General features: G+C 38.2%; 6 protein-coding genes and 1 pseudogene across 8 annotated transcripts; 5 read left to right on the top strand and 2 right to left on the bottom strand.

Moving 5' to 3' along the window:
* Nucleotides 1–3,487: 3,487 nt before the first annotated feature.
* LOC145465726 (uncharacterized) lies at nucleotides 3,488–9,605 on the bottom strand. The gene is made up of 4 exons (XM_081449496.1): nucleotides 9,486–9,605; nucleotides 8,971–9,387; nucleotides 4,634–4,844; nucleotides 3,488–3,774 (listed from the first exon to the last, which is right to left on the bottom strand). Exons 2-4 carry the CDS (start codon nucleotides 9,340–9,342, stop codon nucleotides 3,488–3,490), a joined length of 870 nt encoding a protein of 289 aa, XP_081305622.1. The 5' UTR covers nucleotides 9,343–9,387; nucleotides 9,486–9,605.
* Nucleotides 9,606–18,215: 8,610 nt separating this feature from the next.
* On the top strand, nucleotides 18,216–27,977 carry LOC145465597 (mitochondrial import inner membrane translocase subunit Tim21-like). The gene is made up of 6 exons (XM_081449374.1): nucleotides 18,216–18,890; nucleotides 19,854–19,916; nucleotides 21,274–21,371; nucleotides 22,458–22,531; nucleotides 23,713–23,812; nucleotides 24,771–27,977. The coding sequence occupies exons 1-6, from the start codon at nucleotides 18,611–18,613 to the stop codon at nucleotides 24,858–24,860; spliced, it is 705 nt and encodes a 234-aa protein (XP_081305500.1). The 5' UTR covers nucleotides 18,216–18,610; the 3' UTR covers nucleotides 24,861–27,977.
* Nucleotides 27,978–28,050: 73 nt separating this feature from the next.
* LOC145465559 (acyl-coenzyme A diphosphatase FITM2-like) lies at nucleotides 28,051–32,841 on the bottom strand. The gene has a single exon (XM_081449335.1). The coding sequence runs from the start codon at nucleotides 32,835–32,837 to the stop codon at nucleotides 32,043–32,045; it is 795 nt and encodes a 264-aa protein (XP_081305461.1). The 5' UTR covers nucleotides 32,838–32,841; the 3' UTR covers nucleotides 28,051–32,042.
* Nucleotides 32,842–33,375: 534 nt separating this feature from the next.
* LOC145465558 (thymidine kinase 2, mitochondrial-like) lies at nucleotides 33,376–40,277 on the top strand. 2 transcript variants are annotated; one of them, XM_081449333.1, is made up of 10 exons: nucleotides 33,376–33,574; nucleotides 34,238–34,338; nucleotides 34,453–34,527; nucleotides 35,818–35,871; nucleotides 36,211–36,300; nucleotides 36,584–36,657; nucleotides 37,486–37,574; nucleotides 37,790–37,869; nucleotides 38,439–38,519; nucleotides 39,305–40,277. In XM_081449333.1, exons 1-10 carry the CDS (start codon nucleotides 33,511–33,513, stop codon nucleotides 39,398–39,400), a joined length of 804 nt encoding a protein of 267 aa, XP_081305459.1. In that variant the 5' UTR covers nucleotides 33,376–33,510; the 3' UTR covers nucleotides 39,401–40,277. The 2 variants fall into 2 exon arrangements, with proteins under 2 accessions (XP_081305459.1, XP_081305460.1); XM_081449334.1 differs by lacking the exon at nucleotides 33,376–33,574 and adding an exon at nucleotides 33,586–33,939.
* Nucleotides 40,278–40,349: 72 nt separating this feature from the next.
* Nucleotides 40,350–47,569, top strand: LOC145465387 (thymidine kinase 2, mitochondrial-like). Its single transcript, XM_081449164.1, has 10 exons — nucleotides 40,350–40,738; nucleotides 41,048–41,166; nucleotides 41,410–41,484; nucleotides 41,709–41,762; nucleotides 42,361–42,450; nucleotides 42,815–42,888; nucleotides 44,167–44,255; nucleotides 44,632–44,711; nucleotides 45,138–45,215; nucleotides 45,480–47,569. The coding sequence occupies exons 2-10, from the start codon at nucleotides 41,089–41,091 to the stop codon at nucleotides 45,597–45,599; spliced, it is 738 nt and encodes a 245-aa protein (XP_081305290.1). The 5' UTR covers nucleotides 40,350–40,738; nucleotides 41,048–41,088; the 3' UTR covers nucleotides 45,600–47,569.
* Nucleotides 47,570–47,685: 116 nt separating this feature from the next.
* Nucleotides 47,686–56,806, top strand: LOC145465385 (mitochondrial calcium uniporter regulator 1-like). The gene is made up of 10 exons (XM_081449163.1): nucleotides 47,686–48,028; nucleotides 49,333–49,440; nucleotides 50,006–50,109; nucleotides 52,316–52,359; nucleotides 52,603–52,660; nucleotides 52,939–52,980; nucleotides 53,148–53,219; nucleotides 54,267–54,320; nucleotides 54,435–54,495; nucleotides 54,944–56,806. The coding sequence occupies exons 1-10, from the start codon at nucleotides 47,824–47,826 to the stop codon at nucleotides 55,000–55,002; spliced, it is 807 nt and encodes a 268-aa protein (XP_081305289.1). The 5' UTR covers nucleotides 47,686–47,823; the 3' UTR covers nucleotides 55,003–56,806.
* Nucleotides 56,807–60,870: 4,064 nt separating this feature from the next.
* On the top strand, nucleotides 60,871–69,438 carry LOC145465446 (cytosolic Fe-S cluster assembly factor NUBP2 homolog; annotated as a pseudogene). The gene is made up of 9 exons (XR_014041601.1): nucleotides 60,871–61,923; nucleotides 62,194–62,331; nucleotides 64,066–64,154; nucleotides 64,659–64,769; nucleotides 65,555–65,626; nucleotides 66,073–66,163; nucleotides 66,649–66,765; nucleotides 67,395–67,463; nucleotides 67,839–69,438. The product of XR_014041601.1 is annotated as a cytosolic Fe-S cluster assembly factor NUBP2 homolog (transcript).
* Nucleotides 69,439–70,123: the final 685 nt, after the last annotated feature.

The following is a 70,123-nucleotide window of genomic DNA, read 5'->3' as shown; positions in this document are numbered from 1 at the left end:
TAACCTATTTGTTACTTTTGCCACTATTTTGCCACTATTTGCCACTATTCGCCACTATTCGAGACTGTTCGCCACTATTCGCACTATTCGTACCATTCGCTATTCGCTATTCGGGACTATTCGCTATTCGCTATTCGGGACTATTCGCTATTCGCTATTCGGGTTTTCCAGACACCCTTTTCATTCAGGTCATGTTGTTGTCACATGACAAATGTTTTTTTTATTCCCAGAATTGTGCAACAACAGTGCTCATGTGCAGTGAGTGCATGAAATTGACAAAGGATAGCTTCGACGCTTTCTTTAAAAACTTTAAGGTATAATAACAAATAACAAACCTTAACAATTACCAGTCGATTCGTAGTATAAATCTCGTTGTAACTGAAAACTATGTTTTGTCGCTTCAAGAATTTCCATTCGGCTTGTCTTGGTTACAACGGAGTACCATAATTTCATGAATAAATGTTTGATCTCGCTCGACCGAGTTTCGTCCTAATTTTAGTGGAGCAGAACGCCATAAGATTAACATGATTTGGGAAAACACAGTTGCCGCGTTGCTTTTGTATGTTATTAGGAAAGCAATATGCCTGTTGTGTGCCGTATGGCTATAAGTTGGAAAGCTTCCAAGAAGCAACAATTGTTGATGCAAAGCTTAACAAGCAAACAAGCAAAACACTGGCGGATAATTCATAGGCAATATTAATCAATCATCATTGGATAGCAGTATTGCATATCGAGCAAGTTCAACTAAACGTAGGATTTACTTCACTTCCCTTCACAACTGGAACTTACTTGATTGGAACATGTATCTCGCACGCATTATCGAAGTGTCTACAAGGTCAATTTTTAATACCTAAATGATCAAAACATTACTTACCTCCGTTGGTCAGAAAGATTAAGCCAATATGAAAGAATTACAAATATATATTTGGGAATTTTGAGACTGGCTAGTACGTAGCATACGCAATCCTTAGCTTCTAAAGAGAAACTGAAAATTGCTTTGCGAGCAGTTTAAATTGTAAAGTCACATGACCATCCGCTGACCAAGTGATCCTTGTACCCCGTATTTAGCCTGTGCGGGAGCGTACTCACTACATCAGAAAAATGAACTCAGTACGTCTTGTACTCAAGCAATACCGGACTAAAAAAAAAGAGGAACAACTGTTTTGATTCACAAATAGACTATAAATTAAAAGAAAAATTGCTTCTAAAGGTTATTCTTCATATCAGAGCTCATCAATACTAATTATAAATACACGTCATCGCCATCACTATAAAGCAAAATAATTATGTATAACAGTACTACTAATGGTAGAATTATTTCTCGTACAAAGTCATGGCCGCAAATATTTGCGCGCCCTAAGAAGGGCAGCAACATGATGGCTCCTACCTGAAGTAAATTCTGTAATTTTTGAAAGCATTTTTTTTTTTGCAACATTAATGAATTGCACTAAGCTGAGCTGTGTAAGCCGATACAATGATTATTTTTCTCCTTAGGGTGGAAATAACGCAAGAAACGAGTGCAGTTATCCAACCTCAGGAGATTGCTTTATGACGTTGGTTGCTATGCAGTGATCGTAATCCTGTATGTTCTCCTGAGAGTGTGCAACTCAAAACTGCAAAAAGTCTGCTTTTCAGGAAACACAGTCGTTGGATAATAACTTGTCCCCAATAGTTTACTTCTACTAAGGACATAAATAAGCGATACTACACACTAAAATTTCTAATAAGATCCTGGATTTAAAGCTATGCATATGGTATTAGGCTGCCGTCATTGCCTAATGAATCACACCAGACCTACGAGTGACCCTATGAAATTAGTTAATTTTATTATTCTACTAAATGTTGGCAGCATTATTTACAACGTATTGACAAAAGTTGTGTATATACTAAACTCTATTTCGATGCATAAAAATATATTACTAGTCTAAATATAATTAAATCTAAATTTTTGTCTGTCTTGGAAACAAGTTTGTTTAACAAATCCACAAGATTTACCTAAAATGTTTCGATAGTTGACAAGACAAACTACAAAGTTGATCCATTTTGAATGGCCTGGGAAAGGTGTATGAAAATGGCATTTCGATACCTAGTACGACAGCTAGACGAGCACCGGCGTTCTTGGCCGGCTTTCAAACCACAACTGGGATCAGTTGAGTTGACGTTATTAGTTTCGGGGCTTTCATTTTCGCCAATCAGTTAAAAGCTCTCGCTTTAGCATTTACAACTTGCAGTTTGGACAAAAAGTAGAGAGAACTTTTGACTACGGCTTCACAGCGGGCTGCCGTCAAATAGCACGAGGCTAAATAACGTCGTTTTACTTCCAACAACAGTGGACAAATGATCCCAATTTACCACGAATACGTTTCATGGTCTTAAACTACGAGCAACGAAAAACACCAAACAAAGTACCTAACCAGGATCCCCCCTCCCCTCCATTCTTACAGAAATGTTTTCTGGCGTAAGCATCAAACCTCGAAAACTGCCAATTTGCTATACCTATATATTATCTATCATATGTGGCTAATAGATGCAATTTCTAGGTCCTAAAGTTAGCGTGATTTATCTATTACAATCCCACAATTTGCGTAAAACACGTATCTAAAAGTTAATCTTGTTTTTCTAGCAGTATTGCATATCGAGCAAGTTCAACTAAACGTAGGATTTACTTCCAAATAACAGAATTTAAGTAGTCTAAAACCTGACATCGTTTAGATTTACCCAGAAGCAAGTTATTCTTCATTTGCATGAATCTCCATCGGCACCTAACTGTGTTGGACAGGATATAAATGAAAATGTTATAACTCCCAACACAAATACGTTTTCCGATTGGAGGAGAACGTGTCACGCGTCGTGGGTCAAAACTCGCTAACCCCTTAGGGCGAACAAAACTCACTAACTCCCCAGGGAAACAACAACTTGAACTTTCGACTCGCACGTGATCAGGTCGTGCTCATTGAAACCGCGGCAAATTTCTGTGCCAGCCGGCGTGCAGCAAACGATTTCTTCGCAGTTTTTTTTTTTCCTTCTATTTTTGAGTTGGGAGGTATAACAAACACTTAATGACTGCTTCCGCGGGAAACAGTGAGTTTTGTTTGCCCTCGACATCAATGCTTCCCTCGGCTTCGCCTCGGGGAACATTGAGCGTCTCGGGGAAATAAAACTCACTGTTTCTCTTGGGGCCAGTCATTAATTAAGTGCTTCTTGTACACATGGGGATACTGGTAAAACCTAGTTCCTTCTTTTACACATAACTGTAGGGAATTATGCTAGGTTTACTTGACAAAGTTTTACACAATTACCGCGATTCCCCTTAACCCCAGGTTATTAAATAGTCCACGGAATTCATGTAGGTATATGGTTCAGCAGCTCAGCTCTCTCCTCTATCTCTATCGGCATGCTGCTAAAATGTCCTCCCCCTCCTCAACGCAAGGAAGAGCAATCCACAGCAGGGTAGAATTGAAAGACAGACAGACAGACAAGTCTCAACTTAATCGTTCTTACACTTGGGGATCTCATTATCCACAACATGCAATATCTTTTTCTTCGCAGGCAGGGCATCTTCCACCGCGTGTTTGTACATCAAACAAGCCATCATGGGTTTTTCCAGCTCGTATTTGGCTTGATTGCATTCACTGGCGACCGTATAGCTGTCGAATAACACTTGAACCTTGCGTATGCAGTGTGTTGTCACGCCTAAAAGGCATCCAGCCGTAATCACTTCCACGGCAGTTCCAGTCTGGACATCCTCTCTTATATAAACCCAGTAGCACAACACTGTAGACACAAAACAAAACAGAACAAAAATTCCGAAATATTTCTGTACACTTAAACGTAACTTGGTCGGCAAAGCTGTAGGAATATACATGTAAGATGGTCGATTTGGAATCTAAATTAAGGTAATATATTTCGTTTCAGTGATTTAGGCTTTTTGCGAGGCCAGAAAATGATGAATTCCTACATAAAAAGTTTCCATATGCTCTGACGGGGCAGGGGCTTGTTAAGACTTAGGTTTACCAGTTTGCCCAATTTCTTTTTCTTTTGCGAAACGTTTTATACGTTAGGCAACTTTTCTGAACAACCTCTACCCATTCCGACACAATCGGAGCAACCTTTAGTATATTGGTGTTTGTAAATTTCTGAACTATTCACCGAATGTTTCCCGAAGGCGATACAGACTTTTCCGAACATTTCCGAAGTTTTAGGAAGATTCGAGAAAGTTGAAAGCGGATATCCGTGGAACATCGAAGATCTTTCGAGCATATATCGACACTTTTTGGCCCATCTAGCATAATAATATTACAAACTCGTCAACAAACGATGCGTTTGCAACACATTTGCGACCGGTTCCACTTTTCATAACAACTTCGTCAAGGTATCCAAAGGGCAAGAAGAACGCATGCTATGTCGGCCGTTTTACTTTCATTTTCTTTACTGTGTGAAGATCTGGCACAGTATGTGCCTTCGAATTTGCACGCGAACAATTATAAAAGTCCTGGATGTGTCAAGGCATTCAGAGCGGATACTTCACTTCAGCAACATAGAAATATTCCATTTTTAACTTTCTCCTATAAGCGGAAACTCAGTCCCAGCGGTAAGGAATAAGGACTAAGGAACTGGACCTAAAAACACTTACCTCCAATCACAACAAGTCCTGTGGTTAACTGTACATAGATCCAGTTAATGGTAGTACGAGCTCCTGACTCCAGTCCATCCACAAGCTTTTGCAAACAGGCTATTTCAGCTCCGCATCCAAATACAAGTTCCTTCATTGCTATTAAGTTCATTTCCCATTCCATGTTCTCTAAGTGGGAGATCCTGAAAAGACTCTTACAGGCGTTTTTGATCTGTAAGATTTTAGGAACAAACAGTGTTACGCTTAATACAAATCAGGGACAAAAAAAATGTACAGTGTCGCATGCCAAAGGTAGGATATATAATGATAAATAATAAGGACGGTACTACAATCCACCGTAGGAAAAAAGATGGTGGCTGGTACATTTTACCACAATACCTTGCGAACCTAACACAGCCTGTAAGGCACAAAGAAAGCCAAATTTTTACAACATTTGTCCCTGTACGAAGGACATTGTGTATGCTAGGTCTGAAGATTTTGTAACTCTTCTGTGCGTTTTTGTGCCTAGTGCTCGTAGAGCCCAAGGCACCATGTTATCGTGCACACGTGTGTGTCCGTAATTCGGGTTTTTCTCGTATACTTCGCCAACAACCCGAGACCACTTTCGAGCAATGTTCGTTTGATTTTTGTATCCCGAGAAGACATGACGTAGATGGCAACCAACAACCCGAGAACACTTTCGAGTAATGTTCGTTTGATTTTCGTATCCCGAGAAGACATGACGTAATGGGAACTTTTTGCTACGATCGCTCCGTGTGCTCACATTGCGCGTTTGTTCAACGACGTTGGTAAGTTTTCTCTGTTTAAGATAAATTTATCTTACTCTCCTTCTAGAGCCAGGCTCAACTTTCGGTGTATTTTCAAAGAATTTGATCTTAAAAGCAACATGAAGGGATTTTTCGAGAATTTTCTTGCTTTATCGGTAAAGAAACTGAAGAAAGTGTTGATGATTCTTCCCTCGATCACTGGCCGTGGACGAGCGTTTCTTGCCGAATCTTGTCGTTATATGCCTTGTTTAGCGATCAGAAGATGGAATTTCCATGCAAAAGAAGCAAATCCGAAGGTAAACAGCCAAAAGGTGTACCACGACGATCGTAGTACGCTCGTTGGCGAGTGCTATAAACTCCCTCGGGAGTGCCAAACGTCCCTTCGGGGAGCCATAACTAACCTCCCTCGGGAGTGCCAAATGTCCCTTCGGGGAGCCATAACTAAACCTCCCTCGGGAGTGCCAAACAAAATCCCTTCGGGGAGTTATAAATTTATCAAAAGACAACAATGACCCAACTTCTTTGAAAGCACCAATCAAAGTTGAGCCTTGTTCTAATGAGTTATCAAATAAATGTAAGCCATGTAATGAAAAACACAGACACTCTCGACTATGTGTAAAAGATTCTAAATGCAGGATGAAAGAAAGAGAGCAGTCCCAGATCAAGATGAAAACTATTATTAATTTGCTGAAAAAGAAAAAGTCACGTGACAAATTCAAGAAAATGGAGTTGAAATATGTACCTGTTTCATCTATTTCGTACAAAGTTGCAAAATATTTCAAGCATTGGAAAATGAAGTGTATTCGCAAAGAAAATAGTTTCTATAGTTCACATTTTTATGCATTTAAAGTTAAGGGAGAAAGATATTCTGTGGCTAAACGCAAAGTGTCATTATCAGGTGATGTTGAATTAAATCCTGGTCCTATGTTTGGCAATACTTTTGAAACCATTTCCTTTACCAACCAAAATTTTATATTGCGATACAGAATGCTTAGACATGGATTACAGCCATTAGATGTAGGTGGTGAAGGTGATTGTTTATTTAAATCAATATCGCATCAGTTATATGGTGATTCAGTCAAACCATCATGCTGAAATTAGAGCAACAGCTGTGAGATTCTTATCGCATAATCCTGATCGGTTCATAGAAAGTATAGTAGGCACTTCATGGAATCAATATCTGTGTAATATGTCACACCAAGGTACGTGGGCTGATAACATTGTTATACAAGCAATTTCTGATTCAATGCAATTAAAAATAAATATAGTAGAATCAAGTCAAAATTTCAGAGAAACAACAATAATTCAGCCAACACTTTGTAATGATGCTGAAAATATCCAGTCAGTATATATAGGCCATATAAGAGAAATGCATTATGTATCCACATGTCCAGTCTCACCTTTAGAAAATTCTACTGATATAGAACATGAAAAATCGGGCGAGCATATTCATTCATCGCCAAAAAGCAAAAGACAAAATAATGCTGCATATATGAAGGAATATAGAAAAGCTACTGATTCTCCTGAGAAAAGAGCAAAGCTCAATGAAAACAAAAGAAAGCGTAGAGCAGCTTTGAATACACCAGAAAAAAAGCTAAACGCAATGCTGATTTTAGAAGTCATCGAGCGACCTTGATTTCACCAGAAAGAAAAGCAAAACGTAATGCTTATGATAGACATCGTAGAGCAGTCCTGAAAGATACAAAAACATCTATTGATGTTAGTGTGAAAAAGTTTCATGACATAGTTGAAAAGGGTCCAGTATACATCTGTAGTTGTTGCGATCAGCTGTGGTATAAGCATAGTGTAGTAAATGCTTGTAAACTTAGAGAATCCCAACTTGATAGTGCAAAATATCTGTGTAATAAGATAAGTGTTGATGACAAAGAGTGGATTTGTAGAACTTCGGTAATAATCAAACAAACTCCCACCATGTGCTATAGCTAATGGCATGGGTTTTCCAATGAAACCAGAATTTTTTGACCTCAATGAATTAGAATGTAGATTATTAGCACCAAGGATTGCATTCCAAAAATTAATGCAAGCTCCACGAGTATACAACATCAAACTTGCGTTTGCACACCATTTCAGGTGCCATATTATACCCAACTCAACAAGTCTGATGCTGTATAGTGAAGTTTGAGTCTGGTCAGATATCTACTCGACAGCCATAAGACTCTTCTTACAAGTCTGATAGTTTATAGCATAATTACTATTAATAGAAAGTATCATTACATGTTTTTATTACTTAGTTCTTGTTCAATTATGAATTGTTACAGTTGATACTTATTTCACAATAAAGTTTCTTGTTGTTGTTGTATCATGCAGTCATTGCAGATGATACTATTTTTCATATCACTAGGCACATGTAGTCATAGACTGCCTATTTTTATGAACGTTGTTAAGGCTTTCGCTCGCTAAGAACTATGGGTAAATGTACCGGTCGCCATCCTTTTTCCTACGGGAGGATTGATATAATAGACTGATATCCATATACATTATTTCTGACCAGAAGAGCGAAATAAATATTTTGTCAGCTCGTAATATGGTAGGGCCTGAGCACTTGGCCAGGGGCAACTCAGATAGTGATGCTGTGGTACATAATGTTGGGTCATTAGAGAACCGCTAAGTCCGCTAAATTTTTATCATATTATTTTTGCTCATCTCATTCTCTTTTAAGAGATCGAAGGTTTTTTTTCCCGTTTTAAGTCTCGCAGGGAGGGCTTCTTACTATTTCGAGCTCGAGCTTGAGTCTTGAGGCCTACCCGCATTTCCTGCGTATTTTTGTTCCAAGGGTTAGTTTTTGGGCGGGTTTTATTTTATGGCCTTCGTTCAAAATTAGGTTTTTGTGGAGTATATTACCTAGTTCGAAGGTATGTGATCCCGAATTGTCGTTACTCTGTGAATATTTTCTGTACAGATCACAAGTGACTCGGGAAAATAGGGTTCCAACCTCTGTACTAACTGGCCAGGAAACATAAATCAAGATTGTCCTCGAAAAAAAATAGATCATTGTAGAAGGATATGGGGATGTAAAGGAGCTATAATTTCAACCGAATCGTACTGTTCGCCAGCTTAACTGGCAACTTAACTCAGTGGCACTGAACCTGCGTGCGTACATGTACAGTTGAGGATGTCTGAATGTAAGCTATGACTGACGTAATGTGTCAGATATAGTTCCGCAGGCAAAATGGCACTAAGCCTGTGTGCTTACTTCGGGATGTTTGCAAAAGTGATCTGTAATGTCAGAGTGTAGTTTTCAAACTTAGCCGACAGTGGTTAAGTCTAACTTAGCCTGTCTGCTTACTTGGGAATGTAGGTTACGTTAAAATCGACCTGCGATAAGAGTTTCTGTTTTTAGTAAGTAAGTACGTAAGTAAGTAAGTAACAACTTTATTTACGGAGGGTGACACATAACAGTAAAAAACTGACGAACCAGTGGCCCTCTATCCTAAGTGGCCGGCTAGTCTCCGGACAAACGTTCAACGCAATCGAGTTGAACTTTGTAAACTGTTTATAATTTATCTAAAATGAAAGAAAAAAGTGTATCGAGACAACTGCGAAAAATACCTGTTCTTCCAACTTCCATTTATGATGTTCGATTTCCTTGAGCTTCGTGTGTTTGATTTCTTCCACTTTCCTCTTCATCTCGTCTCTTTCCCTAGTTTTGTCTTTTTGAATCGGAAAAATCTTGAGGATTTTCATCGCTACAGCGAGAAGGTAGGTGACAAATGTTGCTATGGAAACGTTCCCAGTTCTCTGGATTTTGGCAGCGAAAAGGTGAGCGAGATCCAACCAATTTGGTGGATCTTCAAACACCCTTTCCCGCTGTTGTCGCTGTTGTTGTGAAAATGCAGGCCATCGTTGATCTTCACTTTCTTGCAACGGAAATGGATATGGTTTGTCAAGCGACCCTTCTATTGGCAAACCTTTAGAATCCATGGCTTTTTTCACAGACAGCAATTCTTGTTGAATTGTCCTGTTGATCTGAAGTAAGCCTTCATGTCAGAGGCGAAATGTTTTTGGAATGGTACCGGAAATCTGAAACTGATTTTCTGAGGCTACGTCTAGTAATACTGAATTACCTGTGCAAATCACTTCTGACTACTAAGGCTAGAGTAAAGTCTTGTATTCCGGGATCTGATACCAGGTAAGCCCCAAGCTATTAGGAAACATGAAAGAAAAAAATATCCAAATTAACCTGCATAAAAATACAGAAAAAAAACTGACGTTTCAACTATTAACTGTCTTTTATAGCTGTTCAGATCAAAACCGGCAGTTCACTTTTCAAAACAGTTGCACTGCTTTCCATAATTTGATATTCAATACCGTCGTTCTCGTGAACTAATCGAAGTAGCCTCTGGCGGATTGCATACGGCTGGTTTGCCTGAAATTTGGAAATCAGGATTCAGAATGTGGGAGAAACTGTACTGTCCTGGCGTTAATGTATGTTAACAGGAAAGGCATTGCAATTGGGCCGTTGGGGACGGCACTGAATATTCACGAAAAGGGATTTATAATTCCAAAACCATATCAGGTTGTAAAAAGTGAAAAATATGAAACATTTTGCGTCTCCAAGTTTTTAATTTGGGGTCAAAAATGTTTTTCCTGCGTACAGCAACTCGCTCGTAGATCGTCGAGAGTCGCCAGTTAGCAAAATAGCTGTGTTATTTTGAACAAAATATGTTGTTCCTTGTCAAATTAAACCCAGAATTCTCGAGTTAAGTCATAGTGATAAGAAGAGTCCAAAGTAACTTAAGCATTATCTCTATTTTTGTTAGCTGCGCGCAATGAAAAAGACTATTCAGTATCGTATCGCCTCGGTAGGACAGTTGGGATTTGATAGGCGATCGTACTGCGGGCGCAGTCGCCGTATGCAAGGACATCAGCTTCCGACCGCTGGTTACTCGCAATCATATGTCTTTTATCATGTGTTCAGATGGACTTGGTCTGTTTGTATTTTGGAGAAAAGATTCCTGTCTGGAGAATAAAAACACTTAGCAAACTGCGAGCACCAGTAAACATCAGGCTGGCGCGGACAACACGTTTTCCTACTGCGCTTGCGCAGTAGTGTACCACGATACAATGGATTAGTTTACATATGTAAACATGGCGGCTGGGACTGTCAAGAGAGTCTGTAGCGCCAAAACGATACGTAACCGATACGTCGACGAGGTCTTTTTATCAGGGCTTTTATCCTGAAAGATACAAGTACAAAAACAAACGACGAGAAACTTTATGTCGTTGTGACAGCACTAGACAAGATTGCAAAGTAAGCGAACGTTCATTACGGATCATTACGTGGGATACAGTGAACAGGTCGATGAGATAGTGGGGTTCATGCGGTTCGGAGGCTAACAACCTTTTTCAGCGAATGAAATCTCTTCCTCTTCCGTCTTCTCCTTCTCTGGAAGACGGTATGGAATAGTAGTTCATGGAGATTTGTATCGGGAAATAAAGAGGAAACTGTATTCTGGCCGAAAGGACGACCCAGTCACTCGTGTAGAAGTTCGGGTCAATTAGGATGCATTTGATGTAGGATTAGTGTTAGCAGGGAAGTTAAGCAAAGAATGGGAAGACTGTACATGTTTATAGAATTGATTCGAACCAGACGTTAAACCCGGCCATGATATGCTAAGATTGTGGAAAAAGGCAAACTTTCAGCGCTTTCGATGTACCTCTTAGTCAGTGCTGGTCGTAGGCCTAGTTGCCTGCTTATTAACGAGCCATTAACGAAAGAAAGTCACACAGCAACTACGACAACTAACGAAGATCTTTACTGTGCTTGAAGAGGCCTCCTTCTTCAACGACGGGAACTTCTGAGCTTGCGGAAAACTTGTTTTAATTACTTTTAGCACCATCGATCCTGTTTAATTTTGAGAAAACTGAAAAGCTTAATTAGCTAAACTAGTTAGATCTGGATAGACTAAACACATCAATGCATAAATTTTGTTCCTAGATAGAGAGGGGTTAGTTTTCAAGAGGTCTGTAGGGTTTTATAGCCTGTGTATATCTTGAACAAGTTTTCAAAGATGTAGCAGCAGTATTAAAATTTCCGAGAAATGAATCACGTACCTTTGCGCCACATAATCGTTTTGCCGAGGCCAATAAAATTCCCATTAATTAGAACTAAAAGTCCTCCGTCGAGTTATTTACTGTAATTTTCATTAAAAAAGGACAAAATTTTCTCCTCGATGATCGAAAAATAATTAAATTCGCAAATTTGCAAAAATATATAACACTGAGATGGCGTGATTAGATTTCCACGAAAAACCGGACGTGAATAGTTGAAAACTGAATAGAAAACTTCAACTCTGTGTAAGAGCCTCGTTATTTTCGCTTTCACCTCTGATTTTCAACTCTCATTTTAGAAATATCTTCTGGTATACTGAGCAAAACCTAGACAATTTCAAATTGACAAATGAAAATATAAAACCAGCCCCCGTATCTCGTAGTATTTTGGTGTCGAATATTTGAGTCTCGTTAACCTAAAAGAGTTATTTTCCACGGTACGTTTCCCAGAAACATAATCCTAATCTCAATGTTTTGCATCAATATTCCCCGAACATGGAATTATATTTTTAAGCTTAAGTTTGTCTCTGCGTTGTTTTCCCTGCACAATACCAAGGAAGCTACACATTTTAAGCATAGAGCTGAGTTCTCGTTTTAAAATTGCGAATGAAGAGATCTCAGAGCCGGAAATGGTTCTCAAGTTTCTAGCGGTTTCACTTTGACCTTAACTCTTACTAAAATCATAAATTTTCCTTTACGAAATAAAACTAACAAAAGCCGCTAAGACTACTAGACAAGAACGTCACTTCCAGGCGATAAACAAAGTTTATAAGTATGACCTGGCTTGAGGCCGAATATCAGTCGATAACCCACGACAGACAATACGTAGGTCCTGCATGACTGAAACAGAGCTAAACTGGAGTTTTCTTCGAAATATCTAACTTGGAAACAGATAGCAAAGCACTGTACATTGTTAAGTAATATTTACCTTTTTATCCCAATGAAATAAAAAGAGCCAAGTGTTCTTTGACCCCTTTCTGAGCTTCCAATCCAATGTGGTCATATACTCAGTTCGGGCTGGCAAAAATGCTTCGCTTAGCATTTATCACTACGATAATTTATGCAGGCATAAATTGTCTGAGGCAGCTTATTGTGGACTGCAGCACGTGATCATCAGGTAATATATATAGTACATTACTGTATTATGAGTGGGCGTCAAGTTCAAACTTCCAAGAAATCCCGCAAGAAAATTGAAGTGGATCCCAGAAAAGAACTCACTGAGGACTATACATTGATATAAAGCCAGTCAGCCCTAAGACACTAATTGAAATAATTCAAGACACTGTGGCATTGTTGTGAGGACATTCGCAGGTGGACTAGGCGTCATAAGTGTGTTGAGTTTGTTGTTGGTTCTCTCCTTGTTCCGAGGGCTTTTCTCCGGGTTCTCCGGTTGTCCTTCTTGCCAACCAACACTTTTAAATTACAATTCGATCTGAACAGGAACGAAGATCTCGCTCTCCGTAGCATGTGCCACTGCAAATTTACTGATTTACCTATTTATTTATTTATTTGCGTTCGACAGAACGCAGTTCTAATCAGGCAATGGAGGGAAATCGAGTTTTCCTGTATGTATCTATGGACAACAATTCAACCCCCTCAAAAAAATATTCAGGGACGAACGACGTCATCTCCATGTTCGTCCATGTGCTTTCTTTCGAGTGTTGTGCAATATTGCGGACTTTCGAGTGTCGAGGCAGCTTATTGTGGACTGTAGCGGACAAGTTGTTTCAGTTTAAAGCTTGATTTGGGTTTAATGGCATTTAAACACCTTGCAGACATGTCTTCACGAAACGTGTACGACTTTTCGTACGAACAGAAAGCTAGGGGTGGCGAATTTTTCTTCAAAAGCTCTGGGTCTCGTAAACTTTTAGTCGAATTTCACAGGTCTCGCAGTCTCGTTTTTTAGCGGTTATGTGCGTCTCGCAGTCTCGATTTTTCTACGAAGCTGTCTCGGAGTCTCGATTTTTCGCACGGCTGAGGGTCTCGAAGTCCCAATTCGTTCCTTTATCTGTTTTTATAAATTACGTCTTCTCTTCCCTTGATATGGAATTTCAATGAAGCAACTTACAAATTTTCCGAGAAAAAGTTAACCCTAACTTCTCCTAATTGTCTTAATTCCACAAAAAGGTACAAAACCTACCGCAACGTCCGTTTTGGCGCTAGAAAAACAGTTATTTTTCTCTAGGATATCATAACGTAGTGTGTTATAATCGCATTTCCAGTTCCAGTCAGTTCCAAGAAGCTGGCTAAAGACTGTACAAGCTCATTCTACCTCTCAACTAAATCTGGGGCTCGAATTTTAAGAATCTGAACATCTCGCGCCCGTACTAAAAACACTTTGAAGTCTCGGTCTCGCGATCTAAAAAGTCAAAATGTCTCGGGCTCGCAAAGAAAAATGCTTGTCTCTGCATCTCGCAAAGTCTCGCATTTACCATTCGCCACCCCTAAAGCTGTAGTTCGGCTGCGTGTTGTGTACCCTCTTCTATTCGACCAAAATCAACACTGCTTTCTGCTGAACTGAATAAATCAAAGAAGGAAATGCGTAGTTTCACTTCGCTGGCCTAGCCGAGATTTCCGTGCCCAACATAAACCCAACGAAAGTGTTTACATAGGAAAAGAGTTCAACTCCCACAGGATTATTTTGGTACACCAACATGTCCTCTGTTTCATTGTTTCGGAAGAGAAAATGATCAATAGCTGTTCCTCCGAAGCCACGGCGATTCAAAGACAGAATAATTGTCCTAGTTTGCATGATGAAAGCACGTCTTCTCGCACACCCACGGAACAGGCAACGTTTGTGTCGATTTACACGCTCCAGAATCGTAGGGTTCCGGTCATTAACCTCGAACGTCCGGTCTGTATACGAAAATCTCAAACTTCCGCCTTGAGATTTTCTGTAAAAGACCTCATTCTAGGTCCAAAAGTAGTTACTACGCTACCATGGCCTTTGATGGACTCTTTCCCTCTCACAATCAGGGGCAAAATTTATGTACGATGACATTGACTTCCTTAATGGATTTGTGCGGTACATTACGTTTAGAAACTAATCGAGGGGTTAGATGTTGCCTTAGAAAGACTAAGACCGAAAATTCCACTGCTTTACTTTCATATATGTCTTGCAGGGAAGTGAAAATGTGATCGCATAATGTTCACATCCAAACGTGACATAACTCAAACTCTGAAATGAAATTATCGCCGGGCAAAGCCCCAGAGAAAATCCTCCTTGTCGAACCGAATGATCCGGTCTGAGATTAATAATCCTAACTTCTATTTTTAAATATTTTCCCATGCATATTTTTTGCATTAATTCTACACCATAAAACAACATATCATAAGTACTTTATCGATATCACCCCGGGTCGCTTGTTCTGCTTGTTAATTTCTCAGAACCAATGACAACATGCATTTTCTCCTAGAAACGATTGTTTGTGTCTTCCTATTTGTTTCAACTCCTCTAACTTAGCAACTTCCATTATAACTCAGTCCTAGTGTTGGGGCAAACACAGTTACAACTGGTTCCTTGCGCTCAAGTGAAACTGAGTTTCAACCGATCGCGGTCGGCAGCTGTCGGCGCAGGTTTGGTGATCAAAGGCGTAGATCATGCATGTCAGAACAGGAAAGGAGCTGGGAATTCGATCGAAATATCTCCATTTTTCCTGATGCCGCACTGACCTTCGCAGAAGAACATCGCTCAAATGGCTTGAAAAAGACAGAAGAGGATCGACGCCAGGTTTTGACGCCTGATGTTTCAGCTTTTTAAAGGATAACAGTAGGCTTCTACCGGATTCGAAATCCATACTAAAACTATTCCATAGACCTGTGGTGCAGCTGTTGGCTGAGTTTCCACGAAATGGGGGCTACACGTAAGTGAGACATTTTTTTCCGATATGAGTAAATGCCTAATACGAATTGATTATCCAAACTTCAAACTGTTTATAGGTCTAGTTTAACTAGGATATGTTGTTTAAGGCTTACGTTTTTTGAATGATTCGTAAAAATACATCCAATCTTAATTGAATGCCACAATCGAATATCATTTCTGTAAAACTGATCCATATCAACCTTTCCAAGAAAGAATAAACTTATTTCCTGTATTTCGGGACAAATTAATCTAATTTGGACAATATGGAGTAGGAAGGTCAATCTGACAGAAAACCTTAGTTTTCGTTATGGAAAAAGGGGGTGACTCCTCGGAACCTTGTAACAGTAATGTTACAAATTGATTTTCCAAATTAACTGAAACTCGTCGATGGTGCTTGAAAGCACAGACTGAGACCCAAATCCGTCGCATTCAGGTCACGTTGTTGTCACATGACGAGTTTTCTTTTTATTCCCAGAATTGCGCAACTACTATAAATTCCAAGAAACGAAATTGGAAAAGGCTAGCTTCGACGCTTTGTGTTACCAACCGATTCGTGTTTAACAGACGTCGTAAAGATAACTTTTTTGTCTTTTTACGCCGCTAATCCAAGTTATTTATTCGCCTTGAAGTGTTGGATAGACCACTATTCTTGTGTATAAATGTTTGATCTCACTCCACCAAGATTCCCCCCAATTTTAGTGGAGTGAAACGCCATAAGATAATGATTTCGCAAAACACAGTTGCAGCGTCGCCTTAAAATGTTATTTGGGGGAACAAAATACCCATTAAATGCCCTATAATCGGAAGGCTTACAGCAAACAACTTTCGGTTCTATAGTCAATGCAAGCTAAGAATATGCTGAACGAAGGTGAACACTGACAAACAACTCATGGGCAAGATTAATCGATCATCATACGAGAAGTATTGTATATCGAGCAAGTTCAAATCAACGCAAGTTTTTGTTCTTCCTTACACAACTGGAACTAACGTTGCGGAAGCATATGTTTCTCGCCCGCAGCATCGATTGTCCACAAGGTCGATTTTTAATTCCTGAAAGATCAAAACACCACTTACCTTTATTGGTTGTAACGATCGAGCCAATACGAAAGAACTACAAATATATATTTGGTAATTTAGGCAGCATACGCAATCTCCTATGCCTCTAAAGAGAAACTGAAAATGCTTCTTGAGCAGTTTTTTTTTAAAACTTAGTACGATATCCGCTGACCAAGGGGTCCGTTATTGGGGTCAAATACCCCGTATATAGCCTGTGTGGGCCTGTATCAACGCTAAATCAGAAAACTGTCTCAGTAAGTCTTGTGAGGCGCATTCCCCAAGCATTAACAGACTACGATGTGTCACAATGAACGAGTTAAAATTACAAAGCCCGCTTTTAGGAGAAAGAGAAAAAAAAAAACAGCTGTTACAAACATAACAAACAGGTTCCGCATAGTATATTAAACTTGACGTTTCGTATGCTACAACATACATCTTCAGAAGTGACGGCTACAAAATATGACAAGATTTAAAAAGAACCCGCTTTCGTTACACAAAATGGCCTCCCGTCGCCTATAAAGAGGACTTGTGCTAACATTCACTTCCGGGATATTAAAGTGAGTCAGAAATGTGTACATCTCTAGTATTGGATCTCGTTTTATCACATTTGCGAGCAGGCTTTTCAAAGATTTTTTTCCCGCGAGCCAGTGGCCAATCAAGTTGAACTATTACTAATGGCTATAGGAGGTTCTGTGGTCGCATGGTTAGTGGGCTCGATTCCGGATCGAGCAGTCTGGGTTCGAGCCCTGGCAGGGCACACTGTGTTATGTTCTTGGGCAAGACACTTTACTCTCACAGTGCCTCTCTCCACTCAGGTGTATAAATGGGTACCGGAAAATTTATGGACTACCATCGCGTCCAGCTGGAGGGTGTAGAAATACTCCTAGTCGCTTCATGCTGCAGAAACCGGGATAAGCTCCGGCCTGATGGGCCACTTGGCTCCTATGCAGACTTTACCTTTACCTCTTACTTAATGGCTTCCTTTGATTGGCTCGAATTTAGAAAAGCGTGAGACCTTGGGAATGAGATTGAATTCTGCCAATTGCGACACTGAGAGCCACAGTACAAATGACGAACTTTTCACGCATAAATGAGGCGATCTGTAGCAATTAAGCTCTTATCGGCAAGTCTTTAGCAATTAGTAATATGCGTTAAGCTGTTTGCTTGCTTTTTAAAGTGTTCTTGGATGTTCCGCTCTTCTTGGTTTCACCAAAAATCTTTTAAATTCACTTTTATTGCAGTTTCTTTTTTTGGGGGGAGGGGGGGGGGGGGGAGTCTTGCCCTTAGCCAAGTAGTAGTATGCGCGTCCCTGCTTTAACCAGAGAAAACTAGCTTTCCTCGCTGTACGAAACTAATGAACTGTGTCAAGGTGAAGAGGAAAGTTTAAAAGGTGTTATTAAATACGGCAGATGTGCAGTTGATGACTTTCGCTTTTCTGTCTCCAAATTCATTCATAGTTTACGCAATATCCTTCCCACGTCATTTTTATCTCGCGCAAGGCTTAGGGTTGAAAATCCCCTAATCTGATAGCACGCGACGCTAGACGCGATGTTTACACTTTTAGCATTATAAAATTCTCTGATAAAGTAGACGTTCCAATGTGAACATTAGTAATTTTTTCAGTCAAAACAACGAAACGAAGGCAAGCTGTCTTCAAGTTATAATCAAGAGATTATCATTAATCTCTTGTTATAACCCAGCGAAATCAGAGCTCCACCCAATCATATCTAAGTCATATCGAAATTCATGAACATCGAAAAAACAAGTCTGAATTTGTACTGTGATTCATATTTCCAATGGTCTCGGAAAACTGCGAGGGAAGTAAACCTGGTGCCTGGTTGCGCGCGGTTCTTTTCTTGCGCGCAAAGAGAACAGTTGGAGGCTGTTGAACAGTTTCCGTGTGACTTAGAGACAATTATTCAAAATCATTTGCTAGATATCGAAGTTTGCGGATTCATTAGAGCACTAGAATTTTTTCATTTTGCCTAAAAGGATAAACGGCAAAATGAATTGATCCAGATCGTAGGGCACAGAGAAAGTTTGCTGGGAGCCTGGGACAAGTAAGCTTCATTCAGGCTCGTCACGCACTCCTCTCCAAAAATTGCGTGAGCCCCTCGGTGGGCTTGGGACAAGTCATCCCAGCGTGCTTCGCGAAACAAAAACAAAATGGCGTCTATGGTAGAGGTTTTTTGAAAATATCAGGAAAATATAAGCTAGAGGATGCTTGCGTGGAAAAATATTTACGGGATTTTGCCAAAAGGTCTTCCTTCAAGAGTCTTAATTATAAGACAGTGCTCTGCTTTTCCTGTAGTATTCAGAAAGAGGGACCTTGCAAGACATGGAGACAATCTTCTCGTGTGCAGGGCGAGTGCCAGACATTCTCGAAGATTCCTCTCTAACTCTTTGAAGAAATCCGAGGAAAGGAAAGATAGCTCTGTATTTCAAGAGTTGGTCGAGTCGCACGAAAAACCACAAACAGAACTAACAGTGGGAGCCAAAGGTTTGGGTTAGGTTTTCTGTTTTACCGACAAACTGAAATTAAGTGTTCCTAATTCGTGAGCCTGCGAGGCATGCGAGCAAGGATTCCTAACCCCAAATAGAAAGGCCAGCCACATGCTATCTAAGCTAACTTAGGCTAACCAGAGTGCTATTTAGACTATACGGAGTGCTATATAGGCTAACCTCTGCTAACCAGCAAGGGAACGACTAATCCCTACTGGCTCCAAGCCAGGGGGTGGGGAGGGGGCGGTGAGGGGGTGAGGTAGCCAACCAGGTTCTATTTAGATTAAACAGACTGTTATTTAGGCTAACCAGAATGGCTCACATGACTTGCTGCCTCACACTTTTCTGCTTAACCAGCAATTGAAATGAAATAAGTACATGTATGCTTATGAGGTAACCCTTTGTCTATAGATACGTTCTACTTACCTCCCCTCCCAATGAAAGAAGCACCAATCAAGGAAAGTGATTCTCTCATCAAGTCTCCTGAAGATAAGAATCAGAAGAGATCAAGAAATAACCCCCAAAATTATCTTTGAAGGCCCCTTACGGCATAGAGTTTGTAAAAGCAAGTGAACTTCTGTACAGTTTTCACAAATCAAGGATGTTATTGAAACTAGAAGAGCATTGTCACAGTAAGATTACTTCAGAGACATTTCAGGTTCTCTAGAATTAGCAATTATGGTAATTCTTTATCTGCTCATGAAACATATTTTTTAAGTATTTAGATATTGTTTTGGTTATATTTTAAAAGGCTTTCTACCACGCCTAAACTGGGAAATGCAAATCTTGCAAACTGCTTATGCATCATTCAATTCTAGCACCCCACTCTCCACCTCTTTCCGATGCCAGCTGTGGAGTGGTAATGGATAGTTTTTGGAACCACCCATCATATTATATTATGTATGAGAAGGTTATAGTTTACCAGTAATGAATGAATTTTTGTTTTACCTTATTCTTCCAGTTGCCCAAGCTGGGAAGGATGTCAGTTACTTTGGCATTATTCTAGTTGGCTTTGCAGTCACTGGTAACTTGTTGTGTTTTATTTTATTGCTTGTTTCCCATATAACACAGTGGCAGATCCAGACTTTGAGCTAATGGGGGGGGGGGGGGGGCACAGTTTTGTTTTACTTGCCCTGCCGGCTTTTCTTCCTTCAGTCATTTCTTCTTTTTCCACCCAAAATAAGGACGGGGGGGGGGGGGGTCCAGGCCCCCCCCGAGCCCCTCCCCTAGATCTGCTACTGTAACATATATGTGTTACCCACATCAAGTTGCAATCTGGTGTGTTAATTTAAGGACTAGGGTGGAGAGGCCAAGAGGGTGTCTTTTGTTTGGCTTCCAAGTAAAAAGGCAATTGGTAACTATCATAAAGGAAGAAAGTGAAGTATGATCATCGCAGTAAATTGTTTCCAATTTAAGCAACTGGAAAGAAGAAGCCTGAAAAAAAAAATCAGGGCTTCAACGGGATTCGAACCCGTGACCTCCGCGATACCGGTGCGATGCTCTACCAACTGAGCTATGAAGCCACACATTGGGAGCGAGGTCAATTAATTGAGTTCATATCTTCCCGTGAGTGAAATGATGTGAAGTATATATGAAATAATTCATATTTGAACTGCGGTAGTAGATGAAAGTGAAGTATGATCATCGCAGTAAATTTTTTCCAATTTAAGCAACTGGAAAGAAGAAGCCTGAAAAAAATCAGGGCTTCAACGGGATTCGAACCCGTGACCTCCGCGATACCGGTGCGATGCTCTACCAACTGAGCTATGAAGCCACATATTGGGAGCGAGGTCAATTAATTGAGTTCATATCTTCCCGTGAGTGAAATGATGTGAAGTATATATGAAATAATTCATATTTGAACTGCGGTAGTAGATGAAAGTGAAGTATGATCATCGCAGTAAATTTTTTCCAATTTAAGCAACTGGAAAGAAGAAGCCTGAAAAAAATCAGGGCTTCAACGGGATTCGAACCCGGAGTAGGTCTGGCTAAAATAAAGTTGTAAAAATGTAAATGTATTCCCTTTTTGAAGATTTCTTTGTCTTTTCAAGATTGGATTTAACAAACTCAAGGATGAAATTAATTTTGACAGTACCAACCTTCAAAGTTCATTTACCAGAAAGGAAAGAGACTTGCCTGCATGAGTATGCGAGTGCTAATTGCCTTCTCAAGTTTCAGGTAACATCAGCGCAGAGGCTTGCAAAGATAATTGATATTTGAGAAAAACTCAACATCTTGTCCACACTTGTGGTTCTTTATAAAAATAATTAAAGAAATAAAAAAATTGTTCAGTTATAAAAAAAACTGTTCTGAAATGTTTATTGGTGAGGGATCGCTCATTTAAACAAAACCAAAGTATTTTACAATTCTCTTTCTCACAGGTGTATTGATATGGTTTGTTGTCAGTGAGTTGTTTTTTGGCTTCAGTGCAAACAGAGTGTATGCCAGTGCTCTCAAGAAGGTTAAAGCAAGTGCAGAGGTGAGTTAATTAAGTTAGTGTCAGTGAGAGGGGCAGTATTTGTAACAGTAATAGTTAGTTGGTTTGTTGAGGTAGACAGTTATTTAGTTGCCACGGAAACCTTGAAAACTGAGTACACACACTTCTTACTCTTTTTTGGACAGTCTGGAATCAGTTCCAAAGACATTACGAAGGAATCCACCAGACATTTGAGTAGCAAGTGGTCAAAAACTTTGTACCAAGATTATTTGCATCATATTGCAAACTTCTGTGTGACTTGAATATCTTCTTCAAAAAAATATTTTTATAACAACACCAAATGTCAAAAATAAATTTTGAACTTCGTATGTAACATTTGAAAGTACTGGTGAAATGAAACTGATAATGAAATTTTACCAAATAATTTACCCTCATATTCACACAATGTACGATTAAGTTACAGTGAAGGAGCCAAAAATTGAAATTTCAAGTTACCCTCCATAACGCTAAAATTCAGCCTATTTTTTACCCCTTAACCTTCTATCTATTACAGATTTTTTATCCCATAATGTAGACCATGTGAACTTTGCCACCTGACTGTGTTTTAGCAATTAGCTCTAAGAAAATGAAAGAAGGACATGTAAAATAACTAGAATTATTCTGGTACCAGGTTTTTGTCCACTGAAAACTGAAATAGCTCGATTTCCTATCGGATTTTGTCTTAATCTTTTATTAGAAAGTTACTAATGATTTTATAGCATTAAGCATCACAGACTGTATTTATATAGATGAGCTGCAAATCTTACAAAATTAAAAGAAAGATATACTGAAATAAATAACTAAATCTGAAATTAAGATATAATATAATTTTGCTTTATAAATTACATTGTAAAGTGAAAAATAAAATCAAATTTCTGTAAATGACTATTCATTGGTTCACTACTAGCAAGAACACTTGTCCTGTTTTGAATTAGATTAGTGCTTGACTACATGTACGTGTACCTCTCCATTGTTCATGTAACAACAGTCCAGTGTTTCTTTTATGTCATGCCTATTCACTCCCCCTTTTCCCTGACCATTCCATAGGTGATCTCTGATAAATACCTCTGTCAATGTTAAATTATGCAGGTGGTGGAGGCTGTTGGTGAACCCATCATGGGTCATGGAGAAACAACCTCAAGAGGAAGGAGGAGGCATGTAAGGTATTGTACTCTTTGAATAGTATTTTATTATGCTTAATAGCTTCAATAAGTTCAAACATATCAAAGCATAAATAATATGAGAAACAAAAGATGTCTCCTCCACTTTCTTGTTAGTTTCACAAGTTTCATTGTAATTAAAGTGATTCCTAATCATTAAAATAATTAATGTAAAGTAACTTTAGGTTATCCAAAGCAATGTTTTCTTCCTGTATTCAGTGATCATGTAAGTATAAGAAATATAACGTTACATAAGTGCTCTTTGTATTGTTGAAAGGAATAGCAGTCATTAATGGTAGAATTAAAGGTAGTAATAATTATTTTTGATTGTTCACTGTATAGTTTAATGTAAGTAGATGAATGTTAAGTGGATAATTACTAGATTGGATATAATGGAGCTGAGAGAAATAATGAATAAACTCAAAAAACAATTGTGCTTAACCTGGGCCTTCTATTCCAGGTGTTTTGTCACCTCACACTAATGTTTCAATGTTATTGCATCATAGAAGGACTTGGTTACCAAGCTATGTTATGCTATTTTATCATGTAGAAAAGTCCCAGGGGAACTCCATATACATAGGCCGGGGGTACTCTAGTCTCCTCCGCAGCCGTTATTAGGGTCGTCACTAACTAACTAACTAACTAACTAGTGGGGGAGAAGCGTTGCGTGACGACCCTAATAACGGCTGCGGAGGAGACAAGGGGTACTCACCATCTCGCTTAGGGCTTCAAATTCAAATTTTGCCGAGAGCATCTAGGGGAAAAGTAGGTCATTGGGAAAAGGAAACATCAGAAGCTTTTTATCGGCCATATCCTCTACTTTGATGAAGATAAAGGAACTTTTATGCGCCAAACTTTTTCTGAGATTTCACAATTCAGACTTGAGCCCGAAACTAGCGGCTGAAACTTGTTGTATAGTATTGTAATGTGATAAGTTTAACACCGCTATGTCAAAGTCTCAATGAAACCCCCCAAAAAATCAAGATGGCAGGAGTTTGAGATAGGCGATTGTAAATGGCTGAAAAACGAATCCACAGAAAAATGATTTGTGTTCAAGACAGTAGAGAGGTCGAGATAACAGGTTTCAACTGTGCACTGTGATTTCCGAAGTCACACTTACAACTGTACCATTAAATTTGTCCTAAGTAAAGTTCTTTATCAATATCCTTTATTTTGCATTACAGTTACCAAGAATACTTAGTTGATGGTGAGAACTACATGAGAGTCAAGTTTTATTTGAAAGGATCTAAACGGAAAGGAACAGTTCATGTTGACGTAAAACAGGTATTAATAGTAACTCAAAATCGAGAGCGTCATCTTGTGCACAATGTCTGAAAAAACTACTCGTTAAACAATTCCTGTAGTTTTAAAAGGAAGTGTCGAAAAAAGACTTACCTACGGGTGTGAATTGCTCTTTTAACCACTTTAGATTAACTTTTTCTTTATGTAGAGGCTTTGTCAGTGTATTAGATAGAGTTTGTATATCTCAGAAAGGGACTAAGGCATTCAGAAAACTGATTTGAAAATTTTGTGTGTTCGGCGACGAAGTAGTTTTGTCGTTACACGTAATTGAGAGCCTTAGTCACCAAAAACATAGACTTTCCCTTAGCTTGAGCTACGATAACCAAGCGGGACTGACGCGAAAAATGTCTACAAAACTTAAAAAGTCGACGCTCAAAACCGGAGTGCAAAGGGAGCGACAAAGAGAAACGCAAGCGCAGCTATATGTCTACCTACATCCGTGAAGTACTTACTAAAAGCACAACAATCTTTTGTATGGTATCTCTTCCCAGGCCGGTGCCACGTCCTAATTGATATCTGTAAGTGGTTACTTGGCGACCCCGATATCTATCTCCTCTAAATGGGTTCCAAAATAGAGTCAAAAATAAGAAAACAAACGTTTATATCCTAACATATGTGTTCGTCTGAGACAAGCATTCTTGAAGACCAGCAACCCCCCCCCCCCAAAAAAAAAAATTGTAAAGAAATAAGACCGCCCTTTCAATCCCAAGCTATATTCTTGTCAGCAACCTACTTGACAGGGCAGTTGTTATATTATAACGAGGAGAACTATTGCACTCTTAGACTGGAGTGGAACTAGCTTGCAATGGAGGGTCATGCGGGGGAATGTCGTTAAAAAGAGATCAATACATTAGCCTCAGTTGCAAGCTAGTTCCAGTCTAATACCGAGAATACGAAAATAGAATATTGACTGAGCCAGTTTATTGTTTTCCGGTTTCAGGGATCACGTGGAAATTTTGACTATCGCTTCATCTTCGTGGAACTGACTGGATTTCCTTCTGAGACAATTGTAGTATTGGACAATCGATAAACTCTGCTAGCTTCTCTGCCGAGAATATTTGATGAAAACTAGCAGATTTTACTTTCTGCGGATAGCGAAGTCATGCCAGCATAATGAATGTGCAGCCCATTTGAGTGAACGACAAGAGAGGGTGTTGTCTGAGTCTTGTCTAACTACTGAAGGCTGCCGCACACTAGCCGATTTTTTGTGGTAGAACTGCAGATGTTTTGTCGGGGTAAATTGCACTGTCAGATATCGCCCGAGAGGCCCCGATCTTGTCGCGGACTTGTCTGAATTCACCGCACACTAGCCAACAAGTGAAGATTGTTTTGTCGGTCGACAAAAAATCAACTAGTGTGCGGCTGCCTTAACCTGAAGGAATGTACAGTCTGACTTAGTATTTTTTATTTTTAATTTGTAGCTTACGTGTAGCATAACCCAGACCATTTTTCTAGTCTACACGTAGGCTGGTTACCTTGGACTGAATTTTAACAAAATGCCGCGAGAAAACGCTGATGACCTCCTGAATACCTCAGGTTTTACCACGTTGCGTTTCTGACCACATCTCTAGCCACGGATCCACTGTTTCATAACATGCTTCTTCCAAGGATTTGTCACGATATTCATAAACAACTTATTTACATATAACTGTTAGTGATTTTTTTTTTTTTGTGGAGTGAAGAAAATGGTGTTACTGACGGACAACTCTAATTTAGAAATAACCGTGAAAGAGCTAAGTGAATGATATATTTATCCTTTTGATAATAAACAAGTGAAACTGAATAAATAAGAATTGTAGAACCCTTGCGTTCTTACAAAGAAGAATGCGCTCACGCCCAGTCAGCTTCTGTTTCACTTCTTGCTATTGTGCTCGTTTGCACAATTCACGGACCTTACGCAAAACATGACGGCAACGGCAACGAGAACGTCACTAAACAAAAGGTTTAATGAGCAGAACAATGGCTGTGCACGTGTGTTATAATTATTGGTGCATTTCTTTGTCGTCCTCTGCAAATCAAGAGACCAATTTCCAAGTTTTTTGACAACGGGACCCACTACGGCTAATTTTTCGTATTTCTATTTGGGACTGAACGCATTCGTAGCATATTCAGCAGGGGCAAGTTTTAATACCGACAAACACACTGAATGGATCTAAATAAAAGCGAAATTTCAAAGTAAAATATAAACACAGTTTTCAATAGGCGTCGTCCTCGCCGTCGCCGTCGTGCATGCGTGAGGAGCTTAAAGAAACCACGACGGCGACGCCGAGACAACGTCGATTGATTAAAAAGTGATTTTATATTTTACCTATGAATCTCGCGGTACACTAAAGTCATTAACTTTGTTTATCACTGTCATAGCTATCACGAAATTGAATCTAGGACCCATTGATAAATTAGAAATAAAAATTTTAAAAATTAACCGTCGTAATAAAGTGTATTGTCATTTATCTCACGATGTAGTCACTTGAGATGTAGATCGCGACGTTTCGACTGCTTACTGCTAGTCTTCTTCAGGCGATAAGGTCGACTGATTGCACGGTATCATTACGGTATCATCACGGTATAATACCGAGCAATCAGTCGGCCTTATCGCCTGAAGAAGACTAACAGTAAGCAGTCGAAACGTCGCGATCTACATCTGAAGTGACTACATCGTGAGACAAACGATAATACATTTTATTACTACATCTACCACGATGAATAACAACAACCTTTTCCTCGACATTAACTGTCGTGGTTCACGCTCTCCAGACAATGCAGAATATGGTCATTTCACGTTGTTGTTTTGCAGAGGACGACAAAGAAATTTACCAAGAATTAGAACACATGAGCACAGCGTTGCCGTTGCCGTCGTGGTTTTCTCAAGCTTCCGTCCTCCACCTACTGTCACATTTCGTTTTAAGTCCTCCCGGCTATGCCTCTACACTGTTAGAAAAATATCCCCTTATCATTCCTATCTGTCTTCCCAAATTTGCCTCTGTTTCAAAACGAAGACCGGCAATGAACAAAACTGAACAAGCGTGTGAACGGACTAACAGGCGTTTTCACCACTCCTTCTCAGTAAGTTTACCATCAATGCTCATTTGAAGCGGCTCCGCAAGCAGGCTAAAAAAGATAACCCAAGAAGAAAACTGCAAACTTACAACACTGGCTAGAAATAAAAGAACTTTACAAAATCTCCTTACATATATTGGCTGAACAAATAAAATAGCTACATTTAGAAGTTGAGTAACACCAACAAACAGTTCTGTTATTAAATCAATAGCCTGTTCAGCTGGCTCTCGGGTAAGTGGCCGCGACGATCGAAAAAGCGGGCGGGCGACGAGCGGGATGTCGCCCGCCCGCCTTCTCGGTCGTCCCCTCTGACCGAGAGCCTGGAACAGGCTACAAAGAAAAATACTTTTAACGATAGAAACCGGATTTAATCAGTCAGTCTTGAAACATTTTTAAGCACTATTACTAGCGGGCATTAATTCATAGGGGTCCATGGTGAACCGGGCGAAACTTCATTCTCGTCCACACTCTGTAAGTAATATACCAGGTAAACAAGGCTGCTAAAACTCCAAGTACATTCTCATGAATAGTGTGAAGATGGACAATGGTACACACCAGCATGAACTCCCAAGACCAGCAGCAAGCCTTTACACATAAAAAGCAACTCTGCCAGTGGACTGACAAAAGCTTGCCTGCCAAAACAAGCTGTTCCTCTTGCGTTTCTCTGCTCAGCTGACCACCATCTTTTATAACCTGGATTTCTTGACTGATGACTAGAGCGCTGTTAGTCATAGGAAAAGCGTTTCCAGATATATTGAAGCCTGAAGTGAAATCCCTGCAGGCGACAAGTCATATTTGAAGACAACGTTTCTTCTCCTTCGCATTGGCCGGTTAGCTCCCCGATGAAAACAAACAGGTTCACCCAGAAATACCATCCAACGTGCCCACGGCCATTCTGCTCAGGTGTTCCAACATCGCAATCGGATTAAACTGAAAGAAGTGTACACGGATTAAGTAAGAGAAATGAAGGGAATCAACAGCCCAATGTCCATCGCCAGGCAGTTTGAAAAGTAGACGCCGCTGAACACGTTTCTGTTGTTCGAGAGAGAAACTCGTGAATAAAACTGACCCCGCCATTACTATCTCATTACTGCTTTAGATGAGGGAGGCATCAGCGTCCAGTTGTGAGGGGGGGGGGGGGGGGAGGGGGGGCGAGGGTATTTTCGTGACGCCGTGATCCGGTTTTTTTGTGCTCTGTGAATCGTGATTTGAAAAAAAAAAAAACTGTTCTGTGAATCGTGATTGAAGTGCATTCCGTGAGGTGTGAAATGCAAAAGTTCTTGGCTGTGAATCGTGAATAGATAAGAAATATATCGTGAATGTCTAAAGTTGAGTTCGAAGCTGAATTTCACTACATTGTGATCAGATTTTTTCCGTGACCTTAGTGAATTTTAACGCTTGAGTCAAGCGGACCCCAAAACAAAACACAAACAAGTTGCCCCGTACTGTGCCGGGACTGCTATGAAAACAAATAAGGGATTTCTGGCTTGCGACCCACCGCCCGGGCTTCTTTGTATTTCTGCGGTATTAAGAATGACTTGAATAAAGTGAAAATAAATGGCAATAAGCCCTGCCTGCCAGCGTGTAAGACTATTAAGAAGTGGTTGAAATATTGACGGTTGATTGAGGAGAAATTTTTTCTTGTCGATTGATGGTTTATTTCTAAGCTGTGTCACGGTTGACTGTATCATTTACACTCTAGCTAGCCTCCATCCTCCACTGGGTTAGTCAGTCACTCTCACTGTACATTTCCGCCGTCCCAGCTATACCTCTCGAGTCTGTATTCATACTGTACATTTCCTCTGCGCTCCTATCCGTGTACATGTAAGGGCGTTACAAATTACTTTTTCGGACCCTCTTCACTGTTCAAAACACATCCCCTCATCCGTTCCTGACTTGTGTTAGGCCGTTTTTGATTTGCCTCTGTTTCAAAACGAAACGAAGTGAAAGTACAGAAACATCCAAGTAAAAATAAACAAAACTGAACAAGCGAGGTGCACCACTGGCCTCTTGGTGAAAGATAATCATTAATACTCATTTTGAAACGGAGGTTGGAGAGGTCGGCCAGGCTATATAGTTTACTGTATCAGACGCTTTCATAGCCTGCATTACGGCAGGCATCTACTTTACGGCATTTCGTAATTTTAACGTTTTCAAATAATCGGAAATGGCAATTGAACAACACGAACCGGTGTCACCGAATTTTGACTCCTTAGTATAATTTAGGAGAAGTTTTCAACGTGAACGGCAGGACAATGCCGCGAACGGCAGGACAATGGAACACGATTAGCAACGGTAATTCACAGACGTCACTTTGGCATGTGATAAAAGTCCAGTAGTAGACTTGCGCACCCAAGCTGAGGTTTTCAAGGTGGAAGCCGGGCCTCCCTCGAGTCGACTCGAACCTATTTGAACGTTGACAGAAATCTGTCTGTGTTTGCAGGTTAGCTTTCCTCTTACATTTTCCATTTGCAATTGTGACAAAAAGTTCTGGTTCCCAAGGTATTTGAATTAAAGTGCATGAGATCAGCGTGAGCGAAATTAAGGGTGCTTTCTATTATGCCAGACTGACCGGTCAGAGACCAGCGGGTCTAACAGAGGAAATCCGATCAAACCAAGCCAACCGAGAAGAATGGCTCTTATCATCTGCTATTCCTTTCCCTAATCCACCACATGAAGTGAAGTGAAAATCTACTGAAGAGAAGTAGGGCAACGAGCCGGTCTATCAAAATGGAACGGAAGTGAGGTAGTCCCCAATATTCCGGTCGGATCGAACCGAAACCTTTCCATTTGACTTCCGACCGAAATTTCCGGAATTTTTCGAGGGCTCCCCGATATTTTTTCGTAAACCTTTGAACGCATGACACTGACAAACAGCATGTGAACAATTTTTAGCCGTTCAAACAGATACCTGTTGGTGTATGTTTTCGTGTGAGAGGTCATAATAAAAAAGAAATTAAAAATCTAAGAGTTATAGTTGAAGATTTGATTGTTTATTCAAGAATAAACAACGTGACCGTCTCAACTTGACATGACTGGTCAACATGACCAGCGAGTAAGTTTTTGGCCGATCAAGTAACCATTCTGGCCGAACATAGTCCGTTGACCAGCCGTTATTTTGAGCCCTGTACAGGAAATCAGCACGAGCGAAGTTTAAATTTACAAAAGATTAGCTTAGAGGGCTCTCCCATCTTTTTTCGTAAGTTTTTGCCCTGCTTAGAGTCCCCTTAGTGACAACCCAGGGATGATAGGAAAGATCAAAGCGACTCTGTCAGCAAGGTAGATAGGAGGGGACTTAAAGAAGCAAATGATCAACTATAGAGTAAATAATTTTAAATACTACGAAGAGTTATTTAGAAAAGGAATTATTACACTTGGGGATCTGACGCCTAAAGAAAATGCAGTATTCACAGGGTTTCAAATTATTACAAGCTCTTCGCTTACATCCAAAGAAAAGTTTCAGCTAATGGCGATCATAGACGCATTACCTGCACAGTGGCGACAACATTTAAAAACCTGCAATAATTTTTCAAAAAACTCTACGTTTTCCAGTAACGTACAGTTACACCTAAATGGCCACAATGTAAACTTGGACAACGTCATATCCAAGAGCATTCATAACGAAGTTCGCTCAAAGAACGAGAGTGTACCAACTACACAGCTAAGGTATACAGAGACATAGAGCGAGACACTGGAATGGGAAGAGATATATCGAATTCTCTTCAAAGTAGCTATTGATTCTAGATCCTGTGAATTCCAATACAAGATATTACATAGATATTTAGCGACAAGTTTCTCCACAAAATTGGCCAAGTACCTTCGCCTCTGTGCACTTTCTGCAAAAAAGAAAGTGAGTCTATCAAACATCTACTAATAAAATGTGAATATTCCGACAGTTTCTGGAGAGAACTAATTACTTGGCGAAATACGATAGAAATAAAAATCGAAGCACTATCAGATGTCGACAAAATGTTTGGACTTTGGAACAGACAAGTAGACTTTTATCTTCTCAACCATCTGTTGATCTTAGCAAAACAACACATTTACTCCTGTCAAAATAAAGGATTTCCTCCGTCATTAAAGATCTTTCTCGCAAAAGTTTCCTCAGTATATCAAATCGAAACGGTTATTTCCGATTCTAATGGCAAGCAAACATTTCATGACGCCAAGTGGAAGAACTTTATTACAAACAATTGTATTTAGGCCTGCAGCCTAAAAAATGTAACAATTGACATAGTTTTATTAATATATTAGTAAGTATTTTTGGTATATTAGTATTTTCCTTACAAGTAGTGTTATTAGTAACAGTATTTCTTGTTTTTCTTTTCTTTTCTTTTTTTTTTTTCATCCATACTAGCGTTAGTCTATGTAGTTTCTTCTAAAAAAAGTAAAAATTAGCGTAGTTTTTATTCATTAATATAAATAGTTAGTAAGTATTTTGGGTGTATTAGTATTTTCCTCTTAAGTAGTCTTATTAGTAATAGTATTCCTCGTTTTTTTTTCCATCTGTACTCACGTTAGTTTATTTAGTTTTTCTTTCTCTTATCTGCAAATGTAATTTCAATTGTTTTTGTCACTCTTATTTGTAAACTTACATAAATATCAATAAAATACAAAAAAAAAAAAAGTGTGGTAAAAGTCTTCCTCTTTTTTACCGTTTAAAATGTCAAACTTTTGTAATTGTTTTAATTTGTTTTATTTAGTTTGTACATCACCCCACAAGCAGCTGCAAGTTTGATATGTAATTGTGTAAAAATATAGGTTGCATGTATGGTATATGTAAATTCTGTAAGAAAGCTGCAAACTTACAATTTTGGCTTCAAATAAATGATTCTCAAGTCTCAAGAACAACTCAGTAAGCCAAATCGGAGTTTAAATAATTTGTGTAGTATGTATGGGTTTTTAGCCCTAAATAATTCTTCTTCTTATTTGGATAACAAAAATAGAGAATAAATTAGTTGTAAAAAAAAAGCATGATCAATGCACCAATTCTTGAAACTCAGATAAGTGGCCAAATATAATATAACTATATCTAAAAGCTGAGTAGCAACAACAAACTGACAGTCTGTTAGACTTAGAGAGAAGACCTTCAACCTTGGAAAGATCTAATAACTCAGTCTTGTAATTGATTTTATAAGCACTGTTCAGCATTCAATCATAGGGTCCATGGTCGACCAGGCGATGGTTCATTCTTGTACCACACTCCGTAAGTAACATACCAGGTAAACAAGGCTACTAAAGCTCCAAGTACTTTTTGAGGAACAGTGTGAAAGTAAACCGTGGTACAAACCAGCATGAACTCCCACAAGATCAGCAGCAAGCTTATACAGATGAAAAGCAACTCTACCAGTGGACTGACTAAAGAGAGCCTGCGATCAAACCAAGTTGTTCCTCTCGTGTTTCTTTGCTCGGTTGACCACCACCTTTTTACTTGGATTTCTTCACTGATGACTAAAGCGCTGTAAGTCAGAAGAAAAGTGTGTCCAGATATATCAAAGCCATCCCAGTGAAATCCCTGGAAGTGGCAAGTTTTCTTTGAAGACAACGTTTCTTCTCCTTCGCATTGGCCGGTTAACTCCTCGATGTAAACAAACAGGTTCACCCAGAAATACCATCCAAAGGTGCCCACGGCCATTCTGCTCAGGTGTTTCAACGTCGCAGTCGGATTAAAAGAAGTGTACACGGATGAAGTAAGAGAAATGAAGGGAATCAAGAGACCCAATGTCCATCCCCAGCCCAACTTCACAAAGTACACGTTGAACACGTTTCTTTTGTTCGAGAGATAGGACTGCGGCAGCGGAAGAAAATCGTGAATAAACGAGCCCGCCACTAATGCAAGCCAGTAAACAGCAGCTTTAGATGAGGGCGGCATCAACGCCCACTCGTAGATTCCTTCCAAGGATCGAAGGAATGAAATTTTGAACTTCTTTACCTGTTTAGCAGACGCCATGTTTTGAATTGTGGTGCCCAGGCTCCAAGTTTTATGGCTGTAAGAGTAGCGCCTGTGTAGATTTCTGGAACAAATCAATGAGGTTCGTTGTTGTTTTTACGCCGAAATAAACCCGAAACGACGCGAAGATAGAAACAGTAATGGAAGGTTAAAACTGGAGAAACCGGCTGGAAGCTAAAGTAGGTGATTGCATACAATAGATAGGCTTAAGTTTGTAAAAGACGCTTGTTTGGTCGAGTCAAGTCATGATGATATTTAAATTAAGCTGTTTTTCTCCTTCGGCGATGGAGAAAGATGGAAAAGAATAAGAGTCCCATGTAGTTGTTAAAATGATCAAATGGGCTAACATGTGATTAAAATTGCTATTGCATTTCAATAAAAATATGTATACATAAGTCTATATATTCTAAATTAGCCCATATCTCCTCTAGTCTATGGTGTCGAGTTTAACTAATATCGCTCAAATCTTGCGAGCTAAATGGTAGTTATTTTAATTTATTTTCCTTTTTACAGCAAAAATCATCGGCACCTGCATCTGAAGTCGAAGAGCAGAAAAATCACGTTGTTATCTGGCGTGACAAGAAGACGTGACTTTCGTGACATCTATGTAGCATGTGCGTTTTTGAAGACTCCGCTGGCTGAAGTATCACTTGGAACGACGTAGAAATTTAACATGACTTTCAAATTTCACCCGTTTTTCGCGCTCTTATCAAGAACAACGAAGAACGGTTTGAAAGGTATGTTAAAGTCCTTCTTCAGTTTCTTCCTGAAAGTAGCAGATTAGTAATTTAGACGATATTTCTGCATCTTTTTCTACTTTGTGCGAGTTGTGATGTCATACGGGCAAGCTCAGGCACAAGCGACAACTCGGGGATCGTGTGGTCGAAATTTGCGCGCGTATTTCAAATAACGCACACATAAATCTTTTGCAAAACTTCAGAAGAGCGATTTCTAGGGACAAAATCAACGCTCTATTTGGTCAGTCACATTTTTTTTTAAACGTACATTGTTTCTATACTGTTCTGTTGCATTGAGAAATAAGTTTAAAATTTTGCACGCTCTCAGGTAGTGTAGAAGCCACCACGTTCTTGTGTTGTTCAAGGTAGCGACCGTACCGCACGCGTTGCGTATGGTATCAAATATGTTCTCGTTGAATATAAGCTTATCAGAACAAGAAGTTATTGCATGTGGTTATGTTTATTGACTGTAGCTTGGAAGTTTATTTGTAGCAATTATTGCTGTTGAGCTATGCAGAGTTTTTTGCTTCGAGTTGTACACGCAAATATTATGATTACGAGTCGAGGAGAACATTGCCTTCGAAAAAAATGCTTCAATGCTCGTCTTATTAATTTGCTCAATATATAATTAACACTGAATAATTGGCAAATCGTTAATTTCAGGCTGCATATCAAGCAGGATGATTGGAAATAACACTAGAAATGGAAGTACATGTAGTGGAGTCAATGGAAGCAATGGCTATTCATCAAACAGAAATATTACAGTAAGTACAGGTCAAACTATTACCAGGTTGTGTTCCACATGTCATTTAAGTGCCTTTTCAGAATTGTTAACAAAACTATTTGTACCATAAAAGTTCTTTTTTCTTTTACTCAAGGTGGCTATTGAAGGAAACATAGGCAGTGGAAAAACAAGTCTTCTGCAGTTTTTCAAGCAAAACTCATTGGTGGAGGTAGGTTACGAATTAAGTACACAAACTTAAACTTAATTTAAACAAAAGCATAAGTGCAATTTGGTTTCACTGCAAGGTGTTGAGTATCAGAAAATCAGATATAATTATCAAATAATAAAATAGTCCTTTATACATACTCTCTTGTTATAAAATATTACACATTTCACCGCATACACTACAAAGTTAAAAGAGTAAATAAATGCAAAATTAATTAATGTGGCAAATTATTATATGGCTCTGTCTCACAAGGACTGGGAACTACCAAATTCTCGAATTTGATTGGCTGAAATCAATATTTTGCGTTGAAAAAGTAGCAAACTAAAATACAAAAATGTTCACCATTTTCTTTTATTTTCTTCTCAATCATTTATGGAAGTGCCAAAAAGCCTGATGACAAAAAAAAAAAAAGGTAAAGAGAACAAGCAAATTTTGGCAGGTTTAAGTTAAGCTCATCACCGTTCGCAAGCAAAATGTCAGCAAACCAGTTACATTAAACGAATTGAAGTTTTCTTCTTTGCCATATAATAAACATCTTATTAACCGAGCTAAGTCGGTCTGTATGGGAGAATCTTGAGAATCTTGACCTTGGCCATGTGTACAGACATCACTGCGTTTGGTCTGTACTTACGACCTTGGTCAAGATTCTCCCATACAGACCTCGAGCTCGGTTAATAAGAGCTAAATATTAGTGTCCACATTCCATATATTTTTATGCCCTTAGTTTTCTGTAACCAGCAAAGGTGCAACCCAAAAGTAAACTGTTTCCAAAACCGTTTGTTTATGACATCACATACGCCATGTACTCAACATCGAATGAAACCTTAGATGGGAGCTGGGCAGCATAATTCAACATTGGCTGCCCCAAAGATTCAACCCCAACCCTTCTCGGTTAAAACAAGATAAAAATGAAAACAAACAAGCACAAAGATGTTTGCTTTGCTCCAAGTAAAAGAAAAGTGGAAGGCAATTGCATAAAACTCTTTATTGATGAAACAAATAAATCCAGTTTTGCACTCCACCTTCCAAAACTTGGAATAACTCTGGGATTTGAAACCCTAACCCTAAATTTCTGGTTTGCATAAATTTTTTTACCTTTAAAACCCACAAATAAGGTGCAGTAAATTGAATCATTGATTGTCTTGGATTAGTTTGATTATTTTGCTTGCTGTGTTGAAGGCCCAGATAAGCTGACGGGTGCAACATAATCACTTGTCATATAGTTTTCAATAGAACTGAAAATCTGTACAGTGAATTTTCATTGAGGTATTTTCTCCATTTTCTTTCTACTAGGTAATCGAAGAGCCTGTCAAAAAATGGCAGAATGTCGATGGGAGCAATACTCTGGTATGACATTTTCAGTGCCTGTCAGTTTTTGGTATTACCTGATGAGAGATAAGTAGTCAGATTTAATCTATTGTCTCAAATTTGACTTTGTTGTTCCTTCTCTCAGACATTGCCAGTATATTGTCACACATGTACATGACTTGTATGGTCCTTGCTAAAGAAGGCAAAGGCAAACAGAAAATTACCAGTTTCAAAAACTTAGATCTATACAATTACAGGGCTGTCAAAAATTACTGGATAACTTTCACTTTGATCTTGGCAAAATATATTTCTGCTCTTTCTCAGCCGGCACTTATCGATAACTCTGATCATGTTCATGTATGACTCATCTGTTTCTAGGAGCTTATGTACAGTGACCCAAAGAGATGGAGTTATTTATTTGAGTCCTATGTCCTTCTCACAATGATGGAAATTCATCAACGATCTCAGGTACAGTAGGAAACACAGTGTTTTTACATACATGTACATACAGATCTCAGGCACTGTACACAAGGAAAGGTTACATTCTGCATTTGTGCACAAATCATACATACACTGTACACATAAAAGTATACACAAAGAGAAGGGTTGCGGCACTCATGTTATGTAACATGTATTAAAATCTAAGAAGAAATAAAAAATAATATTATTATAAACAATCTAAGACTTTCTTTGTTCTTTAATCAATAAAATTAAAAGGAAAAAGAGAATTTACAATGCCTACTTTTTTTAGAATACACCTGTCAGGCTACTTGAAAGAAGTGCATACAGTACAAGGTTCTGCTTTATGGAAAATCTTCATAGAAGGTAAAGCATTAAAATTTTGATAATTTTTCAAAGGGTATTAATAAAATTACCACTTTTGTGATGATATAAGAAAACACCCTGTAAGAATGTGTATGCTGAAAGCTGTACTTGTATGTCTAGATAGATATAGAAAACTGTGGAGATCATGACGTAATCAATGGTGCATTAGCAAAGAGAATTAACATATTTTGAAAATTCACATTAAACAAGGCTGTGATTTTCCTCCCCTTGGTGCACATTGTTTTCTAAAAAAGTAGATTTTAATTTATGTTAAAACATTTTACCCTTGTTTATAACAAGTTATAGAAACAATCATGCAAGTTTGGGAGAACTTGAAGAAGCATCTAGGACTGGGTTGTGTTTCCCACAGCGTTTTTTTCCCATCATAAACTTCCACTTGGGTTTCTATGAAGTAAACTGAAACTCATTTGACAGTCTACAATTAGACAAGGTATTGGTCATTTTTCACATTTCTAAACTTCCAATCTGTTAGAAAACTCCAGATACTGATATTCTGTTGATCAGGCCTCAGTTGTTCAGAGAATAATAATGTTTTCCCCTGGATAAATCAATAACCTCTGGATTGTGACTTCTTTTAAAAAAAATTGATTACAATAAAATTGTCCACCCTTAAAACAAACCAAAGCCATTAAGTTGTGATAATTTATACATTTATTTTGTAAGTACCACAGCAATGGATAACAAATAATCGTACTTCTTTTTTGTTGATTATTTTAATTATGGAGAAAGGGCTTACGGATGTGATTCAACAACAAATTAACTTATCAAATGATAATGTTATGCTTGTTTTACTTTCTTGACACACAGTGGCACATTGTCAACAGTTGAGTACACAGTCTTCCAGGAATGGTTTGATTATCTCATGACAACTGAGAAGCCACAAGTAGACTTGATAGGTGTGTACTGAACATTTGTTTGACTTGACGGCATTATGAGCAGGGTGTGGTCAGAGCAGTCCTCGTGGGAAGTCTGGTTTATCAAGTTGCAAGACCCGTAATATTATTAAATAGTAAGCTTGATATATCTTTATTACCATAATGATCTGAAAGCACGAATGGTACATGTACACATCTGGGAATTTTAGAAATTTTGACATTGTTTTTACTTTTAGTTTATCTAAGAACATCACCAGAGAAATGCATGGAGAGAATAAAAAAGAGAAGTAGAGATGAGGAAACTTCTGTATCAATGGTATGTATTTGAGTCAGATCTGTGTGCACAACAAAAGTACTACATTTCAGGCGACATACTAACTTCAGGCACTTCAGTCTCTCTCTTGCATATCTTAAGTTCTATACATGTAACCCTAAAGGTACAGACTGAGAGTGGAGGGGGCTTGGGAACCAGCTGACTTTATAATGTTCCATCACGGCCAAGATGTCATAATTTTCATAATCAAAATTTAGAATGTTTTGTTTTACCCTTTTATCTTAGAACAAAATTGAATACACTTGAAGGTACACCATGTTATCTCAGAATTATTATTGAAGTTTCAATCCACATGTGACCAGTAAGCTAAATTTAAAATTCCACCCTCCAAATACAAAATACTTCTTTAAAAAGAGTTGTGAAAAATGCCATGAAGGCCTTTATTAACAAAAAAAAATTACATTTTGCAGACAAGCTGATAAATATTGCTAGATATGTGTGTTTGTTTAGCAACCTTGGGTAACAAAAATGCAAAATTCTTTGTGTTGTGTAAATTGTAATAAAAAAAGAAGAGGGGAATTGATTGAATGAAAGGACCTTTTTTCTTGCAGGAGCTTTTAAATTCTTTACATGAGAGATATGAAGAATGGCTTATAAAAAAGAACAAATTCTATATTCCAGCTCCAGTCGTGGTAAGTGTTTTACCAACCTTTTGCATATTTGTAAATGTTTGATTGGCCTGGAAGGTTGGCAGTATGAACAAAAGCAACTTCCAGCCATAATTGAAGGGCAATGGCATTTTCAGTTAAGGTTGAGGTTTCAATAGCACAAAAACATAAGCAAATACAGATGCAATAAGATGTTGATCATTAGTTGCTTCTGTTAAAAACATTACTGACAGAAGCTGCTACCTTACAGTACTCATTTTACTGTGGCTGCATATGTCTGCTCATAATCCAAAAGTGAAAACCAGCCTGTATAAGGGACTCTAAAATATGGGAGACATTTTTCTGATTTTGAAGCTATTCAAGGCTTTGACCTAAGAAAATTATGAGGAGCCCAAAGGTTCCTATCCATGAAATCCTGGGTGCCCAGCACTTAAGCATGTATGAAAAAACCAACCAACCGATCAAAGGAAAAAGTCAGTCACCTGTGGCACCCTGGCACTGTAAGAGCACAGCCCTGGTATTTAACTTTGCAAGAAGATACTTCACTTTAGTACCTGCTAATTTATAGAAAAACTCCTAATCAAAAGCATGTTTTAAGTCTTGCCTACTAAAAATAGTAAAAAATGTTACATGTATCTGATAAATTGCTGTTGACAGGTCATGTGGACAAAATACTTGGTTAGTCTCTTAAATCATTAAACTGGCTTGAATATTCCATGATTTTCTAATTGCCCAGGAAATATAAATCAATTAATCTTACAAATTGTCAGTAGTAACTCCACATTAAGTCCTGTATTTATTTGTTTCAGGTGGTAGATGGAAATAAAAGCTTAGATGATATGTTTCAGTTTTATGAAACAAACACTCAGCTCCTCCTCGGGATCAACGTTTCAAAAACAGAATGACACATACAGTTTTATGGAGATTATCTTGCTCATACACTGTATATACATGAATACGTATATATTTGTATTTGTATGTATCTATATTATTGCAATTTATATTATAAACCTTTTAATAATAAACTTAAGAGATGTTTGTCACGAAGCCTGCAAAAGCCTGCATGTTACCCTACAGATTTCTATCGAATTTGACAACAGTTCCATCACTCCTGTCTTTGTACATAGACGTAATTAGAGCAGTTGTACAAAACAGAATTGTTTTATATGTGAATTGTAACCTGTGGGTAGGCTTGTTGAATTTTTTGGACAATTGCAAGTGACAGTGCCTTCTCATAAAGCGATAGCATTACACCAATATTATAATAAAGACACGCTTTTATATTTAGAAATTCAGGATACCAAAACATGTTAGCTATTTTACCTTCAAGTCTCAAATTCCTTTGCTTCTATTTTTTTAAATCGATTTTGTGTAAATATTTATTAGAGTCAATCACAATGAGAAATCTCCTAGGTGAACTGCAAATACATGTATGTACCTTTCATAATTCAGAATTCTATGCAAACATCCATTTTTCTTTCATTGCTTACACTGCAGTAGATAAGATTACTGCTTTACAAACAAAACTTATTAGCTATAGACATTTAATGATTCTAGAATCATATTTTCTTTCACAGAAAATAGCCCTTTCTTACAGTCTTACAGTTCAGTTATGTTGTAATGTTAAATTTTAATTAGTTCCTTATAAATGCTTTTCTTAATTAAATCTTATTCAATTAAAATTGAATATTTAGAAAGAGAGTGGACAATTTGTTAATACCTTGCCTTAAAATTCCAACATCAAGGAAATGAGATTGTAGAATGTCTGCACAGTCTCCTCTCCTTTTTGGTGATGGGTTAGTCAGCTGCATAGCACTTTTTGGAAACAGGTTAGGGGGAATGGGGGGGGGGGGGGTGGGACCAGATCAATTTCGGATGGTGACACAAACAGTACAAATGGGTGATAAAGTTTGAAGTAAACGTTTTTCCACTCAGTGAACAGCAGCTACACAGAAGGCTATTTATTTGTAAATGGCCCCAGAATGTTTCTTTATTCCCTAGTTTTTCTGTCTAGATTTATGGTCAGTTTTCGTATTGACTACAGGGTGTATCCTATCCCGTGATTTCTGTCTAAATACCTTTGGGAGCGAAATTGGAAACGAGGTTGTGGAGATCTGGGTACCTAGCTCCAGACTTCTCGCGTTCAAAATACTGTTCAGTTTTTCCCGCCACTATTTGATTCCTGATCGCCGCCATATTTACTCCTGCAAGTATTGACTTGCTGGCCACTTTTGAGTGGAAAGGTAAGCTTAACTTTGTTTTAATGTTATTTCAACGATCTTTTTGCGCTGTTTTGTTGTTATTATCAACTGCTTCCTCTATTTGGCAGCGAATTTCTGCTACACTGGTAATATAGAGTGATAGCGTGCTTGAAAGCGTTACCTTGTTCGTTCTTTGTTGTTATCCCGTTTACTGTAAAATACCGTGATGCGGACACATTTACCGATCTTGTAGTTTCTTCGTCATCTCGCATACTCAAGATTGGGTTGCCTGAATTGACCCTGTGATCTGCAGTTTTTGATATATTTGCTCCGTTTAATTTTCTTTCACAGATATCTTGACGTTTGTTTGTTGTTTCCGATGCTCCAGAATTATGCTTAGGTTAAGTCAACCACACTGTCTTGAAGCGGAGTGTCCAATGGAAGAAGATTCACCAAAAACCAATATAACGGTATGACGTGATTACCCTGGCTCTTTCGATGATGAAGAAGAAAAAGAAGCCTTTATTTATCGAGGGTTAACACATAATATCAGAATTCGAACATAAGCTTACATGTAACTAGGTGATATGCTTCTGATGTAACTTAAATTGTCTTCCAAATTATCTGATAAGATCATGGTTTGATATTCAGAAATGCCCTTCACTATGAAATTTTAATATTTGGTGAACTCAACTTAAGCTTATATTTTTCAGATTGCTGTGGAAGGTAACATTGGAAGTGGGAAAACAACGTTGTTAAATTTTTTTAGAGACAATCCCCTAGTAGAAGTGAGTATTTTCTCAATATAAATTATTTCTTTCATAATCATACGTGCACATAGAGATAAATGAGTTCTTGAGTATAAAAAATGAAAGGGGAAATGAAAAAAAAAATTGATTGATCGTCAGTGCTTTGCACTCTCTTCTCAATCATGCTCATGGAGTGCTTGTGGTAATACCATTTTCCTGGAATTCTTCATTTAAGAAATATAATAAAAAATTCTTCCCAACAGGTATTAGAAGAACCAGTGGCTAAATGGCAAAATGTTGGAGGGAAAAATCTTTTGGTAAGTTGATGAGGTGTACCAGCTACAGCTCTAGTACTCACTGCTTGAGCTCTAGTTTGTAACCCCATTGGCCACCAGCCGTGAGGTTAGCAAAAGGAAGCTTGCTTAACTAATTTCACCCTTCACATATAGTTTTAACTGCTTTAAGCAAGGTTTTTTTTTTCACACATGTAAATTCATGAATTACATTAAACATACATGTATATCTTTTAGTGACTTTTCATGTGTCACACATGAATTTTTGCTCTCATCTCTTAAGTTGATTCATGAGTCGTACATAAACCTTTCGGCTTTGCTACACAGTACACTCAGCCATACTGGTCTCTGAGCCATATTCATATCACAAACACATGCAACAATGTTAGTAACACACCAATCACATTGGTAGATGGACTTATCGGTTGCTAATTCATGACTGGATATTATGCATTTTGGCATCTTCATAGACCAGTACTTTTTTTTCTCTCCTTACTTTTTCCAATATTTCAATTTTTGAAGTACATTGTAGAAACTGGGAGGATGTCCTCCTGTCCCATGTCTGTCAAACAGATCTTGATGTACAAATTGTCTGACAGTCGTTTCATTTCTCGGTGAAAAGGAGTTGTTTTACACCGACTGTCAACGTTGGAGTTACCTGTTTGAATCTTGTGCTGTTCTTAGTCTCATGAAAATCCACAAGAAACCACATGTGAGTATTCTTAGGAAGGCATTACTGTGCAATATTTAGTATTATATTATATTTGTTATATAACAGGTCAAATTCTTGCATTTTGATTGGTTCTTACAAATACTTATGATCTATAGTATTGGAGGACAGATGTATAGATGACATTTAAATGAATGTGGTAAGAACAATAGTGACACAATCAGCTAACGGCTCGTGTACCACTTTTTTGATCTTACCACATTTTGGCATCATCTTTGATCTATTACTGAACAGACAAACAGCAACATGGAATCTATTTGTTAAACTGATGCTCTCCACTGCATATTATAATGTTCAGCACTGCACTGTGTATAATGAGTTTTTTGCATTACATTCTTGAAAACAGGTAACTCCAGTGAAGATGATTGAAAGAAGTGTTTACAGTGGCTACTATTGCTTTGAACATAATCTCTGTAAGAGGTATTGTACAGCATGAATGAATTTAATTTATTATTTATTTATTTATTTATTTATTTATTTATTTATTTATTTATTTAACCCACTGACTCCTGGAGCTTTTTGCCAAAAACGCATTTTTTTGGACATTTTGGAGATTTTCAGGCTGGATATGGGCCAAATTAGCTCCAATCTACTCAAAAAGGCATTTGCAACATGACAGCATGCCCTTCTTTCCACTAGCATCGCTTTTTTACGACATTTTTGCTTGGGCATGCGCAGAAATCAAAATTTTGTCTTTAGGCTTTTTCATTTTTTTTTTTTCAACTTTCCTTTTTCTCCTTTTCTTTTCTTTTTGCTGCAGTGATTGACCTTCTACTGGGCTTGCTTCCAGTTTAAAACATTTTGAGAAATCATCATCGAGACAGGCAATTTTTGCCATGGAGTAGCCACGTGTGCTTTTATGTAGTGGCAGGAAATTTTGCTCTGAGTTTTTCATTCAACTTTTTGAGTATTTTTGTGCATATCTCAGGCTCCATTGGGCTGATCACTCTGATCTGAATATCATTGGAAACATCTTTTCCACCTAGCATAGATGATGCCAATTTTGGTCAAAGGTGATGATGTCAAAAGTGAAAGAAAGGCCAAGGCTCGCCACAGCTGGTTACAGCCAGCACAGGAGTCAATGGGTTAATGGTCCAAAGTGATCAAAAACTACATAGAATACTATGCAATAAGAAAAAAACAGAAAGGTGCCAAAAGAGACATTAATCCCTGTGCAAAGCAGACCACCTCAAAGAAGGAAAAAAACGCCAAAGCAATTGAAGATAGAAGTATCAACAACAACTAAATTAATCATTTCTCGAAGTTAAGTAGTCCCTTACTCCCTTTTTAAAACAGGAAAAATGCTTGAAGCCTGACAAACTGCCATAGAGTTTTAGTTACCCACCATTTTCACCTGAAACACTTGCATACTAAATGCAAACATTGCAATTACATGTAGCTCCATGGAACAACTGAGGCAATACTGGATTTTAGAGAAGGGGATTTCCACTTTGAGATATGGACTGCCGAAGGCAGTCCCCTCAAGGGGGTCCAAGGGCATCCTGCCCTGTTAAGATTTTTTAAACTGGGGTCCTCAGAAATGGGATTTCCGGCATTCTGAGGTCAAGTCAGTGTGTTACAATGTCTCATTTTTTTTTATTTAGAGGGTTACTGAACCTCCTGAGCCCCCTGAACCTCCTACAACTGTAGATCCACCCCGGCATAATCTTTTTTTTTTCTTTCTCTGGCTCTGTTTAGTGGAATGATGACCAAAGCAGAACATTCCGTGCACAATGAGTGGTTTGAATGGATTACAAAAAGACAACAACCACACCTGGATCTGATAAGTAAGCTATAATTAAATTTTGTAAAATGTTAAATTTCAAATTCCCCAAACAACGCACTTCATTTATGACAAAGAGAGGAGTTTATTAACAATATAAAGCAGGGAGTATGTCCTAATAAACATCTATGTCAGAACAACAATTTAAAAAAATATATAAAGTATACCTACATGTAACTAGGGTATGACATGGCTTGAAATGAAGCACAAAACGGATATACTGATTGCACAATTATCGCTTTGAACATGTGCTAGTCCGAGGGCTTCTATGACTCTATATTGACAAAACATTTTGTTATTCTATAAGGTATACCAATGCTACATCAGAAATTTACGATTAATATGGTAATTTCATTAATTTCTACTTCTCATTTGAAAAGTTTACTTGAGGACATCACCCGAAATATGCATGGAAAGAATGAAAGCCCGGTGTCGAAGTGAGGAAAAGACAATCCCTATGGTAGGTGAAAGTGCTCTGAATACCTGTTAATTAAATGAATAGAAAAATTGCACTTCCACATAAGTCCAGAAACACACACAATGAATCTACCCTGGACTACTGAGAGAGTGTTGTGGAATTTGCACCCTTTATTTGTAAATGTGACCATAGTCAAAACTGAAAGTAGTTACTTTTTACCTGCTGTTCATCAGTAACTGTAAAAAAGATATGTTAGTAATGCCTCAGTTCTGTCAATCATTTCACATATTACCCAGCTTGCCTTAGTGGACTTGCAGGTTTCAATGCAAATTTCTTACAATATTTACTACTTTCCTTGGAGATTCTTTAAATCCAGTTGCTCTGGCCTGTTTATTTGATTTCTGTGCTGATTTGCAAGTTTGCAACAATAATATTATTATAACAAGGTTTTCTCCTTACTGCTGTCAGGAACTTCTTGTTGCTTTACATGAAAGACATGAAGAATGGCTGATCCAGAAAAAATTCCCTATCCCTGCACCAGTGATGGTAAGTAAAAACACAATACACATTGAAAAATTTAAAAATGACAGTAGTGTTTTAACTACTGCAAAAAAGAAAGAACTCCGTATGATAATGTTCCTTAATAAGGAGACTGAGTGACAGTGGGTTTACTCAACTGTAGTGTTAGAAATTTAATTTACACTGCTACTGCATGGGTTTTGGAGTAAGTTTCGCTTCCTTCATTGTTCCAGTTGCTTGTAAAAAATGTTGGTCCCTCACTAATGCTGAGTTATTTTAACAATCCTTCAGGTTGTTGATGGAAACAGAGGCCTCGAGGAGATGATGAAATTCTACAAGACCAATGACCAGTACATACTTGGGATGAAAGATTGGCCACAGTTACATTGTGTTCAAGAAGCCGTGTGTTAAAAAAAAAAACATTTTAGCAAAATAGGAAAATAATTTATAGTACAGTAAACTTGCAGTGGCGTCTCACTGTTAGGCCAAACATACGTACTGGGAAATTCTTGATAATGATTCCTTTATCGTCATAACTCACCAAAAAAAAAGACTCCTGATCGCATGTTAATTACCATGTAACAAGAATGCCTTAACGCTTCCTACAAAATAATACTTTTAAAAAAATGCTTTTAATCAATCAATCATTTACTTAATGGTATAATGTTTTAGAGTACCAAAGGTCATTAAAATGTGTACAGTGTATGTGCAACTTAAAACATGCTTTTATGCAAGAAACTACAGGGTTAGAATTATTTGACTTCACTGTCGACGGACATATGGGCCATTCCAAATGGTTACCAAAAGTTTTTTAAGATGCTCTTTACTGTACATGTAATTGTATATGACATGCCGCTCGCATTGTGAATGTTTATCTCCTGGTAAGGGTTTGAATGTAGTTAGTGTAGATCAATATTGCTTTCTTTTAATGTGACACCATTGTGCATAACTATGTTTATGTGTTTCTGTTGTACAAAAAAGAAAATATTTATTCATTTCTTTCTTTTTTATATCAATATTTTTTTGTCAATCTTGTTCATCAAGTGGAAGATTGGAAAAAGATAGAAAGAAGGGAACCATTAACACTTTTTTTAAAATAAAATGCTGAAGTTAAATTGTTACTGAACCAGCGGGTAAATATGATAGCTTGTTGTAAAATCCTTGGTGAAAAGAATAAACACAGAAATATCGCTTACAATGATATACAGATGAGTGCAACTTGTCGGTTGCACTCCAGCTTAATGAAGTTTATTGCTTCTGGAAAAAAATGAAACAATAGCAAAGACAAAAACTAGAGCTCCTTGTAATTCTGTAACAGTTACTATTGATATAATGGTCAGATCTGCACAGCACTGTATATGTAGAGCTTTCAGAATGCTGGCATAATGCACACTAAGTAAAAAGTATATATTAAATATATGTATAATATTCTGTAGCTATTATTCTGTACTAGCTCACAATCTTCTTCAGTGTTTAACAGCGAGAAATAAAAGCTTGCATGTATGCTTATAATTACCAAAAACGGCTCTTTTAGGAGCTACCAAACTTAATCGATGTTTACTCTGACATTATTAGTGTTATGAAGTTCTTATTATTCTGTAGTTTGCGATACAAACTTATAAATTTTCCATGAAAAGTGTTAACTTTATTTAAATTTATGACATGTTATTCCAGATGTTCTCGCAGATAAGCTGCATCCCCAATTTTTATGGAAAAATTTGGGTAAAAAGGTGCAGCTTATCCACCGGTGTTTACGGTATGACTTTTACCCATAAGTATTAGGCTGCTCTCAGTAGTAATAAAAGCAATTGGCTAGTAGATGTAAGGGAGTGTTGATCCAAGCCCGCTCATTCCCCCCTGTCCTGAGAAGTTGTTGAGCTTTGTGAAAAAATGCTGCAAATGCCCCATGGTGCGGTTAGTTCATTTCTACAATCCCCACGGTGGAGCTTTTGGAAGAGTGGGAATGCCCATTCCTTGGTTAAAGGTCAATAGAGGCAATAATGATATTGTTCACAAAGAAAAGAATCTTAATGTATACTTGAAACCACTGTAATGGTTTTGGAAGCAATGCAACTCTGAAATTTAACAAAATTTAACAAATAATAAACAGCATTGGGGGAGGGATGGTCTGTGACACTAGAAAATTAAAAGAAATATGAAGCTTATTTGGAATATTTCCAGAGGGGTAGGAGGGAGGTGTCTTAGAAAAAAATCGCTTTTGTGGGGAGGTATGGATATTTCTGGAACAACACATTTGTAATTTTTTTTTTGGTGGGGCTAGCAAGCATTAGTCTCTTGTATTTCTCCTCGCTGTTGACTTAGTTCCATGTAATATTGCTACTACAGCCCCTATATCTTATTTACTGAAATGCCTCTGGACTTGGGCTTTTGAAGGCTATAAACTCTTCATTTTGTTTCCAATATCTTGAATAAGTCCTCCCCGCACCCCACCCCAGCTCGACCACGAGGTCTAATATCCCCCATTTTACACCGGGCACTCACTATTGTCCAGCGGTAAATTTACATGTAAGTTTTATCGTCATGTAAGCTCTTCGTTCATGAAGTCAGTTTGTGAGGGGAGAACCTTTAACATTAAATTCTTATAGTTAGATAGTCTAAGCAACTGATTTTTAGAATGTTCAAGGCAAATCAAGTACTTCTTAGCAGCTCTCTTAACTTATGGCGCTCTTGCCACTGCGGAAGGATTTATACAAACAATATTACTTATACCGGCTTCACACGAACTTCGAAGATGTTCTCCACTGCAGCTGGTTTACACAAATTACTATTGTTATCAAAGTGTTCTTCTATTTGTTTCCACGGAGGTAGAGACCAAAATGGTGAGTTATTCGTGTTAATAACGTATGATAAATGTGGCTACCATAGGATACTTTTTAAAGACATTTCGAAGCTGCTGTTGCAGCTACACTACGTGCCTGTGATTGTCAGACTATCTTCAGCAGCTGATCTGTCTCCCCGTTATTATTATTATTGTTAGCCTGTCTTCGGAGGCTAGATCTAGACAACATCCTAGATGGATGTAGTGGCTGCCATCTTTGTAACTCGTAATTTTAATTTCTCTTATAGGACTTTTCTGTATATTATTTCAGATAGTTCTAGTTAGGTGTCCCCTATTAGCAGTGGCGATTCTCCACTAGATGTAACTGACATGGTAATAAAGTCATTATTATTGTTGTTGTTAGCCAGGGCTGGCTGTTAGAGATGATCAGCTCCATTTTGGGTCATAACAGGTGATCATATAGGCAAATAAGGTGGTCATCAGGCCAGCTTCCACTGTACTGTATTACATAATATATAATTTTAGGTACATGTATGTGTGGTGTGTCAATTTGATATACTTAAACTCTTTCTTTCTATTATTTATAAAGAAAGATGCATGAGCAGACCAGTGCATGGTTTCACTACATAACCCAGAGTTAACAGTAGATCTTATCTGAAAAGTTTACAAAATTGATCTACGTTGCAGCTGTGCAGTTGGTACCAAAATACGCTGTAAGCACTGTAGGAAAGTTTCCAAATTTTTTAAATATTTCTTATAGATAACAGACTTTAAAAGAAAGAAAGGAAAATCACTTGTTTCATTCAATCATCAGGATATAATTCCTCTTTGTGCACACCATTGCGTCATACAATTACATGTAACAGCCAGTGCCGTACCTCTGCGTTTCTATTCAATGATAAGATTATAAGATTATTGTCATGTGATAGTTGATAAGGGTGTAGCCTTCGTCAATTAATTGTTTTAGACAGTATAAATCTACTAGTTGTTCAAAACTTTATCAAAATCATCTTCAAAGACACTTCATAAAAGCAAAGAAATGGCCACCATTGTGTTCAACTGCACACTGCTAGGCTACTCACTGTCTACAACAGCCTGAAAATAGATTATGAGTAGCGTAGCCAATAAGAGAGCGGCATATAGTAGATATTTGATACTAATGATTTGGAAGAAAGGCTTCATTTAAATAATGCATACTGTCTTACAGGGCCTTTTCTAAATACTGTAACACAACATCATTGAGCTTGAAAGTTGCATGTACATGAAATTGTCGCTTAAGGTTTTATGATGGCATGAAACAGAAAGGGCAATTTATTTATCTGTTACAATATTTTACTGTTGCAGCCAAAGGGCGCTGGAAAAGATCAAAGTCTAGCTCTTCATATATAACTCCTGGTGGAGTAACTTTTCATTTTGATACCCACAAACTGGTCAGAAGACTACAGGAAAATGGTAGAGTGTACATAATGTTTTTGAATAGGCTCATTATACTTAATATAATCCTGCCTTGTGACATGAACTTCAATCAAAGAAAATGCTAGTAGAATAAAAAAGATAAGTTTATTTAAATTACATATATTAATGATTTAGATAAGTCTACATCCATGCATCCATGGCATCCTCATTACTGTTTTCGTCGATGAGGTCATGAACGCGTTTGACACTACTAACTTCAGCAAAGGACCTATTTTCTTATTAACTAAGATTACACGTCTGCACAAGCAAGTAAAATCAGAGATAAGAACGAATGATGTTTTGGAGTTGTTCTGACACCATTTTCAAGTTCAAACATTTGGCAATAAACTGACAGTTTGTTTGTTCTTATCGCTAGTTTTTATTTGCTTGTGCATTACAAAACCTTAACAAAGATTATGGTTTAAAATTTTTATATTATTTGACGTTTTTTGCTTGCATCTGTCCCAGATGCAGATACTGAAGTTCAAGATCAGTGAAATTTATTGGCAAAGAAAAACCCAGAGCCGATCTTTAAACAGCAGATGTCACTGTCTGTTTACAGGTTTTAGCGAAGCGCAAGCTGAAAGTTTGACAATGTCACTGGTGGAAATTATCACATCTAGTGTCCTTAATGTGACTGACAGCACTGTTTCAAAAATTGATCAGGTGTGTAATTGACCTCTGGAGAGATTTATACCATCGCCTGCATTTAAATGTGAACATGGCATGATTGGTCATCAAACATTTGAAGTTTAGCAGACCGTAACACAAACTTTTGCACTCTGAAAGACTCTGAAAGTCTTGCTCCCGCCAGTAATATTTCATGGTTATACTAGAAGTAAACCACTTTCGCGAAAGGCGTATGCATATTGACACAGGTCGGGGTCAATTTCTCTGAAGAACTCTTCAATGTCCAATCTTTCTGCCATTTCGTGTGCTGAACTTTTAGTGCGAAAGTTCACGTCACGGTCTGCTAAACTTCAAATGTTTGATGACCAATCATGCCACGTTTGACTCCCAATTACAGCATGTTTTGGCATGACGTGTTCATGCTTAGATGCAAGTGACGGTAAATGCAAAAGTGAACAAGTTTACCTATCTATTAAATTTATGAATTAAATTAATAGGCTTTAATTTAAAGGTACAGAAACATCTTTCATGTACTTAGCACTTGATGGAAATTATATCTAAGAGAAATAAATTCGCTTTTTGAAAACGCTACATGCTCAAATGCTCAAACTTCACTTTAAAAAAGACCTTGAAAAGTTTATCGACAACGGCATCGATAAATGGGTGAATCTTCCAATACATATTTTATAAATCGGAGGTGGATTTTGATGCAAACTTGAACAGTTTATTTCAGTACCAGCAGCATCGATAGTACCCCAGTGCCTAATTAATGTTTTGGTTTCAAAGAGAAAAGGAGAAATTAACAGGAAGAAAAACAGGCCTGACGTCGTGTCAAACTCGACTCATGACAAAAGATACACAATCTTGGCCCACGCAGTGCCTTAATTGCTTGTGCTAATGAAGCAACATGGATCGAAAGGCTTTTTTTCTGAATGCAACACTTGTATCGGCTCGAAAAACAAGTGGCTAATGTGACACTTTGTTGATTTCTTTGTCCAGCAAAACAAAAGGTTTCTTTTGTTTAGTGTTGGACAAGAAGATGCCGCGAGGAAAAGTAGTTTTTTGCATAAATTATTTCTCAAAAACGAAGAGCAACCCAGCAAAAAAAACTGCAGAGCAATGTTTCTCAGGTAAAACGAAGCCCGCATGCCAAAATGCGGCTATTTTTGAGCACTTTCAAAAATAGCCAAAAAACCTAGGGGACATTCTTGTCCGTGGCCTTTCAATTTATGGATAAAATTAGACTGATTCAAAGATTACAAAACATCATTGTGGTTCTTTAGTACCACTTACGAGGGAATCTGTAGTATTAAACATTTTTATATACTTCCCAAGTCACTTGATGGAAATTATATCAAAGAGAAATCTTTGTGGGAGTAAAATTTTGACATGTGTTAAAACAGTAACATTGAGGCACGTAAATATAATGATGTTGAATGACAGTTTATTATGTTGAAATTCTGACAGCAATATGAAAACCTAATGAGGATCCTGTGGAATTGTGACAAGAAAAAATTTCAAATATTTTCACGAGGCTATTTCCTTAGGTCCTCATTTAATTCCAAAGGATATGCATAAGCTCCCTAACTGGCCCTCAATAGAAACTTGCAATGTGTACCACCTTGTAAGCAGTCAGACATCATAACAATCTTTGAAATAGTTGGTAATAATTGCTACTTACTGTATAGAGCCAGCTTTAATACCAAGATCCTTACCAAAAGCTAAGACTTTATACCTTTTTATTAAATATTGTGTACACGTACTGCAGTCAATTTGCACTGATGCATTGTTAGATAAAGGATTTGTATGAAAAACTTTTTTTATGGAGTAAAAAGAAAAAATTCTGGGCACATTGGATACATGTACCTCTCATCACAAAAATGTTAAGGCCTCTCATCCTACCCACCCCTACCTAATCAGTGACCTCCTCTTTTCCACTCCCCCTTGCCCTTGCAAAGTAGGCCACTTTTGGTATATTAAAATTCTAACATGGCTTTGGGTGCTGGGAGAATAAAACAAAAGAAATAAATTTTTCATCCCTCAACTTGGATGTGATTTCTCATATTGTTTTATTCCCCCATGCCTCGGAGCCAATTAAGAATTTTAATGTTATTGGCATATTATTAGGTATTGGGAAAATGCATTTATTTAGCACTTGTGGTACTTCAACACTCAATTATGTGTCTATTTATACATTAACATGGATTAGTTTATTTTATTGTTATTTAATTCTCTTTTCTAGGAGCGGCTCGAGGTAAAGTTTAAAGGCCTAGTTGATTCAGTTAGGTGTGAATGCAACATATCATTTCCTAAAATTAATTTGTGTGTATTATCATGCAACTTTTATATATTAGATAATTCTAAGTGAAATTTTGCAAAAAATGAAAAATAAAAAAATTGCAAATAAATGCACCTTTAATGAAAAGGTAATGCTTTATTTTGTTTTATCTAGGTTGCCTGTATTTTTGTTGTTAGTAGGAATTACACAAACATTTCAATACAATTATCATTGTTACTTTTTGCCTTTAGAAATGAAATGTTTCTTCTTGAGAAAGGAAAATTTACCCAAATTCAAGAGGAAAATCAGGTACAGTAACAGATAAAACGTGATGAAGTACATGTAATGAAAAATAATGCTTCTTAAAGGAGATGTCTACACTGTACTTTAAGGGGAGGTTTCCGCCAGTGGTGGTGCCTGTCGATGCAGAGACTTATTTTGGCTTGTTGCGCAATCTCTTCAAAGAGTGTGTGACAAGCTGAAAAAGTTTAGCAGAGTTATGATCATTCTGTTACATGTAGCAGAGGTGAATGTTCATCGAAGTCAAACTGTTATACGTAAAATTATATTGTTGTGGTTTTCTTCAGAAATTAAGAGATGAAGTTAAATCACTTAAAGGAATTTTGGAGGTAGGAAAGCAGAGTTTGTGAATTGCATTGTTTTTCAAAGTTCATGTTATTTAATTGTATGAAACTTTTCGTAACAGTTTTGCAACTTTTTTTTTGCAATGGTACCAAGAAGCACGGTTTTTACACATGCGTGATTTCTATTCAGCTCGGTTTGTGTCATTTTGTAGGATGAAGTAGCAAAACTCCGAGGAGGAATGGCGCTGGACTTCAGTTTGGAAAAGAGTCGAATCAAGGAAGAGGTTAGAGAGCAAATTCAGTTATTTTTCTCCTCAAATTAGGGATGAGTTACATCATACTGTTGTCACTATAAGGAAGTTTGACTGTTCTTGGCAGTTGAATGGCAGGTCACCTTTCATAACACCACATTTTTTCTTACAACTTGGAAAGCCACGATGATGACTGAGAAACGTAGCAAGTTGCAGTGGGATTTATAGACGTGAAATTGTTCTTGCAACATGTAGCTTGGCTTGTAACATTTGCTCCTCTACTTACATTGTTTCTGAATCTCATCTTTGCGTTGTAAGGTGCAGGAAAAACTGCCTCGTCTAAGATATTTTTAGCGCGGGGGAGTGCTCGTTGCAAGATTTTTATAGGTGATAAAATTGATTTTAGAAATGTGTCTGTCTCTTCCACAGGCTTTTCTTCTTATTATTTTTTTTTCTTTGCGCAAAGGGCGATTGGGAGACTGGGAGTGAGCAAAAGGGCGTGAGCTTGAGCTGGTAGCGACTGAGGGGCTACTTGGTTCCAGGCAGGAAATGTGTCTAGAGTAAAGACAACTTCGAGAGCGACTTTTACAAGCGAAAAGGCACTATGAAAAAACACACTGGAAAAAAAACAAGAAAAGCAAATTTTTTCTAGTAACATGCACCATCCTTGGCGGATAGGTTGTTTATCTCAACTTTGTTATTACTTGGTATTTTTTGTTTCTTTGTACCGTCATTCCAATGGTAGCCCAGTGTTGTTCGGTTGTTGGAGAAGTGGCGCTAATACTAAAGGGGAGCGTTTGTTATGAAGGTGGCGCGTGTTTGAACGAGGGCACTAACTCGAAACACTACGGCGTGTTTTAATTTAAAACCTTTCGAGAAGATGAAGAACGGAATAATGAAACGATCAACACATACGGATGCACAAGGCAGGAATGAGGCTCGCTCTGTTATCTCTAGTCACTTTTCGCTTGGCTCTTTTTACTCCAGCTTCTTGTCATAAGCTTAAAGAGTCGTATAATACGACTATAATTTATAAAGACTTACTAGACTCAGTTTCTGCCGTTTATCGTTTCATTTTAGCTCGCAATGCGGGATCAAAGAATCAAGGATACCGAAAACAGAATAGAGACAGAGGTAAGAAGCTGTCACTAGAATATTCGGTATGTAACTTTGTAGAATTGAGGTACTCGGCTAAATGGTCATGCACCTTAATTTCTTTAATTTGCATTGGTTTTTTATTCTCTATAGGTTGCTAAACTGGGGATGCAGCTTGAAGCACAGAAACTAGATTTAATCAAGTACTTAGTCGGTAAGAAGTTTGACACGTTCTCATTGCTTGTCGTCAGACATTACAATTGCGGATTTTTTGTAGTAATGGCGGCTAACAGATTTGAGGCGACTGCATTTCAACTCGATTCATCACTAATCCCTTCGCGGCTTCGCCACTCGCGTTCATGCACGGTTTCGCTTCCAAAACAAAAACACTCATATGGCCAAAATTTGAAGATGTTTGACCGAGGTGTAAAGGTCGTTCAGCCTTAACAGTAACGAAAAATGGCGAGAAAGAGTTAAAGAATCTTAACCATGTATGCCAAGAGGTGTATACGTTGCTCACTAAACAGGCGCACATTTTAACTAGTTGTGTGTCGTTGTCCCATGCAAGCTCCAGTTGTTAAATAGCCGGATACTTCAGATTTCATTCCTGTCCTGAAGACGAAATAGTTATATATATCTTCCTTTTTTTTCTTTCCTTGTAGGTAGTTTGCTGTCTTGCTTGACGCTTTTCCTGGCTGTCTGGCGATTTGTGAAGGTTTAGTAATAGATATAGGTTTAAACTGAACAACTGATTGAAAATTTAATAATTGTGGCCTTTTTCGAAATGAAATAGTGACAAGGAACCATGAAGAATTATAAACTGATTACAAAAGATTTTAAATGTTTTATTTTATCGAACTTTAACCCAGGCTATATCGTGAAACATATGGAAAAGTATTTAAGAATGAATCATCGAAAATGAGTAGAATATAATGCAGTAAGTAAAACTGTAAATTGCCGTGATGCGAAATTCAGCTGTTGATCAGGCTCTGGTTGGTCATTGTGCACCGGCTAAATCACTATGTAGTTGATAGCGTAGTTTGTTTGCCAGCTGTCTTGCCAACTGTTTCTCCGGTGAATAGTGTTATCCACTCTTTCAACGAGTAGGCCACGGACCAGAAACAGTAACAATTGTTTGCATCGTGATGGCTGCACACGCGAGCTGTCAATTTAGATAGCACCATGAAAATACATCGTGTTGCTAAGCGACGTGTGGAAAAGGCTGCGAACTTAGTTATTTCCTTTTCCTTCTGGCTGATCAGTGAAAGTTCTGTAAATAGCAAGATGAAACTGGAAGTTCTTTTCACTCGATGTATTGCGCAATAAACACGTTCTTTCTATCCAGCTCTAAGGTGAACTTCGAAGTACTCTAGATTTCCTTGGACCCTGGAGATGCTCGGAGTGTTGCACATCTCAAAATGTCCTTTTCTCCTTCAATCCTCTTTCCACGCCTTCCATGCGGTTCCACTACCGTTCTCAGGCCTCTTGATTTGGAGGGAAAAAGGGCGGCGTTCTGGGCATGCGCATGCAAGTTATCTTGGATTCGACTTGGACTTTCTTTTCCCGCGCGTCTGTGTTTCAATCCCTATTTTTGACGATAAATGCAGAAATTCTCGGCACTCATTGGCTAATTTTCATCGTCAACAAGCGTACAGACAAATGAGTTTATAATTTATGCGATGCGGCAACGACCAAGAGCGGACAATTTGACAATTTGTTATCGCAAAAAAACAAATTGACGTCAGTTTTTCATGCGTCTGTCCTTTTATTGACAATGAATTTCGTCATAACATTGTCAAAGTAGTCTGCGGATCCACTCGGCTATCGCCTCGTGAATCCACAGCTACTTTAACAATGTTATTGACGAAATTCATGATTAATAACAGGACAGACGCATGAAAAACTGACGTCAATTTGTTAAATAGCGCAGGGAAGGGAGAGTTTAGACTGGACTATGCGTCCCCGCGATCCATTCACTGTAAAGGCTACCCTATGAACAGGCTCTCGTTTGGGTTATAAGGCAAGCTTGCCGAGCAGGTAGTTTTTCATAGTTCTCCAAACAAGAGGATAAAAAACATAGGCACGCAAAGCGTGCAAGAGTTATTTTTTGGGAATTAGAAGCCCCTGGAGGTAGCAACACTCAGTGGACTCTTAACAGTTATGATAAGGTTAATCCAACAAGTTTGTTTGGTTACGATGTTCTCGTTGACGTCGTCGCCGTGGTTTGCCTAAGCTCCCTATTATATTATCTCCAGTTAGTTAAGTTTCAATTTTTCTCAATCTAAGAAGGATATTCTGCCAATTTTAGCGTTAATATGAGTTCACATTGACTTTGTGACCTTGATACTATGACATAAGTTCTTGTCTCGACCGCTGGTTTAAGGGAGCGGAGGCTCAGGTACTAGCTTTAAGTTTGTCCTACGCGGGCAAATTATCTCGAACAATAAATAAATATGGAGTTAATTTAAATTACAAGGAAACAAAAATAATCAAACGTGCGCACCCTCTGAACGCAACTCGTGTATTTATATGCAAGATTTACAATATCGTTGATATTTCTGAAATGTTATACAGTATCGTATTTTAAGTGAAAAATAGTTTTTGTGGGTTTGACAATTATGCATTGAGAGGTTTCCGGTATTCTTAGTACTCTCGGAAAGCAAAGGATAACGACTCTTGAATGACAGAATAATCAACCGGCAATTCAAAGGACCATGATCTTCGGTGTTACGACATCCGAACGGATGGTCAAGTCGGAAACGTCCGTCGATTTCCAGAGATATGAGGAAAGCGTTTAGGGAGTGTTTGATCACCCATTGATTGTGATTGATCGTATTTTGCGTGGATCATGGCATTAAAAATTATTTTTATGTACCTCGTGTCTTTTGGAAAACCCGTTGGAAGTCAGGGTTCTCAAATTATTAATGGTTTCAATATTCAAATCAGATTTAACCGCTTAATCGTAGTTAAGAAAGTGTCTGTCTCTTTGTTTCGTGGTCCATCAAATCGCTTTGGCCGAATGTAGAGCGATTTGATTTCGTGGCTTCGCGGTATCTTCGTACGCGACCACATGAGTCTAACACTTGTGGCAACGCCACGGATCCAAAGCCCCGTTTTCCCGCGCTTTTAAAGTCAACGTAACGTAATGCGGTCGAAAGCGAGATGAAAAATGCATCAGTATGTTTAGAAACTAACGCCAAGGGAATTAAGAGGCAATCAGTGGTCTCTGAAGTAATACTTTGCCTGTTATGTAAATGATACAATGAAAACTTAAACGCGCTGATTTGATACGTTACAAAACTTATTATTAATTCCTTGCTACGCGCGAGAAATTCATACATTTAATAATGAACTTCAAACTTAACGACGCAGTTTCCTTTGTCCATGCGCACCTTAGCCAAATTTCATTTTCAAATTTCTCAACCGATGTTTAGTTCAGTTTGAGCTGTATCCACTTTGTGTCAGGTTTGCTGGCTTTTAGCAATGCGAGCGAAGCTTTAAAAGGATACAGCGAGTTTTATTTAAACATTGAGCATTTCATTTCACGTGAACCTGAGTTTCTTGAAGCTTTGAGACTGAAAGTTCGCTTCACAAGGTGGCAACATTCCTTCTAACGGTTTGATTCAAGCATCGCTGGGCTCTGTTGTGCTGACCACTTGGGACATTTCAGAACTGTACTGTAGCAATCTTTAGTAGCAACCGACAAACAGGATAATCGATGCTGAACGATGCAATCCGCCATAATTCCTTCTTCACCGGTGAGACATTTAGATACAGTCACTATGTCAAAGTATGCGGAGACAGATAAGAGAGGCAGGGCAATGGAAAAAGCCTTCTTAGAGGTAAGTAAGAATTTCTCATTCTATATAATCAGCAAATAGATTGAACTTTATTCTAACGGCATTTCTGAACATCTTTTGGTCATATGATATTTCAAAGACCAAGCAGTCTCTTAAGAAAGTAACTCTCAGTGACTTTCGGGCTCCACAACAATTCAGAGTACCAGCAAAAACTCGTTGTTTAATTTTCCTAGAAAAGCTTCAACACCAGTACCGTGGAACAATGAGCTGAAAATTATATTAAAATGCTTGAGTTAGAAACCGAGTATATGGAAAGCAGTTACTTTATCCAAGAAGGCGACTCTCGCACATATATACATATATTTACCCTTACACTCTTTGTAAATAAGCTTCAATTTTCATAAAAAACTATTTGTGATAAGACACGAAGAGACCGAAGACAGCATGTAATTATAAAACGTTTAAACGTAGTTTTCCTTTGTGAATTACTAATCTAAACACCTATTTTTCTCTAGATTAGTCCTTGAAGCGCTGATTACTGTGCAGTGCGTACACGACATGCATATCGGTGTCACAACCCCGGCAGTCTACTGATCATCAGTCTGGTTCAGTTGTGGCTTATAAGGATCCATACTGTGGAAAAACTCAAGTGATTCCTGGCCGGAGAAATGCCTCGGACAGTGGGATGGAAAGCGGCAGTCTTTCCTGAGAGCAACCTGACTATGGAAAATTCTGGTAACGATAGGATAAGTTAATAAGGACAGAGGTATCGACTTGTTTCTTCGAAAAATCCAGTAAGATGGAATGCGGAAAAATATTTCCTGAGAGCAACCCGGCTGAGGACAATTCTGGTAATGATAGGATAAGTAAATAAGGACACAGGTAACGACTCTGGTTTCTTAGAAAAATCCGAGATCAGTGCTAAAACGAGCTAATAAAATGTCCATTTTGAAATCGGGATGATCGCAGAAGGCAATCACGCATTCCTAAGCTGGGTGGAGAGTTTCGTGCGCTCTTCTTAGTGCTTGTTTTACTTTCACGTCCAGAGGGGTGGTAGCAGTCGAGAGGTCGACTAGTCATTCCGTGCTCGCAAGTTGGAAACCTATCCTGTTGGACACAGCACGCAGGTATCATGAGTATCATGCGACAGTCCACCGGAAGCATGAGTCTGGATGGAGTGTCGGAATAGGGTGGTTGTTTTCTGACCGGGCCTGTACTGCCTCAGCGCTTCTGACTTCATATGTCCTCATATGGACTCCCCGAGGTCTGTGTCTGTATTTCAAGCTGGGTTTGCAGGCTGTCGTTTCTGTTTTTTGGTTTTTGTTTTTTTGTTTTCTGCAGTCAAAATTCTAAAAGAATTAATAAACACTTGATCCGGGTTTTTCGAGGGCTAGTCGGTTGTTATCAGTAACTTGGAGGAAGGAAGAAATGCGTACACAATATGCGATTGTATGATCACCCTCGAATGGAGCAGATGAACATCTATTTCCTGTTTAACTTTTTGAGCTTTAAGCAATTAATGTTCCTATACAATAACAATGCCATTGGCTATTGAACTGATATTACATTTTTTACCTCTAAAAGCACTGATAAGGTCAGGAGTAGTTTGTATGTTGAATTAATGCTTCACCCAATGCATGCCATGGATAAAGACTGGCTTCGAGTCTTTTTTACATCAAAGTGGACAAGTGTGCTTAGGCAGCGTTTGCATGTTGTCTTTCTATTTTCTGCATGAAGAAGAAATATTCAGTTATTGGGTTAATCGAGAATGAGAAGAACTTCTTCATGAAAAGAAAATTTATGGATAGTGCTGAAGTTACGCTAAAATTTGTGGGGTTGTAGTTAAGTTACTAATTATTTTCTTTTGTTGTTTCTAAACAGTTTATTGACTTGTTGTAAATTACATAAGACAGAAAAAAGTTGCTTGCTGCGTCCTTGCGATGTTCTCTACGACGAAGCTTGTGCGATTTCCTGGCCTCAACGAACAAAGAACTTGGCTAATATCCAGCCCTCTTGACCTTACGCTTAGTCAATAACCTATATGTAATTCTAGGTTGGACTGTGTAAAACAACAGGGAATATCTAATTATGTATGGTTCTGTAGGACTTTGTAAGCAGGTTTTGAATGATATTGTACTTTAAAGTTATTATCTGGAATGTTAATCAAGCTTAAAGTTTGGTTATATATGGTTATATGAGTTTACTAAGGATTTTGTGTGACTATCAGGAAGATGTAGGGCTCTCCGTAGGGCTATATCAGCTCAATTGTATGAAAATGTATTGTTATGTAGAGCTATATAGGCCTGTGTGTGGCTATGTCAAGCAATTTAGGGCTGTAGAGTCTTGGCATGCGTGAAAAAAGCTCTCTATGACTATTTCCAACTTTTGGTTGGGCTTAGGCCACGTTTATTCCAGACTCAATCGAAGCCTTGTCATGGGTGTTTGCATCCTTCGAAGTGTGCCTAAACGCATTGTAGAACTGGAAATGAAGACAGGAACTCACTCACGGTATCATTCATTATTTACTCGTTCGATCTTTTGTGACCTTCGGAAAACTTCGGACATCTTGGGTAACCTTCGGTAAATCGAGCACTGGCGAAGAAGTTAACCTTTGGAAATCCGCCTACTGGTTAGGCGTAAACTGAAGAGCATCATCTTCGGTAATCTTTGATAACCGCCGAGAAAATCGAATACCGTTGAACATCTTCGGAAATTCGACTAATTCGACAAATCGAGCACTGTCAAAGCATGTGCAGAATATCTTCGGAAAATAAATACGACATATATGGAATATCGAACATTGTCGAAGAAGGCAATCTTTGGAAATCCGACTAATTCGGCAAAGAGAACATCTTCGGTAACCTATGCGAAAATCCGAGTAATTCGGAAAAATCGAGTACTCCCAAAGAAGACAATCTTCGGAGATTCGACTAATTCGGCAAATAAAACGAACAGTGTCGAAAATCTTCGGAAATCCAATATTCCGCAAGTCGAGCTCTGGAAGTATGTGCAGACGAATATCTTCGGAAATCCGACTGGTTCGGAAAATCGATTTACTGCCAAAGAAGACCATCTTCGGAAATCCGACTAATTCGGCAAATACAGCATCTTCGGTGGCCTTCGGTAACCTCTAGAAAAATCGTACTTTTTCGAACTTCTTCGGCAATCCGACTATTTCGGCAAGTCGAGCACTGTCTGTCGCTTTCGAGTGGTATACCACGGAATATCCCACGAGACACTTGTATTCTCTCGATATACACACGCGCCTAAGGTTTGCGTTTATACCGAAAAAATTTAAATGACTCGTGGGATATAGTTATTCCAGAAGGGGTCACTGTTCCGCCGTTTTGTTTCTTTCCAGTAGCAAAATTCGTACGTTATCCATGTCATATGGACTGGAGCCCAAAAAACTCAACACAAGCAAGTAAGTGGTAGGGCTAAAGCCCTTCCTCCTCCCTCGCGGTCCCTGATTTCATTTGTGGTTTTGAACATATCTTTCAGTAGCCTGAAATGTCAGTCATCTCCCACCCTCAGCTTAATCCCCGGGCGATTAGGCTGGATGGTGGAAGATGACTGACATTTCAGACCACCTCGGAGACCCAGGGGCAGTTAGTTGGGACGACGCGATATTTTCGGGCGAAATTTTACGTCTTGATGTAAACTCTCGCCCGAAAATATCGCGTCGTCCGAAAACGTCGCGTCGACTAACTGCCCCTGCGTGTCCCAGGATGACCTTTTTTTTCAGCTACAGAGCGAGCCTACAGAGCAGCGGGAAAGCTTCTTGAGCCGACTGTACGCGAGGATGACCAGCAGTTTCCTTCTCAAATTCAAGATGGCGGACGGTGAGTACTGTCGTGCAACGAATGTGTTACTTAAAAAATTGCTGTTTGCATTAAGGGTGTATACATTATTTTTTCTGTAAAGTAAGAATACATGTAAGCGGAAGTATAAGTCCTTTTTTGTTATTTTTTTCGAATGAAACTGCAGCCTCGTACACGGAAAAGGCTTAATATATTATTTGCATGCTTAGCGACGTTGTTAGAATTGTCCTGTCTCTCCAGAGTCCGAGTAATTCTCACTTATACAATGTGCTTTTTGTTCGTAAATTTCAGGTCAGTCGGAGCAAACTCTTGAAGAAGTGTTAAAATCTATCAAGCACGTGATTCTTGTTTTGTCTGGTAAAGGAGGAGTTGGTAAAAGTACTGTTTACGACACAGATAGCATGGACCCTTTACGACAAAGGAAAGAAGGTAAGCTGAAATCTTTGCGTTCTGTTGACTTATGGTTTACATTTCTACATTTACCCGTATTAAGGACGTTCGCGCGAAATGTTAAAAAAATGGGGGGTCACCGACTTCGTTTTGGAGAGAACATCCCCAGACGAACACCCGAAATCTGAAATAATAGGGCTTCGTTAGCGAATAAGGCCACAATGTCTGTAAGCCCAAAATATTGCAATTAGATCTTTGAAGTGAAATGTTCTCTGCCAAGTGTTGTTTAAGGTAATTCCTCTGAAATAAAAGTGACAATAGAATTTTGTTCAAACTTTGTCTACTGAATATTTATCATATGAGAACTTCAATTTTGAAAAAAAAATGGGGGGTGCCCATGCTCATTAAGGAGCAGTGAAGCATTGAAAATGCCCCATTTTGGCATTATTCAATGCTTGTTATAAGAACACATTCCCAGTAATAGTAAAATCTTTGTGAGTCCAGACTCACGAGAACACGCATTAAACTACAGTCAATACATTGCGTCAGACACAAATAAGCATTTTAAGTTTGATTCAGACAGAAAGCTAAATCCTAGATTAAAAAAATGAACCAAATTTCTTGATATGGTTACCAAACTGCAAAATAGAAAAGACCACAGTGTATCTGCTATTTTCTTTATTTATTCAATTTTCAGTGATAGAAATTAGTTCAGTCTTTTCTCATGCAAAGCTTATGATTAATTGATTACAATGACTGGAAAAAAGATGGGGTCCCTGTGCTCGTTAGTGAGCTATAGCCATTTTTCAACTGACAGAACTCAATATCAAGGCAAATCCATCATGTATTCAAGATGCACGTGCACGAGCATGTGCTAACTGATGCCATAAATTATGCACAGTAAGGATGCACGATGCAAATGTGAGGAATCACCTTAAGGGGACCTATTAAGTGAATTTAGTCAACTGGCGAGGTTCCTTAATGAACAAGTTTGTATTTAGCGACCATAGTTTCATGGACCTTGCAGCCACAAGATGGCAGGATTTGATGTCCTGTGGACAGAAATCTTAAATTTTTTTTAACTTCCCACATTGATTTTTTGTTCATTTTTGGACAATGTGGAGATATTTGTTAATAAAATCTGTTTCTGGAAATAAAAGTAGGGGTCACCAAACATCCAAGATCATTAAAACCAGGCAAAGCTATAGCAATAGCCTTCAGCCCTATCATTGTTCATTTTATAGCCTGCATGACAGGCCGTAGAAGGAGAGGGAAAGGGTCCACGCAGGCTATTCATTTTATTACTTAGTGTGTGCTCTCATACATAACATGATGTGTGAATTTGTGCACACAGTAAGGACATGCAGAAACAATTAGGGCGAATGTCCATAAGTCAGTGATTCATATGCAGTGGGAGGGGTTGCAAGGGGGGAAGCTTTATTGGATGATTTTCTACGTTTGGGATAGGTCTTGTTTTCGTGTTTTACATTTGGGAGCGAGATTTGTTATCAGAAGATTTATAGTATTGGCCACATGATGTGTGAACTGGTGACACTTAGAGAAAAATCCTGTCTTGGATTAAAAAATGTTCACTTTGCCTTTCCCCCAGCACCTTCTGTCTTTCTCCCCCTTACCCCAGAGTCACCCCAGTGAAAATCTGTGGATCTGCCACTGGTAGCAAAGAAGTGTCTTCAAGAATGTATTGTTACAGGCTGCAGTACTACCTTGATCACAATAAATGGCTAATCTTTGTGTTATCTCTTTATCTTCCAGCGTGGCATACTGGATGTTGACATATGTGGACCAAGTATTCCAAGGATGATGAATGTAGAGGGAAAAGATATACAGCAGTGTTCTGCTGGGTAAGTCATAATATAAAGGATCATCTTCTGAAGCCATTCCGTGGGAGCCAATATTAAGTAAATCATGCATATATACTGTATACAACTCTCACACTTGTGTTTGATGTGTAACAGTGAAAGAGTGTCTATGACCTTTAGTGGCTCATTACAGGAGAATTCCTTATATCCAGTTTGATAGCAAGAAACTGATTTGAAGTGTTGCGGCTTCTCCTACATGGAATGCTGGTCTGTTAGGGACCACTACCCTACTTCTTTGGAACTTTTGTGGGTGAACTTGCTTGATCTTGGGAAGTTTTTTATTTCGTAAAATTTAGATTATCTGCAGTATAAATGCATCAGACGTGTGTTTTAATTATCATACTTTTCATATACATACTTCACTTTCTAATTTTTTTTTTTATAAGATCAGCTGATATGTTATTGACATCATAGCTTGCCTATGTTTTTTGCTGAGGGTGTTTACTGTAAGTATTTTCTAAAGATCACCTGAACCTTTCTTTTTAGTTGGGTTCCAGTTTACACAGACAAGGACCAACGACTGGCTGTTATGTCAATTGGTTTCTTGTTATTAAATAAGAGATGATGCCGTTGTGTGGAGAGGACCTAAGAAAAATGGTATTTATTCATTTATGCTCTTCACTTACATATCTTTTGACTTACCTTGACCTGTTCAAGCTTGTTAATCAAAGCTAGATCTGAATGTCTCATCATCAATGAAACTGACTACTGAAATCACTTCAAGGAGCTATGCCACCACATATTGAGTAATTTTTTGTGAAATGCACAATTTAATTACCTTAGTGTAAAATGTACGAAACTTCAGGTAGCTATTATTAGGCTTTGTTGATATTGAGCAAACAATACTTAATTTTCTTTTTTGGGGGCAGTATTATGTCTAGTTGATATGTATTACAAAATTTCTCAAAATACAATTAAACAGCTCAGTTGGTAGAGCACTGCACTGGTATTGCAGACGTCATGGGTTCAAATCCTGTTCAAGCCTGATTTTTTTTTTCAGGCTTTAATTTCACAACTGCTTAAGTTGTGTGCATAACTGTGATGATCAATCATGTCTTCAAAAAAAATTTTATGTGACACCCCCAGCTGGTCACCACTGGATCCACAGTGTAACTATTTATACAAAGTTATGCAAATTCTTTCGGAAATACTGTGGCTTTTCTGGGCTTTTGAATGAAAGGAAAATGTTTGAAATCAGCAAATTGTTTTACTACTATTTTAAAACAGCTTTGTTCCAGGCCAGAGCACCACTGTCTGCAATGCACTTTTATTAATGATTTCTAAAATGGAGCAAATTCTGTAGAGTGCTACAAACATTTTGATGTTCCTGCAGACTTTCTTGAGTTCTCAAGTGACAGTTACAGATTTGTTTGTTTTTTTAGCAATGATCAAGCAGTTTCTATCAGATGTATGTTGGGGTGACCTGGATTACCAGCTTATTGATACACCTCCAGGTATGACGACTGTGTAAAATGTTATTTTCAGAGGCTTGTGATGTACTGTTGTGTTAGGTACAGTGGCCCAGTGGTTAATGTCATACACTGTAGATCAAGAGATCTGGATTCAAAGCCTGTTCATGGGTCTTTGTACTGCATTTTTAGGTGAGAGACTTGACTGGCAATGCCTTTCATCACATAGGAGGAGAAATGGGTACTAACAAGTTGCTGGCCAACCTGAACTGCAAAAATACAGGGATACGAGGGGATATCCACCAGTAGGCCAGCTCCCCATTAAGGACATTTAAGGGAATACAATACTCCATACTGGGAGACTGGAGTTGGAGTCGGAGCAGATATACTCTTAACTTTGCTGATAGTACAATCATGCACATTCATTTTACAGTATGCAGTGTAATCCTATCATTATTGCTCTGTTCTAAGATTGGTTTTGTTCAATCCAGGAACATCTGATGAACACATAAATAATTACAGTTAGTAGAAAATCTGTGACATTACAATCCAGATGGAGCAATTTTTTTCACTACTCCTCAGGTATGCATATTAAAGTATATTATTTTATAATTATAACTGTTCTATAATTAAATGCTGTCAATTATTAGTAAGGCTTATTTTGATTTCGGAAAGTTTACACTTGCTTAATTTGTGTCTGTTGTGACAAATACATTGTTAATTTAGCCGTAAGAGCATTGAGGAAAGGCCAGCTTTTCACTTAGACATTTACTAGCCTTTTAATAGTGAATCAATTCAGGTGAAATCGAGCCTAATCATTGTTTGGCCAAAACCTAAGATTAGTTTAGTATCAGTTGATTGGCAAAATTGGTCTCCAGTTCTGAACTTTTAACCCTCATTTTTTCCCTTTTGTTCTCAATGAAAGAAAAATATCAGCAGTTGTTCCTGGGCATGGGATAACTCTCCATCTTCGATTGCTTAATAAAAGATTTGCAAGAAATTTACCAGAATGAACTAGTATGTAATATATTGATGGATTTTTCAATGACATTCCTGTTGTTTCTCAGGGTGTGGCAGTGTCTGACGTCAGGAGAGAACTAACATTCTGCAAGAAAACTAAAATCCCAATCCTAGAGTGGTGGAGAACATGAGTGAATTTGTCTGTCCTCATTTGTAATGTAAGTGTTAGCCTCCTAATACAGATGCTCTTTGCAGGAAACACTGAAAGCGGTACTCCCATATATGGGCTATATAGGTTTGTGTCATGGGATAGGATATAGCTTTTGAGGTTCTCAATCCTTAAAATAGGGTATCATTTTTGCCCCTGTTGACATTAATTGCATTCACGTTGTGATCCTTAGACAGGTTACCTAACTAAATTGTGTCCGCTAATATTGCAATGCATAAATGCCTGGCTAAACAGAAAATAAGTTCTACACTTGATGCTTTTAAACTTCCAGTGTCACAGAAGTGAAATACAGTTGACCTGTTGGTGCCATTCATAGTTTTTGTTTTTTCCTTGAATTGGATGTCATTTTTCTTGGTTCGGGCCTTAAACAGGGTATCAGTTTCTTTTGCTTCATCCCTAAATAGGGTCAGGGTTTTAAGTCTTTTCACTGCACACCTACAGTATCTGGGATCAAGGAAACATTGCCAGACAAGTCCATGCAAAATGCATGTGTGGAGGAGGCTTTTCCTTTTTATGGTTTAAAAAGAATATTTAATACACTATGACTTGTTGTATTTTTGACTGTTATAGTGTACCTTCATCTAGTTCATAGTATGAAATAATATTTCACTTTCTTTCCTTTAGAAATGTACAAATTTGTTTCAAAAGGAGGAGGTGAAGCTTTGGCAAAGAGCTGCAATGCTCCATTTTTAGGTAAAAATACTTACTAACATCAGTGACTACACAGGAAGGGGGATAGAGGGGTAAGGGGCAATCAAGATCATGTTTCATGGAAAATGGTCTTTTCACCATTTATTACACTTGTCTATATTAGCGTTAAAAAAAAACAAGCAGGGAATTATATTGTTTGGAAATGCAAAGGTCTCACTTGCTGGAAGCTTAAGGAATGTCAACCAAATTCTTTGTTGTGTCAAGCTTATCACAAGGGGTCATTGCAAATTGCAGACAATTCTCACTGATGTGATGTGTTCAATTTGACATTGAAATCAGTCAGTTTTCGCAGAGGAGAGTCTTCTAGCTATATCTTGCTTTCAGCTCTTGAAAAAATAGTTTTTTCCTTCTTTGTAGGTTCTATTCCACTGGATCCCAGTCTAACGCAATCCTTAGAAGACGCCAAGCTGTTATTGACTTGTTTCCTAACTCACCAACACTAAATGCAGTAGACGTAATCACTTCCAAACTGTTAGAATTGGAAAGCAATGGAGATCAGTGATTGAAGGAACAAGTACTTTTTTTCAAAAAATGGTTGTTGAGCATGTGGCATTTATACAGTTGGACAAATGTGACTGAGATGGCCAAGTGTTCAACCACTGGTTTCTCCCTACAGTGCCAGTCCCTTATCAATCAAACCAGTGATGAGAATTACGGCAATCATCAATCAAGCCCTGCTCTAGTCATTAATTAAGGAAGAAAACTAACATAGAAAAATATGGCTTCGCCCCTCTATGGACAATTTTGCCACTCACTTAAACCAAGCATTGCCTTGTTGTTAGGGCATATAAACCATGCGCAATAGCCTCCTTCACAAAGTTCTACTTGTAAAGCAAGAAAGTATGATTACTGAATAGCATCTTGAATCGGGAAAAGCTTCGTTTGAATTTTCCTTTGATACATAGTTACATAGTATATGCGACTTCAAGACTTGTTTTGTCTGTGACCTCTTCAGGTGGTCACCACTAAAGATTTGAATTTTGGATGACTTCATGTAACCATGCATGAAAAATATAACTTGATACCAAATAATAACAACCGACAATAATATAACCAGATAGAAACAATAATAACAAGATAGAAATAAACCAGTAAATAAATAAATAAATAAATAAATAAATAAATAAATAAATAAATAAATAAATAAATAAGTAGACTGAAAAAAAAAAATGCAAATTAGTTATAGTTTAACTTGTGGTATCAAGGTTTATATCTCATGCATGGTTACATGAGGTCACCTTGGATTTAAATCTGTTATGGAGACCAAATTAAGAGGTCATGGACGAAACTAGTTTTGTAGTTGTATATATTACTGTAACTGTGTGTTGAAATAAGATTTGAATGCAGTTTTTCCCTATCAAGGTGACATTAAATGATTGTACCTGAATTTTGATAAGCAGACTGGTGTTGCAGAAGTGATTTATGATCAGAAAAACAATTTGAATGAGGTCTTTCCTAATCCAGATTGTTGCAAATCATAATTTTACACGGCCAATAATATACCTAAGATTCTTTGTTCAGAAACTCATAAAATGTTGCAGCTGAAAGGTCAATAAAAAAATGGAAATAAATACAAGTGGTACTGCCTCAGTTATCTGCATGGTATTTTGCGATTGTAAGAATTGCATGAACAATCAACGTTTGAGTTACTTTTACGTGTAAGAGAAATTAACACGGAGACTCCATATTTCCAATTTTGTTTTTAATTTAGTGGGTTAGTGCGCAAGCGTGTCAATACAAGAGTTATCTTTTTGTGAATAAAAAGCCCCTGGAGGTAGCAGCACTCAGTGGACTCTTGACAATTATGATAAGGTTAATCCAACAAGTTTGTCTGGTTGTGATGTACAGCGAAAAAGAAAACATTTTAAGAATTTGGTTTACCTTAGGAAATGTGATATTAAGCCTACGTTATGAGATCTGATTTTAACAATCGATCAGTGACTTTGTTTATTAGAACTACGTGGAACTGTTCCCAGCCAGACAGCTAAACATCATGCAGTCTGTAAAAACGGCAGATTGGTGTTGATTCTGGATAATTTTTCCAACTCATTTTATAACAACAACCAATTTAAGTAATATATAGAGTTAGCAAAGTCTAAAAGCAGAGCTCCTTATTACAACAATTTAACCTTGCTTGAGCCTGGGATCCAATTGAAAACCTGTACCTGGGCAGTGGTCAACTTAAAAAAACACGTGACCTCAATGAGCTCTAAAAACGGGCCTGCGATATGGTCAAGTGATACTGGTCAGTGCATACCTTGTTTTGACAGGTATAACTTGAATATAACATGGATACCCAATATCAAAGATGTATGCTTTAACCCTCCCCTCTCCTGATCTCTGAAGGAAAAGCCTTGGGAACTAGGTTGTTGTAGAGTGACATTTCACATTGATTTACATGGAGGGGGCGTAAAGGTACGTACGGACAATCACGTGACAACCAAAATATTTTGGCTCGATGGGTTACTGCTAATATATAGATTTAGACCAGCCTAAAAGCGTAGCTCCTGGGGCCTGTTTCTCGAAAGACCCCGTAAATTATCGGGCCCGGTAAGTCACCCGGTAAGTCCCCGTAAACTTTTCGGGTGTTCCTCGAAGCTCCCGTTATTTTCGATCCCGTTAATTTTTCCGGTAACTTGCCC

This window comes from Orbicella franksi, chromosome 13, assembly GCF_964199315.1.
Source record: "Orbicella franksi chromosome 13, jaOrbFran1.1, whole genome shotgun sequence".
NCBI classification, from domain to species: domain Eukaryota; kingdom Metazoa; phylum Cnidaria; class Anthozoa; order Scleractinia; family Merulinidae; genus Orbicella; species Orbicella franksi.
The sequence above is the reverse complement of the archived record's forward strand: the minus strand, read 5'-3'. Positions and strand labels throughout refer to the sequence as shown.

Bases quoted from the DNA above. Each gene is read 5' to 3' on its own strand.
- LOC145465726 (XM_081449496.1), bottom strand. From the start codon at position 9,342: ATGGATTCTAAAGGTTTGCCAATAGAAGGGTCGCTTGACAAACCATAT. The intron at 4,845-8,970 runs GTATTTTTCGCA...AAAATCTTACAG, and splicing joins AATGGAAGTTGGAAGAACAG to ATCAAAAACGCCTGTAAGAG. The intron at 3,775-4,633 runs GTAAGTGTTTTT...TTGTGTCTACAG, and splicing joins AGGACTTGTTGTGATTGGAG to TGTTGTGCTACTGGGTTTAT.
- LOC145465597 (XM_081449374.1), top strand. From the start codon at position 18,611: ATGCTTGCGTGGAAAAATATTTACGGGATTTTGCCAAAAGGTCTTCCT. The intron at 21,372-22,457 runs GTGAGTTAATTA...TAAATTATGCAG, and splicing joins AGGTTAAAGCAAGTGCAGAG to GTGGTGGAGGCTGTTGGTGA. The intron at 22,532-23,712 runs GTATTGTACTCT...TTTGCATTACAG, and splicing joins GGAAGGAGGAGGCATGTAAG to TTACCAAGAATACTTAGTTG.
- LOC145465559 (XM_081449335.1), bottom strand. From the start codon at position 32,837: ATGGCGTCTGCTAAACAGGTAAAGAAGTTCAAAATTTCATTCCTTCGA.
- LOC145465558 (XM_081449333.1), top strand. From the start codon at position 33,511: ATGACTTTCAAATTTCACCCGTTTTTCGCGCTCTTATCAAGAACAACG. The intron at 33,575-34,237 runs GTATGTTAAAGT...CGTTAATTTCAG, and splicing joins AACGAAGAACGGTTTGAAAG to GCTGCATATCAAGCAGGATG. The intron at 37,870-38,438 runs GTATGTATTTGA...TTTTTCTTGCAG, and splicing joins AGGAAACTTCTGTATCAATG to GAGCTTTTAAATTCTTTACA.
- LOC145465387 (XM_081449164.1), top strand. From the start codon at position 41,089: ATGCTTAGGTTAAGTCAACCACACTGTCTTGAAGCGGAGTGTCCAATG. The intron at 41,763-42,360 runs GTAAGTTGATGA...CTCGGTGAAAAG, and splicing joins TTGGAGGGAAAAATCTTTTG to GAGTTGTTTTACACCGACTG. The intron at 42,451-42,814 runs GTGAGTATTCTT...TCTTGAAAACAG, and splicing joins AAATCCACAAGAAACCACAT to GTAACTCCAGTGAAGATGAT.
- LOC145465385 (XM_081449163.1), top strand. From the start codon at position 47,824: ATGTTCAAGGCAAATCAAGTACTTCTTAGCAGCTCTCTTAACTTATGG. The intron at 52,360-52,602 runs GTGTGAATGCAA...TTTTGCCTTTAG, and splicing joins GGCCTAGTTGATTCAGTTAG to AAATGAAATGTTTCTTCTTG. The intron at 54,321-54,434 runs GTAAGAAGCTGT...TATTCTCTATAG, and splicing joins AAAACAGAATAGAGACAGAG to GTTGCTAAACTGGGGATGCA.